Consider the following 72,089-nt stretch of genomic DNA (forward strand, 5'->3'; position numbering starts at 1 on the left):
GATAGCCAGAAATCTTTGTGGATCAGAGACTGAGCTGCATTGGGCTATGGAGCTGGGGAGTTGACGCACTGGATCAAGTGCTGTGCTTGCTGGACAAGAATGAGACGCTGTGTTAAAACACCTGGAACCCACACGAAGCAGGCCGTGGGAGCGTGCGCCTGTAAGCCCAGCACTCCTCCGGTGAGACAGGAGGCAGGAACAGCAGAATGCTTGGAAGCTGGTTGACCGGTTAGCCTGGCAGATGCAGCTTGAACAACAAAGAGGCTCAAACAAGGTGGACGGTGAGGACAGACAGGAGAGGCTGTCTTCTGACCTTCACAGACGCAGTGTGCCATAGGCACACTTCTATTCATCTGCAGTGAACATAGGGTTCCTGTTATCCTCTATTCCAGAACTCCATGGAAGAAGGAAGGGATCTCAGGATAGAGGGGTGAACGGGAGGGAGTTCTTATTCATAATTCAAGTTCCTTTCTAAAGTTTAGAAAGCAGCTGGTGAAGAGAGGTGTGGAAAAGGGGTTCAAACAATGCCCACTTTTAACCACCTTAAATTAAAACCTGTGCCATATGAGGAATCAGTTTCCAGTGAGCACCCTTTTATCATGTGACCATTTTGCACCTTGGAAATTAAGAAATGCCTCTGTGTACGATGTCTTTGTCTTGACAGCAAAGGAAATCACCACTATTCCCTTGACATAGTTGACACACGAGCCAAAAGGAAAAAAAGGCTTCCAAGAAAAACTTAGAGGAATCTGAAACTTGATCCTGAGTAGGTCAACTTTGACTTTTTGATTTCTTTGTGACCTCTGTAAATCTGATACATTTATGTGGAAAGTTTTATTTTAATTTTCAGTGCTTATAAAAACAATTCTTAAGCATTATATAATGGCACACGAAGGTGGACTGTGTCTAGGCATTATTTCCCTATAGAGAGGAAATGTGGAGAAAATATTGCCTGAAGGTTTTGGGGTAGGGCTACGTTTCAAACATTCGAGAAACAGGAATGGTCCACTATGGCCTGTGAATTTGACAAGTCCTGGGGGATGAGACCAAAAAGGTTAAGCTCCCATTTATTGCCTAGTTGGGTGCTTTAAAAATATTTCATGGCAAAGTCTGGGGCTCCGGCATCTCTAAGCAGGCCCAAGAAGGTGGATCATGGCTGGCTCGACATTGCAGGGAGCTGTCATCTTCTGGGAGCACAGTGTAGCAGGCTCGGGGAAACAGAAATGTCTAATGAGGATAATACCGTAGTCACCTGACACGGAGACCAGCACACTGCTCAGCATGTACAGGACGTCCCTGCTTCCCGGGGTCAATGACGCTGGCTCCTGTGACTATTTTAAGCATACTGCTGGGCACATTGTATACTCTATCCAAGTCCTCCCTTACACATGATCACCAATACTCAGAAAAGTGAATGAACGTGCCTCTTTGATAAGAAGCAGAATCTAAATGTAAGCATAGGTCTGTACAAATTTGAAATAGGTTCTTAACTAGAAGAAATTAGGAGGTAGGGTTAAGCATGGGAGGCTCTAGGGCACTAAGGCCTATTGCAAACTCTGAAACATTTGGCAGACACAGAGCACTTGGGGACGGAAAGTCAAGCATTTGACAAACCTTCTATTTATGTGTTCGTGCGGACAAGAGCAGGCCTCAGGAGAGTAGCTGTCATCCAGTTGAGAAATGAAAGAGTTCCCAGTGTCTTAGTTAGTTTATGACTTTTGGTTGAGATTACAAAGGTCTTGCTTTGTCCCCAAAGTTGTTCACATATTACAAAAACAACCCTCCAGGGCCCTGGCAAATGCGCTGCTATTCTCTTGGAGCAGAGTGTAGACACATTTGAAGAGTGGATGGAGGTCAAAGCACCAATCTACCAGACTGTCCTCCTGGCTTCGCACTAGCTGCCTTGTTCCCTGGTCATCTTTCTGCCATTTGAGATGACTGAGCGCACATGTTGTGACATTTTCTTCCCTATCGGGCTGCACATTCTTTAGTTAATTCAAGTAGACACAAGTTCACATTTCTTTTTTTGTCAGCTCTGCCCAGAAACCCTCTTCTGTTTTAGGCTGGGTGTGATGCACACGCCTGGAATCCTAGCACTCAGGAAGCAGAGGCAGGAGGCTGATCATAGCTTAAGGACAGTCTGGTCTACATATAGAGTTCCAAGATACCTCAGGCTACATAGTTTATGTGTCTGTGTAAGTAAGGTCAACCTCAGGTGAGTTGCGGCCATCCAGCCTACAGACGACAGACAGCTCTCAGGGTCTTAGTTCATGGTTTTCAGTGCACACAACAAAGGCCTTTCTCCGGCTCTAAAGCTATTCACATGTTATAAAACGACCCTCCAAAATCCTAAACAATATTTCCTCAAAAAAAAAAAATAAGCAAATAAGTACAAGAGCTAGTGATCGATAGACTAAATAGCTTCACAGTGTTCACATGTTCAGGAGACAGGCCCTTCAGGGCTGCGGTGGTCTTGCTGGGTCTAAAGCACGTGCAGAAGGAAAGTCGGAGCCAGGGTTTTTTTTGTTCCTGTGACTTTGGTATACCATCACCCTGCAAGAACCACCACCCCACTTTTCTTGCTGTGCAGAGAAGCCCAGCAGATGCTTTCAACCTCTGCCAGCGAGGTCCTCTGCTTGAGCCTGCTTCTTGCTCTTCCTTGCACACCACTCCTCCTCTTTGGCCGTGTCACTTCTCCAAAAATGTCAGTGTGGGAGGTTTGTGTGCCGGCAGTGACGTGACAGACGTCCGTACGGAAACGTGGTGTTGCGGTGTTTGAGAACGGTGCACTGTGTATCGGCAGTGACCTGACAGCCGTCCATACGGAAACGTCATGTTGAATGTTTGAGAACAGTGCGTTGTTCGTATTGAGACAAACCACACATATTAAGCATTTGTTTTCAGTTTTCTCATGGAAAGTCTGCTATAAACATCTCTGACAGTTGGATCTTGTCAAGTTATTCCCACCAGCCATACGGGGTTCATGTCCACACACTGCAGTGGAAACACCTTCACAGAACCCCTGACAGCCACCCCACCCCATGGCCATGGCTGTCTTGCACTTCGGACTACTTATGAGCTCAAATGTACTGTGTTTGAATGTCTTTTTCTTACAATTTGTTTTACACACTACATTTTTATTAAAATTAGCAAAGAGGAAACTTTGTGTGGTACTGTGCTATCATTGTATTTCTTTGGAAGGAAAACATGATCTTCTGTGATAATCAGTTACTTGGGGAAAGAAAAGCAAAGGAACTGGGTGAGACACCTGCAGGTGTATTTCCAGGACACTTGTCACCATGGCGTGTGTGGAGTCTTATCTTTCTGACCTTTATTTCCGTTCCTCTACCATATGGACCTCTACTGCCTTCTAGACAGTGCTGCATGTGTGAAGGGCACAGAGGAGAAGTTCCATGAAGTCAGGCGCTTCCTCTTCATTTAGGACAACTGTATCTACCGTCTACTAGAGCATTTCACCTGGATTCCCTCGTCACAGTATGTAGCATGCTCCACTGAGCCAGGATTGTGGGTCTGAGCTGCCACCACCCTCTCAGTCAGTAGCACAGCATGACACCAAAGAGTATCAGGCCTCGGACTGAAATGTTTTTTTAAACATCTCTTGCTTTTGACTTTTAATTTCTCCAATAACCCAGTTTCAGGTTTTATGATGTCAGCCATTCCATAACAACTGAATATGCACTGTGTGACAGATCTTTTTCTAGGTACAAGGTGTAGGGGAAAGAATAGAGGGAAACAGAAAATGTTTCCTGGAGCAAGTGCGGAGGAGGACAGGTGAGACATGATTACAAAGCAGACAGTAAACGTGGAATCTGGGGTGCTGTGAGGAGGATGCTTTAGGTGGATATTAGACTTGAGAAGGAGACCCCAGCAAGGGGATTAGGTCCTTTATTATTTATTTTCCAGGGATGTATCAAGGTGGGGAAGGCACTGGGGTCTGACAGGCTGGGGAGCAGGCAGGCGTCAGGAGATCAGGTGGCAACAGTTGGGTTTCTGTCTTGGTGATAAAGACTGTGACCACAAGCAACATGGAGAAAAAGGGGAAAAAAGGACAGGAAAGCAGATGTTAGGCTGGAGACTAGCTGACGAGTTGGGAAGAAGGGGCCATCAACGGGAGGATAATGGAGGGATGAATATAATAATAAAACGAACTAGTCAAAAAAAACGGCCTCAGGATGCATGGTCGGTGCTTGGGCAAAGCAAGTACTCACTTGAACGTACATGAATCCTACCTTGTGCAAAGCAAGTGCTCACTTGAACATACATGAATCCTACCTTGCCAGAGCCTCAATCTTCAACATCTTGCCTCCAGACCTATGAGAAAATAAATTTGTTGTTTAATCCACCCAGTTTGTGACTTTTACTATAGCAGCCCGAGTTTATAATATTTATAATAGAATATAAATACTCTATTTCATACATACTTTGTGCAGAAAAAGGAGTTTCCTACTTAGGGTTTCTATTGCTGTGAAAAGACATCATGAACAAGACAACTTATAAAAAAAGAGAGCATCTAATTGGGGACTTGCTCACGGTTCAGAGGGTCAGTTCATTACCATCACGGCAGAGAACACATGGCAAGTATGTTGTTGGAAATAGCTGAGAGTACATGTGATCCATAAGCAGAGAGGAGAGAAAGAGTGGGCCTGGCAGGAGCTTTTGAAACCTCAAAGCCCACCCAGTGACACTCTTCCTCCAACAAGGCCATGCCCTCTAATCCTTCTATTCATATCAAATGGTTCCACTCCTTGGCAAAGAAGCATTCAAATAGATGAGCCTATGGGGGCCGTTCTTAGCCAAAGCACATTTCAGTCCCTGGCCTTCCTAGGCTTGTAGCTCTATCACAATGCAAAAGAGCATTAGGTCCAACTTCAAACAGTCTCAACACTGTTTAAAAGTCCAAAGTTCAAACTCTCTTCTATAAGAAAGCAGATCACATACTTCCAATATACAATGGTATAGAATAGACATTACAGTTACTTCCAACATACAATGGTATAGAATAGACATTACAGTTACTTCCAACATACAATGGTATAGAATAGACATTACAGTTACTTCCAACATACAATGGTACAGAATAGACATTACAGTTACTTCCAGCATACAATGGTATAGAATAGACATTACAGTTACTTTCAACATACAATGGTATAGAATAGACATTACAGTTACTTCCAGCATACAATGGCATAGAATAGACATTACAGTTTCTTCCAGAATACAAGGGTATAGAATAGACATTACAATTACTTCCAACATACAATGGTATAGAATAGACATTACAATTACTTCCAACATACAATGGTATCGAATAGACATTACTGTTACTTCCAGAATACAATGATATAGAATAGACATTACAGTTACTTTCAACATAAACTGGCACGGGACACACTAAATACTCCATTCTAAAATGGAGGAAAAGCAGCACAGTGAGGAAATTCTGGCCCCATGTAAGAACTAAATCCAGCAGTGCAAACTCCAAACTCTGCATCTCCTGTCTGATGTCAAAGTGCTCTCCTGATCGATCCCCAACTCCTTTCGGCTTTGTTGACTGGAACAGACTTATTTCTCTTGGGCTGGTTCCAAATGCAGTCTGCAGCTTTCCTTGGCAAGTATTCTACAACTCTGGCATCTCCAGCATCTTAGCATCTGCAACACACTCTAGGCTTTACCCTCAAGATTCATGCCATGGCCTCTCTGGACGCTTCATGTAGACACGCACCTGGCACACTCCTAGCTTCAGTGGCATTAGCTGGGGAGATTCCACTCCTGCCTCTCATATTCTTTACTGTAAAGCCAGACTCACGTGGCCAAAACTAAGCTGTCAAGCTGTGTTGCTTGCTGAGACTGGAACATTTACGTCAGCTCTCTGTTGTTGATGGTTTCTGCATGGCTTAAGCTTTTCTTTAATTCCTTGTCACAAGCGGGAAGCTTAGCTGGGTGGGGGCTTGCTCTGAGGTCACCACCCCCTTTATTCCATTTATTATCAACTTTTATTTCACGTGTTTATCTCCTTGAGCACTGCACTTAGCTCAATTACACTTCTGCTGCTGCTTTTCTCCTCAGACCACACATTTTGTATTTCTCTTTGTCTATCTTGTTCCTTTTCATTATAGATTTGCATAAGAGTGATTACTAATAACTACAGAACTAAGTCAATACCAGGTTGTCTTGAAATCTCTATGACAAGATTGATCAGTCTTCTTCCCCTCTGGAACCCCTTCAGCTGGGACTTCACAGCCGAGATCCCCTTAGCACTGTTCTCTGTGCTCCTACTAGGATGGCCACTTAAGTGTCCAGCTGCTTTTCTAGTCCAAAGTCTCCAAACCATCCATATTCCTCAACAAAAAAGATGGGCAGGCCTGTCACAGTAATACCCCAGTCCCTGGTACCAACTATGTCTTAGGTACTGTTGTAAAGAGACACCATGACCAAGGCAAATGTAACTCAGGACTTCCTTACCGTTTCAGAGGTTTAGTTCATGGCAGGGAGCACAGTGGCATACAGACAGGCATGGAGGAGTTGAAAGTTTCATCTTGGTTTGGAGAGAGAGAGAGAGAGAAGAGAGAGAGAGAGAGAGAGAGAGAGAGAGAGAGAGAGAGAGAGAGAGAGAGAAGAGAAGAGAAGAGAAGAGAAGAGAGGAGGAGGAGAGAAAGACTGGGCTTGGCATGGACCTTTGAACTCAAGGCCTACCCACAGTGACACACTTCTTCCAACAAGGTCACACCTCCTAATCTGGCTCAAATAGTGCCACTACCTAGTGACTAAGCAAATGTATGAGCCTATGGGGGCCATTCTCATTTAAACTACTATAAGGAGTCTCATATTCTTTATGCCTAATAAATGTTCTCTTATTTTCAAAAAAACAAATTTTATCCATCTTATTCTGTTAACAAAATATGCAGTACCATTTGTTGCTAAAATTCCTCTGGAGGTCCTCCTAACAGAGGCAAGATTCCACCCAAGTTCATTCCAGGGAAGCCCTGAATTTACAGAACTTCCTTACAGAGCCTAGGTAGTGGGGTTACTTAGAGTAACGCGGGCACTTCTCAAACCTAACCAGCAGCAGGTGAAAAGACTTACTCGGCAGGGATGAGTGCTTCTCCAGAGGCCATAAAGATAGAGGCCAGTTCAAGACCTGGCTGGGTCTCTATACACTCTAGGCCCCTCCCACTGGCCATGTGCAGAGTTGCCTGATGGTGGTGAGTATCTGGGTATTCAAGTGAGAAACTCACGCCTCACTCTACCTCTCCATGCAGGGGTGAACTGCTGACCAGCCCCGTTGGTATCTTTTGCAAAGGAATGGGGGAAACACAACTGTGCTTCCCAAGATGACAGTTGCTTGGCTTGGAGGACAATCACTTTCAACCTTATAGACAGAAAAGTCTTTTTTGAACAGATTTTTTCCCCATTTATAATATGTATTCCAAATTTCAGGCAGATTTTCTCAGTATAATAAAACCCTCAATTTGTAGTGGTTTAACAAATAGCCCCCCCTTCTGTTCCTTCCCACCCCCCACTCCTCAGAGGGTAAGGCTTCCCATGGAGGGTCAACAGGGCCTCTGAGTGGTTGATTACCTTCTTACAGGAACACATTCCCAAAGTCAACCAGTTGCTTCTGATTCAGAGCATATGTGTATTGTGACAAAGACTTAATTTTATTATTTTGGTAAAAAGTATTTTCCTTGTAAGACCAAAGGTTAACAAGAGTCACTGCATGTATATGAGCAGAACTTTAAACAACTACACCTCAATATGCATCTTACGACACTGATACCATTTTAGATTATAAAGGAGAAATGAGAATGTTATTCTTTTCTCCAGGAGGGTCTTTCAGATTTTAGAAAGCATATGTAGTCCAATGCCAATTGGAATTTTGAGATGTTACTGTGATTACAATACACATTAAGAATAATATGCAAACAATGAAAATAGAAAACATACATTATCAAGATGAAAAAAGGCATTTCCACAACTGTACACAGAGCTGACCCAACATTTCACAAGGCTGGCTCACAGACCCTAGAAGACCTCTGTAATAGCAGTAAAGGCATACAACATTCTTCCAGCTAACTCCACTTACTAAAGAAACTCACCAGCTGAATTTGGCACAAAGGAGTTTAATTATCATAAAGTGCATCAGTTGGCTAAATACATTATAAATGAAATCAGCCATTATATAGCATAACATCTTCATACACAGAGAAATACAAATGGAACACCAGGAGTCAAGCTACTTGGGAAGTTTGCAGTATATATGGTTATTTATTTTAATTTCTTTTTCTGAAACTCACTTGCCTCAAAACTGTAATCTATTTTGAAAAGAATATGTCTTGATTAGCACAAAGAGGTAGTGTTCTGAATGAGGCAAACTCCACTGGACCAGTGGGTAGAGAATTGAGTTGGATTATGCAGAAAATATCCAAGTATAAGATATTAATAAATCAGGACACTTACAGTAAGTATCTTGACATTAATTAATCATCATTTAAATCAAGGCTATTTTATCATTTTGCCTATCTAATTACAGATCTTCAAGACACATTATCTTTGGCTTTAGAAAGTCATCTTTTTTTTTTAAATAGTATTAACATTTCAAACAAGCAATTTTTATTTAGAGATGATAGACAAAGCAACATTTCAAACTGATTCATCTTTATCTTCCCTATGGTGTCCACTGATTTAAACCTATATCATGTCCAAGATAGAAACATCACCCAGATTCTAACATGCAATTAGTTTTCACCTACTATAACTGGTGATTTAAGACAAGTACACATATCACACACACACACACACACACACACACACACACACACACAGAGTAGAGTTTGGAGCAATATACAGGCAAGACACTGTAATAATTTATGTAAAGTATTTAAGAATATGGGCCCTGATAACAATTCTAAAGAGTTTTTTTTTTCAGTGTAGTAAATACAATGTTGGAAAAGACAGTTAAAAGCAGCAATGAATATAGTTCTTACTCCAATAACTTACAAGGAGACTGTATGTAAACTTTATACAGTGCACCCCTGCTCTCTGCTGAGGAGAGCCCTCACCGCGCTAGTCGCCCTCCTCCCTGGGCGCCAGCTGTGCGGCCTCTATGGCTGCCATCGCACCTCTGCCTTCTCGAGGGTTGAAGTGTGGCTTATTGTTAGCTCTGGAAAGGAAGAGGATCATGTTAGTGAAGTGGACAAGGGAAGACACATGCGTTCACTTTATTGCTATCTTCTCACAGAAAGTCGTTACATATTTAACCAGAAATTACTTGTGTGTCTATGTGTACATGTATTTGCAAGTTTATGCTGATCACAGGTGAACTTTCGGTGTCATTCCTTAGATGCTATCCACTTAAAAGTTACATTCATTCATTTAGAGAGTGTCTGCGCGTGTGCTGATGTACGTGTGAGGGCAGAGGAAAACTTAAGGGAGTTGGTTCTCTCCTTCTACTGAGGTGAGACTAAGGAACTGGATGCCAGCTGTCCGGCTTGGCAGCAAACACTTTTACTCAATAAGCCACCTCACTGGCCTCTACCTGATTTCCCAAGAAAAGTCTCACAGTCGCCTGCAATTTGCCAATTAGGAAAGACTGGAGGGCCAGCCAACTCACTTCTTAGGAAGAAACCAGGGTACTTTAATATCTTTCTTTCTTTTCTTTTTTTCTCCATGAGCAGATTCATGATCTAGTAACACAAAGTTCATGAAGAATACTCTTTGGACTGAAATGTTCAGGCTGTAGTAAACTAAATATTATTGTGCTTGATACTTTTATGTCAACTTAACACAATCTAAAGGCTTCTGAAATCTCAATTAAGAAAATGTCTCCATCAGATTGGGCTATAGGAAAGCCTGCGGGGCATTTTCTTAGTTAATGATCATAGTGAAGTGCCCAGTCCACAGACGGTAGTGTCCACCTCTGGGCAGTCCTGGGTTCTATAAGAAAGCAGGCTGAGCAAACCAGAAGTAAGCCAAGAAGCAGTTTCTCTCCATCAGCTCCTGCCTCCAGGTTCCTGCCATGTTTGAGTCTTGACTCCCTTTAATGATGAACAGGTAAGCCAAATAAACTCTTTTCTGCCCAAGTAGCTTTTGGTCTTGGTGTTTCACCACAGCCACAGAACCCCTATGACAATTACATACCTAGAGTCTTCATCCAAGGCATCCCGATTGACTTGAAGTACAGAGGACTCCACCCTTAGGATCTGTCCACCTTCTGCTCTTGACAAATACAGTGATGCTTCAGGTTCTAAGGACAATGTTCTAGAAGTACATCACAACATAAAGTTATTTCTTCTGAAGAAGACATGTGTGCCTTCGCTGTCATGAAAACATGCAGCTTTCTTAGCCTCCAGCCACTAAGTTTGCACAGTCAAGCTAGTAAATTGCTAAATGAGGACTCAACAGTGAACTCAGCAGCTGTATTACCTGAGTCTTTCCCACATGCATTAGTATATACCAGTGGGGAGGCAAACCCCAGCTTTTGCAGTTAGAAGATAGTACGTCATGTTACATCGATAACACGAAAGCACTTCACTTTCTCAACAGTCAGAGTTCTATCTCCTGAGGTGTCTCATCCTGAAATGTTCAGTCTCCTACATCCAATCGGTTTACAAGGAAGTAGGCCAAGAGCCCAGGGCATTGAGAATCAGAAACTTCTGAAGTCGCATTCAACTCTGAAGGCCACTGAGACTAGAATGTGAGGAGTAAGCCTTGCCGGACTGGAGGGAATGTGCCATGACCCACCTCATTCTGCTCTCTAATGTGTCTATGTGAAGTTGCTTCTCCCCGAGCAGTTTCTTCAGGGATTCCACCTCCTTTTGCTTTTCCAGTAGTTCTCTCTGTAAATGGTAGTTAGTCTCTTCTAAAGTCTCACAGAATGCCTTTACAAAGAACATGCAGGCAAAGAAAAATTATGTACTGAAGCAGTACCCTTTTCTAAAACATTGCTAAAGAGTCAGGAACACAGATATCAAAGAAATACATGTAAAAACTCAAGCAATTTGTTCTTCATGCTTATCTTTTTAGATTACTGCTATTTTGTAATTCCCATGCACAGGGTACTTGTAAATTCTCTTTCTTGAGAATAACCACAGTAGCTAGCACTGAAAGTGGACGTATACTTACAGATAAAGTAATAGAATATCATGTAAGAAAATGAAGAATAGTATTGCATGGCTTTATTTTTAAAATCATAAAAGCTGTTGATTTCTATAAAAAATACAAAACTGCTTTTCCCAAGTATAGATAATCTGAATAAACTATAGTCATTCATTAAAAACAATAGAATCGGTTATTATATCTGATAAACTAAAGGAATTATCAATCAAATTAGTCTTTCAGACAAGTTCTGAGAGGACTCAAGTAACAAAAGCTATTAACAGTATTTTCACGTAGCTCTGAAGAACAGAGAAAGGAATGATTCCTGACCTTAGGAAACTGAAATAATCCTAACACCAGATTCAACAAGAGGTAGAAAGGATAACAATACACTCAGGAATTTGATACAAAATCATTATCATCTAAATTCAGCAATTAAAAATAAAATTTTCAGTCGGGTGGTGGTGCACATCTTTAATCCCAGCACTCAGGTTGCAGAGGCAAGTGGATCTTTGTGAGTTCAAGATCTGCCTGAGCTACAGAGAGAGTTCCAGAATAGGTTCCAAAGCTACACAGAGAAACCCTGCCTTGAATGCTCCCCTCCACCCCGCCATAAAATTTTCTCTTGCAAATAATTCTTTATTATTTGAAAATCTATGAATATAATTTGTGTTGATTAAAGACCACTCACAAAGTTATCCTTACATTTGTAAATAAAACCATCAATAGGACAAAGATATACACACCCTACAACCTAGCAAACTAGGACTAACTTCCTAACCTACAAAGAGTAACAAGTGAATAAACCACAGCTATCAACAGCTTACAGAAAACATTTCATGATGCCACAGTTTCTTTAAGGTTAGGAAGAAGTGTAAAGTATGCCTGCTATGACGGTTTCAATTTATCTCTAAGGATATATTAGCAAGCACAATAATATAGGAAAATGCCATGCACAACATTAAAGACCAGTAGGGAAAACTGTGGCTATCGGTATTGTAAGGATACAATTAGATATGCAGACAATTCAAAAGGCTCTACAAAAATACAGTAGGGATGTGAAATAAACACACAAAATCCAACAATTCAATAACAAAAATTTAGATTATAAAACAGCAACTATTAACAGAATTATTGAAATTTAATGATGTCTTGAAAGTTAAAGGAGAAAAGTAATGAAACCTTTATTGAAAAATATTCCCAAGTAAAATGCAATAGTATTTTCAAGGAACTCATGAGCTGATTATCAAATTCACATGGAAGAATAAATAGACAACTTTGAAAACAAACAAACAAACATGGGCGAGAACCTTTGCTCTGCGGACTCTAAGGCGACTAAAATTGCCTGTACAGAACTGGCAGGAGGAGACGGCTAACTGAAGCTGGACTGACTGGCTTCGAACAGGCCAGATGAATGACTCATGAGACAGGAAGACTTGACTAGTGACGGAGGTGAACACTTTATAAGCGGTAATGGGATGAGTGCTCACCCATACAGAAAAGCAAGTTTTACTATCAGAACATAATTTAAAGATTACATCTGCGTACTGGAGGGTAGTTAAATAAAAAGCACAGGAAATATGATGAAGTACGGTAATGGGTCAACTGACAGACAAGGTGAGGAAGCTGAGGAGTAACACACTGTCAGACACTCCACCCTACAAACAAGGAGCACTATCTTAGGGAAGATGTCCTTAGAGACTAGGCTTGCAGAATCATCACTAGAAAAGTATGCTGATGGAACTATTAACTATTAATGAGACCTCAAAATGCTTTGTGCTATTAGTAAACAGTAAACCCAAACTGCCTTGGATGACTTGTAACATTAAGCGATGATGGATGTGAGGTATGCAATCTTCTGTGACTGGCAAATACTCATTTTCAAATACAGTCTTAAGACACTACATTCATTTTACAGAAAAATTCTAGGAGCTACAGTCTACATTGCCTTGTTGAATGCACAGGCTTAATATAGCTTTGGTGATTTATTCCACTAGTTTTTCCAACCAAATTGGCAATGAGTTCATCAGCTCTCCTTGTCAAAGAATCAGCCAGTCCCTATGCAATAGTTTGGAGTTTCAAAAATCTTAACTCAAACCAACTCCATTCTTTCTCAATTCAGTCAGTGCATATTTTGAATTAAAATATTTAAAAGATATTTTTGTAAAAAGGAAAAATGTAAAACTTAAACACATTTAAGAACTGTGTTGGAGGAAGGCGGAACTCTGTCTGAAAGGACAGAGATCACGAGTTCTCTTCAGGAAAAGTAGCAACGCCAGCTGTCTGTAGTCTAACGTGTCTACCTAAAATGGAACTTTAACTTTCAACACATTCTAGGTCAAAATAACAAACCGAGCCCAAATCCATTGACTACATATGCTGCAGAGACTAATACCACAGTTGTTAAATGAGGACACCATAACAGTCTAGAGAGCAGAAACCAGATCAAGACTGCTAAGCGTCTCTCCTGAAGTATCTAGTATTTAATAAAACAATTGGAAACAGACAGACAAAAACCAAAAAACCCAAGCACTCTCGGGAAAAACAACAGTTAATAGAAACTATCTCTAAATGACCTCAAATAATGGTATAAAAATAAATGATTTCTGAAGCAGCTTATGCATTAGATGCACTAAAGCCAGAAAAAAATTAAAGGTGTATTTATTTCTCACTAAATAGTGAATCTTAATAAGAAAGAATGACAAATAGAAGCAAATTAAAATTTTGGAATTAAAAAAATACAAGGGCTAAAATTAAAAAAAAATCAGTAAGAAATACTCAATGGCAGACCTGACAAGATAGAACTGTGGATCCCTGAATTCAAAGACAAATCAATAGAAATAATCCAATCTTGAAAACAAAGAAAAAAATGACTTGAGTAAAATAATTGAGAAAAATCAACAACACTTCGGAGTTCTGCAACAAAATGAAAATTACAGGGAGACACAGGGAGAAGGGAGTATGGGACTGAAAACAACTACTTAGGAAACCTCCACAGCTGAGGTGCCGCAATAGCCTCCAGTCCTGGGAAGCTCAGTGAAGGGGAGAGATAAACACAGGCCTTCTGGGGATTCATCACAATCAAGTTATTAAAGTCAGAGACAGAGCAAAGTATCCAGCACATAACGGGAATGACAATAAAACTAAAGGCTCACTTTTCATTCAGACCAGACAGAGAAGGTGATGAAATGACAACCAAGGGGCCGGAAGAAAAGCAACCTGGGGACAAAGGAAGTATCCACTGTCAAATGTGTGTGAGGGAATGGAGAAACAGAAGCTCTCCCAACTACCAGCGGAAACTCCTCAGGTGAAACAGTCCATTTGCTTAGAAAAGTTTCTTTAAAGTTAGATGTTAGGATGCAACAAGAAAACAACATCTCTCCCAGCAAACCACTGAAGAGAAAGAAAAGCATGCTTGTACCAGTGTGTACAAGAAGCTGTCCATAGTGTGACTTACAATGGTACGAAACTGCACACACTGTAAGTACCAGTCAGCTGGTGATGGGGGAAACGTAAGTTGGTGCACACATTATAAAATGATAGAAGCATAAAAACTGATGATAGAAGCTATAAAATGGAATACCCTGCAAACATGCTAAGTGAAAGAAGGTAGAAAAGATTAAAATATGTAAACTCTATTATGCACATCATATACACAAAAGATTATGTATACTGCATGTGGATTACAGATATAGACATGCCCACATTATTGCACGAACCTATATATATATAAAACAAACAGAAGCAGCAAATTTATAGGGAATGAAGCAGATTACGGATTGCTTGGGCTGAGGTGCAGCCTAAAATGTTTGAGGTAATGTGACTCCTCTAAAACTGGATTATGGCGATGGTACTGCAGCTGGACGGATACTAAAAACTACTAGGCTGGATATTTAACAACAAAATGACAAAACAACAAATGAGCGAAGCTTTTGAAGTTTTCCTTTAATAAAGCTGTTTAAACAGCTACACGCTTACTCCAACACAAAGAAATGCTGCAGTTTAGCTGAACAAACTCCAAGCCTACCAACTCAATCTGTTTCATTTAAATGCCCTTAAACATTTGGGGGTAAACTTGCATAAAATTCCAGCTAATCTATTATAGCCAAATCTGTTTTGTGAATCTAGCCTACTGCTTCAAGAAATGGGCCACTTTAATGTGTCAATTATTGCAATTTGAGTCCCATCAAACATGAGCTGAATTGCTAACAAGACAACCCCGTCTACTGTTGAAGAGCAGCTCAAGGCGGGTCTAACAGCAGGTTCCTCACTTGGGGCCTCAGGAAAGGAATGACCATCATAAAATCACAAGCCACGTCAAGCAAATTCCTGTAGCATTTCATTAATCTTTTTGTAGTAAAAATCTAGCAGAAAGGATTTAATTTTAGATTTTTATTATTACATGCCACATACGAAGTTTTATCTTTTCACTAAACTAGGACCATGTATTTCCATGAAAGTAACCTTTGACTAAACATTAAAAGCTGTCTGTATAAAAACCACTATAGTTTGAAATGATATTTGCTGTTTGCTAATCCATCCAAGGAACACTGCAGTAACTGCACTGTATCATTTATTCCTCTTTCATGTGACATACAATACAGCACTTACCCTGCTTTCTTCTAGGCTATCAAATGGACCTGGTGGATCATCCAGACAAAGAAATTCTCTCACTGCAAGGCTTTTCAAAGGTAAAAAAATTAGCTGGCACACAATTAAGTTTACAAAAGACAGCAGAAAGCAAAGTCACATTGAAGCTATACAGCGAGGCAGGCAATTTGTAGACAATATATAAAAATGCGATTCATGTATGTGTCTTCACGTAAGCAGCTACATGCAAATACCAAACTACGAAAGATACAAAGGCATTATGTCAGTCATAGGATCTACAAATGCAAATAAGAACCACAAGTTTCCTGTTACACAATACACACAATTCAGAATAACGTAGAGGGCAGAGACCCTCACTCTGACTTTCATAAGCATCAGTAGAGCACTGAGCGGCTGTCATCTTGCTATGAAGGAAAGCAATTCTTACTCATACTCTTCTCCACTGAGTGCTTTAAAGTCTGAAATACTGTAAAGACTGCCTTCGGTATGTTTATTATTTATGAACATATTTCCCCAGATATTAAGAGAAAGAATCCTTAATTACTAAATGTTTTATATAATGAAGTATATTACTTTCTATCAGCAGAGGTTTAAGAAGGTGGATCATCACAACAAAATGCTCTCCTCTTTCTAACAGCAAAGCTGGGCCTGTGAGCTAACTTGGCACATACATGCAGCTCAGTTTTTTTTTTCTTAATGGAAAGAAACATGACTAACTGACACCCTACATAAAGGAGATGCTGCCTTGCATTGAAGAGAATGGGACTTGGGGTCACTTTAGTCCCGAGAGGTTTACAATGACAAAGTTGTGTCACTATAATCATGAAGAGGTAAGTTGGATATTAAGTGAGAGTTCTTTAAAAAGAAAAACAGGAATATAAAAAAGCAGTATTAATAACATGAAGTCCGAAAACAGAGAGAAGGAGCCAATGGCAAGCAAATTCTGGACTGTTAAAGCTTTATAATCCAGGAAAAAGAACACACGTCCAGGGAGGCTGAGAAAAGACAAATGTCCACGAGCATGGAAGACCGACAGTGATGTAGAACCACCTGCTACACTTTTGTCCCCTTTCAGGCTTCAGGCGACAACAAGTGATGGTCTACGTGTGTGTGTGTGTGTGTGTGTGTGTGTGTTTACAGAAACCACCCTGTGGGAAACCAGTTATTTCCTTTATTTGTCTACCCCAGGCTTCTACTTCTGAGTCTTCACTCATCCTTTGACCATTCAGGGTAACCCCAAGTCCTTTACTAGACACCAAGCATTAAGGATCGTCCTCCGTTTCCTGAATGCTTCCTCTCCTAGGAGCAGCACCGATGCGCTAACACTGACTGCACCACACCGCTTCAGATGCACAGCAGCCCTGCTGGGCAGGACATCGTCCCATCTCAGGAAGGCTGTCAGAGTCTAGGCAGAAAAATGACCTTCCAGTGTCACCAAGTACAAGTGGTAGAGATGGACCTTAAATCTGTGTCCCTTTCTACCTGAAAATTATTTTGTCTTATGCCTTGGTTAAGCCAAATACTTCTTTGTAGGACACTTCTCTCTGAATACAATCAATTTGATGTATGATTATCAAGTTCTGGCGCTTAGAATCCTGCTACTGGCTTAAGAGCACAGAGTAGAGCAGGACTGGTGGTCTCTGGTGTAGGAGCTACAGCTCCTCCCACCCAGACACTCTCTATGAAACACCTACAGTCAGACACAGGAACAAACAGGACAGTCTGGATGAAACAGAGAAAAAGAAAATCTGAAAATCAGGAAATGAAAAGCAAGGGAAGACTTGACCCCCGTCCCATGGCAGACTATCTGTTAGTATGTGTGGGGAAATCAGTTTAAAACTCAAGAGAAGGAAGTTTGTCGCATGCAGGTCAGCCCTGTCTTTACATCCAGGAAAATCTGTGCTCTAACTTGATTCTTTCTTTTACTCTTTTAAGCACGTGTTCTCTAAGTGTCCAATTGTACTTTAAACTATGTTCCCAATAAACTACCCCATTATTAAGCTTTCATCTGATAGTTACTATTTCTTGTCGCTTATTTCCTTGCATAGATAATTTATTTCCTTAGACTTCACCAGTTTTTGAAAGATTAGTAGTTTAGTAGCTAAATAGGCTTTTTTTACAATTCATTTTGCATTCTAAAAGAAAAAACCCCATAAAACTAAGGCCTAAACTCATTTAAAGATTCATTCTTTAAATTCTAAACTCATTAAAGAATCAATTAAAGAGTCAGTGGCACAAGCCTGTGTTTGGGACGTTGTGGTAGGAAGATTATAAGCTACAGGCCAGTCTGGCTTATATAGCAGGACCTTGCCTCCCCCCCCCGCCCCCGCCCCGTCTCTCTGTCTGTCTCTCTCTCTCTTTTTTTTAGATTTATTTATTTATTATGTACACAGTATTGAGCCTCCACACCTGCAGGCCAGAAGAGGGCACCAGATCTCATTATAGGTGGTTGTGAGCCACCATGTGGTTGCTGGGAATTGAACTCAGGACCTCTGGAAGAACAGTCAGTGCTTTTAACCTCTGAGCCATCTCTCCAGCCCCCAGGACCTTGCATCTTAAAAAAAAAATTAAAAGAAAGTATACTAAAAATAGAAATACCAAATTTGACACAAAAGCCATTACATAAAAATTTTAAGAGGTGACACGTTTAACTAATTATTCTTTATCAATAAAAATTTGGGCGTCAGATATCGGGGTAAGAACCTGAATGATCAGAGAAGCTGCGGAGAAGCCACCAACGACATCCTTCCTCTTCTGTTCCCTCCTACAAAAGGGCTGAGATTCTGTCTAAGCCCTGCTTTACTACTTCCTCAGTCCTCCAAAACCTCTGTGGTTAAATCTGGACAGCTAGTGGCTCCACTCTCTCATTCAAAATAAACTTTATTGTTAGAACTCAATCAAAGTATCATACAATAATGAGGGATTTCAGATGAAAAGATACACACCAAGCTATTGAATACACACCTTAAAGATGAAGACTGAGGAATCAAGGCTGGAGAGACAATCACAGTGGAGAACAGTGGGTGGTTGTGAGGCTTCTCAAGTAGTGGGGAAGGGTGGGAAGGGGGCTTAGATTCTGACCACTTTCCCCAGGATACTTTCCCCACTAGAGCCTCTACTAATCAGGTGGTCCTTTATGACCCGCGCTAGCGTGAATCCTCTTCCACGACTGCAGCAGCCTACATCCTGACCTGGAGCTGTGCCCTGGCTCAGCACGCCCACCCTGACCTGCCTCCTGGGCTTCACGGTTCAGCTTGTCTAGCACTATCCACATAGCTTCTCATTACCCACCTCTCCGCCCTCCGACAGGACTGCTGTTAGGGTCTAAAAGCTCCTTTCCACAGGACTTCTTATGGTTTAACTGGTAGATTTAAGAGTTTAAAAGGAGAAGACACTGGAAAGAGGATATGGCATACTTGGGAGAACAGGGAAACACTGTTATGGTGCATAATGGTAAGCTGATGCCAGTGTGGGAGCCGTGTTTAAACTCTGAGACTGTGCAAATAACTGTACTTCACTCCGACAAACCAAATACCATGCTGTTCCCAACATATGACCCTAGGCTTTACTGCTGCAGTTTGATTAGAAAATTTTCTTTCATCTGGCAAATCCTTCTTCACTCTCTCAAACATGGTACAAATATCATTAATTCTTTAGAGACTAGCCCAAATGTCATCCAGTCATAAGTTCTGACATTTCCTCAGCTAAAAGATATACTTCTTTCCACTCTTCACTTCTGAGGGCACGTTTCCTCACTTAGATTTAATACAGGACCAACATCTACTTCATCTTTGTGAAGCCATACTTTCACACAATATGCTCTAAATAAAAATTTCTTGAATGGGTAAAAATTCTAATACATCCCACTATCATGGAAATAGTGTTCTGTAACTAGACCTGGAAACTATTCTCAGCACTTTAAACTAGGATTTTTAATTTCCTTTCCTGTTTCCTCCGCTCTCGCCCGCCACAGCTGGAGCGGATCTAAAGCACTAGGCGCTGCCAGCTGTGCAGTGACAGCTGCGTGGTAAGGCGCTCCGGCTCCGGAAAGTTCAGTGCACATGATCACCCGAAGGGAGAGTGGAGACTGAAGGAACACTGGGACAACTCTTTATATATAATAATACACACTTATGCCTAACTTTTTGATATTTTGCTGTGTAGGGGAGCTTCCTGTGTGTCTGCCTGCACTACATACACACCGTGCTCTCGGAGAAGAGCAGAGCCGCGAGACCCTCTGGGAGCTGGAGTTACACACGGTTATTAGCTGTTGTGTGGGCACTGGAATGTGGAACTCTTCCAAAGAACAAGTCAGCCCCGTTAACCCCTGAGCCAACGCTCCAGCATCCCAGACAGACAGACAGACAGACAGACAGTGTAGGCCCTTGTGTAGGCCAGGATGGTCTGGAAACTGAGATCCTCCTGCCTCATTTCCTGTGTGCTTGAGTATATGGTACACCACCATACATTTCTTTGTAAATGTATAAATTTTTTCTGTTCTTTTATCCCTTGGGAGGAAATTTCTGTTCTCTTTTCAGCATAGAAAAAGGGAAAGATTCTTCTCTCCTATACTTTTAAGTACAATGAAGACTTTGAACAGTGAATTTTTCTTCCCTCTGCTACGCAACTTGACACGGAAGAGACCATGGAGTCCTTTCCTGTACATGGAGCACAACAGGAACATTGTCCCTGAAGACAGAATTGCTGCAAGGAATTCAGCCTCGGACAGGCTGAGAAGCAGGCATTATGTTTACAGAGGAACCAGTCCTGGAAGGTGGAGAGACGATGCAAACACAAAGCAGGCAGCTACCATGTCAGTTTTAAGAAGCTGACCTTGAATTTGAAAATAGATCTTTGGCAGCCTCAGGCTTACTATACATCTTTGAATTCTTTCTTTTTGATTTATACATTTTTTTCCAACCCCTAAACTCAACCTTACCTTTCAGACATACAAATCCTATTTCCAGTACTGCTCTCCCCTCCCTTCTAGTGTTGTTCCTCCCTCCCTTCCAGTGCTGCTCCTCCCTCCCTTCCAGTACTGCTCCTCCCTCCCATCCAGTGCTGCTCCTCCCTCCCATCCAGTGCTGCTCCTCCCTCCTTCAGTGTTGCTCCTCCCTCCCTTCCAGTGCTGCTCCTCCTTCCTTTCAGTGTTGCTTTTTCCAGTGCTGTTCCTCCCTCCCTTCCAGTGCTGCTCCTCCCTCCCTTCCAGTGCTGCTCCTCCCTCCCTTCCAGAACTGCTCCTCCTTCCTTTCAGTGTTGCTTTTTCCAGTGCTGTTCCTCCCTCCCTTCCAGTGCTGCTCCTCCCTCCCTTCCAGTGCTGCTCCTCCCTCCCTTCCAGAACTGCTCCTCCCTCCCTTCCAGTGCTGCTCCTCCCTCCCATCCAGTGCTGCTCCTCCCTCCCTTCCAGTGCTGCTCCTCCCTCCCTTCCAGTGCTGCTCCTCCTTCCTTTCAGTGTTGCTTTTTCCAGTGCTGTTCCTCCCTCCCTTCCAGTGCTGCTCCTCCCTCCCTTCCAGTGCTGCTCCTCCCTCCCTTCCAGAACTGCTCCTCCCTCCCTTCCAGTGCTGCTCCTCCTTCCTTTCAGTGTTGCTCCTTCCAGTGCTGCTCCTCCCTCCCTTCCAGTGTTCCTCCCTCCCTTCCAGTACTGCTCCTCCCTTCCAGTGCTTCTACTTTAACAATCTCCATCAGACAGAGCTGTAATTTAGAAACTTCCTTCTTTTATTCAAACAGAAGCCTGATTTCTCTACAGATATGGGACCAAGGAGTTATGGGGTTAACCCTTATGACAGATAAGTAATCCTTCTCTTCACCTTCTTATGCGTAACAATTAAAGAAACCTCTTTCACTGTAAGCTACATGTTACATAATACCAGAAAATTAATGTATACTTTATCATAAAACAAAAAAAGTATTCCATTTTCAATCAATATAAGTTCTTAACTGGGTTCCGTGAATCCTGATGATGTAAAACAAAAGCAGTAATAGGCCTAGACGAATAAACGTTGAAGTACACCAGATACTTCGTAAATTTTAATCCTCTAAGATGACAAGAAAATAAATACTTTCACCATCTTACTTGGCTAAGAAACTTTAATTTTCCTGAAATGCACATTTATAAATTAAGAAAAGCAACTACCAATGATCAGAGATGTGCTGTCTCAGTAATCTTTCAAAAAATGTTTTGAGATTTATTTTGTGCATTTAAGTGATTTGTCTGCATGTAAGTAAGTAAACTATGTGCCTACTGCCCATGGAGGTCAGAAGAGGGACTTGTGTCATCTTAATAGATGGCTGTAAACTGCCATGTGAGTGCTGGAAACTGACCGCAGGCCCTCTGTGCAAGAGGAACTAATGGTCCCCCCCCCCCCCCCCCCCGCCCTCAGGCTAGCTCTACATAGCCCTGGCTGCCTCAAGAGCTGGGTTTAAAGGCATGCTCTATCACATCTACTTTACGGCTATTCTTTTCATTTGAAGTTCTAAGGTTCAAAATCCCGTGTATACAAGGCATATGTTCTTTACTGATCTACATCCTTTTCTTTTTTCTGATACGTAGATTTGATCTATTTTATTTCATCTGTTTATCTTTTGATATGACCTTTGCAGGTATCCCAGGCTGGCCTCAAACTCACAGTCATCTGGCCTTTACCTCCCAAGGGCTGGTACTCCCAGGCTTCTGTACCACATTTGGCTGCAATGCTTAACTTTTAATGACTGAAATCTAGTCCTGGTAATTTTGAAATCTATGCATCTGTTACATTTTGCTACTTAAAAAGAAAATTTTAAGCAAAGTTACTTAAAGTTGTCCACAGAGTAATTTAGCACATTTTTAGTACAAAGGTTTACTGAATATGGGGCAAGAGAAAAGAACAAGCATGGAAAGACTTCTCATATTCCAGTGTCCCTTTACGGTATGTGCAAGATAAATTTCAAGGACCTTTTCTGTGATTTTAGTACTTAATAGTTATTGTTACTGCCTTTTTTGTTCTGGCATTAATGATATTTTTTCTTCTTTTGTATTTTGAGAAATGTAAATATATATATTTCTGTGCATACACACACAAATATTTTGTCTCATTTGCAGAAACTTCTCTTTCTAATAGAGTTAACAGCAGGTTTGGCATTCACTTATTCCAGAGATCCTGAGAGCTGACCGAGTCTGCACTGTGCTAAGCATGGCACATGGCACAATAAATGAAATAACCACATAACTATACTTTACAATCTGGTGAAAGAAACAAAACCAAATAATCAAAAAATATTATGCAAACCAAAATATGGTAAAAGTCAAGAAACAACCAGCCTTTCTTAATGGGCACGCCATGAAAATTACACTGGGAATGGATATCTCCTCAATTCTTAAGCTTGGTACAAAGCTAGTATCATCCTACCGAGAAATCCAGCAGTTCATTACATACCACTAGGAGAGAACTGTAAAACCAGTGATGGCCTCCTACAAGTACGAGGAAGGAGACATCTTGTTCTCTGTGGCGGAGAGGCAAGGAGCTAGTCAAGAAAGCCTGGTACCTAATAAAGTAAATCTGTGCTGAAAGTTTGGGGATGTCTAGGAGTTACTGGAGACTAGAAGTCTGAAACACTGCCTTTCTAGGAACATATTAGAAGACCAAAGAGCATGATAATGTTAGATAAAGTGATGGATACGACAGATGTACAGAGAATGGAGAAATAATGAATCCGTGATGGAAAGACAGTCAAGTAGGCTGGGACCAGAATGACTCATCAGGCTGTGTGAAAGATGACTGTAGGCCTGGCTAGACAACAATGCGTCTGAAGACCATTCCCAGGCTGGGGCCGCGCGCCCTGATGAGCAGGTGCTCAGGCAGAGTGTGCAAGGTTGAAGGTGACATGCAAAGACAGAGTAGAACAACGGGAAGAAGAGACACAGGGCTTCTTGGTTATTTTCCATCATGATCTGAACAATGAAAACAGCTACCGACGTACCATATGCTACTGTTCACTGTAAATGTTCTCTGTAGCTTTTGTAAAACAGTTCTAATTTTTCTAATAATGTAATACATCAAACAAGATAATTCATTAAGGGAGTTTCTTATATTTAGAAGTAAAAAAAAAAATCTTGATCCACTTGTTCAATGTTTCCAGAAATTTTACTTTACTACATGAATTAATCTAACTTCCTAATTTTTATATTACTTTGGATATTTTTTATATTACTGTAAATATTAATATTTTATATTACTATAAAATATTAGCCTTAAAATTATTGTTACATTAACAAAAAGCTGAATATTATATACATGTTTTTTTAAATGATTGTTAATATGCTAGATACTAAAATCAAGTTTCCCTTCCTGTTTAAAACTATAATACAAATGAAATAACAAATGAAATCCTCCACTGAAAGAAAGCAAGAAAATTCCATGTAGAGATTTGGGAGAAATAATTAAAACCCCACCCTCTATTACGTGCTTATTATATGAAGTCAGTCCTAAATTTATTCTTCAGTTTAAATTGGCTTTTGAAATGATTTTATAATCTCTTATTTCAGATTGTTACATACCAGTTAGCAATGTCCTTGTGAGCTACTAAGTTTTGAAGAAATGCTTGCAATCCTAATTGTCTATCTTCTAAAAAGTCCGCATTGTAATTATCTTTAAACCAGCGTTTTGGAGGAAGTGCTAATCGAAAGCCTGGAAACATCTCTTTCAGCTGGAGAGAGAGAGAGAGAGAGAGAGAGATATTAAACTAATTACACAAATTGAGTACTGTTCTAACCCATTAACTAAATGAAATATTCACCAAACAAGCTTAAGATAATTAAACCACCTAAGGCTTTCTCTGCATTTGCTTCTTGGTGCCTCTCAGGTGTGCTGCCGGCATGCCAGTTGCTCTAGGGCCTGCACATGGGATTTGCTACTTTCTCTCATTAGTCACCCCTGTGGATAAGGAGTCAGATTCACTGCGGCTGTAATTTGAATTTCTGATTCCATAAATACTGTTAAATACTATCTAGTTAGCTATTTGCATATCTTCTCTGGTGCATTATCTATTCAGCTTCGGACCAGTCCCTGACCAACTCATACAGTGTTGGGCTGCAGCTCTGAAGGTGGAGGACTCACAACTAAGGATGGATCCATGCCCTAAGAATGACCTCTAGCTGACAGCAGCAATCAAACAAGTGACTTGTCCCTACAACGTCAAGTAACTAAACTCTGACCAAAGCCTGAATGAGCTTGGAAGCTGATTCTTCCCCAGAGACGTCAGATAAAGAGACCAGCTTGGCCCAAGAGCTTGTCTGACCCTAAAAAGCACCCGCACCTCACTGCAAGCCACTATTAGAAAGAGTTTTAGCAGCGTCAGCAGTAACAGAACTAATACTAACATTACAAATTTTTGCTCATTTCCTTATAATTGTAAGTGATGTTATGTAGATTTTTCTCAAACTTTTGAGGTTGTACAATCATATATGAAACATTAAACATTTACTATTTATATTAGGACAACTTACTATTTATATTAGGACCATTTTTTCATAAATAAACAGCTAACTGTGCAGATGACATGGAAGATTATTACAGTGAAATGAAGTCTATGATTTTTCTATGAACCCACAAAGACACAGTGAACAGATTCATAACTCACAACTGAGAGGCAGCTTGGGATTTACAGACTACTTACTTTGTCATTAAGCCTAGAGAAGTCAGTGTATCTTCTGAAAACCACCCAGCTTTCTTCTGGGGTTTTCTTTACTAGTATTTTATATACCTAGGAAGAGAGAATGGGAGAGATACAGAGAAAACAATATTGAGAGAAGGGAGAAGGAGAGGGAAGAAAAAGAAAGAGGTCAAACATTTCTAGAAAACTTTATTTGATATATCAAGTACTTTTTATGCAAGAAATATGAAATCATTTAGATAATCAAATATATGGAGATGGAGACACCAAAATAATTTTTTAAAGTATGACTAAGATAAAATGTCACAGCACATCTGGAATTGTTCTCTCCCTCTACCATGAGGGTCCCGGGAATGAGTGAAGGCCATCAGCTTTGGTGGCGAGCACTTTTATTCACGGAGCCGCCTCCCCAGCTTGCTTCTTCTTATTAGCAGCATCATGGTGGAGGTTAGGCTTCAACATAAGAATCTAGGTGGACCAAAACACTCACCCCTAGCAGACTTTTTTTTTTTTTAAATTTCATGCACATTGGAGCCTTGCCTGCATGCATATCTGTGTGAGGGTGTCAGACCTTGGAGTTACAGACAGTTGTTAGCTGTCATGCGAGTGTTGCGAATTGAAACCGGGCCCACTGAGCCATCTCTCCAGCTCCCTCCAGACTCTTACTGAGTACCCATTCTTACATAAGATGGGCGGGTCAAACTAAAAAAACAGCCATCAGGTCATAATTGGTGAATCGTTAGGAATGAAGTTTTTACACAGACTTGCATCTTATCCCAGAGGTATGACAACTGCATCCTATACTAGATTGTTTCTTCAAAAATTTTAACAGTTTTTCTTGGAGATCTTCTACTCTAGGGATAAGTTAACAGCATGAACCATCAGCATAAACACAAAAACTTTTCTGCAAGAAAATCCAAAAACAAACTCTTTGATCATATATGACTTTGGTAGGGTTAATGAAAAACACGTACAACCTAATATGCATAAACACACAATATTAAAGTATATAAACTAGGCTGGGTGTGGTGGCCCATGTCTACAACCACAGCACTTGGAAGGCGGAGGCTGGCAGATTTGTATGAGTGCAAGACCAGCCTGGGCTATACAGCGAGTTTCAGAGACAGCCAGGGCTACAGAGAGAAACCCTGTATGAAAGTACTATAAAAGAAACAAATGAAACAATATTATTAGAGCTGGACAGATTTTTTTTTTAAAAAAAAGAGTAGTTAAAAAACAGAAAACAAATAAAAATAGATCTCCTCTAAGAGTATCAAACAGCTATACCAGACAAATCTGACCACAAGACCCGCATCGGCAACTACAAAGCACTAGTAAAGACTTAAAGTCAGGGGTTTAACAGCCAGGTGAAGATAGTGCCGTGAAGATGAAGGTTCTGTGCAGCTGCTCTGCAGACCTAAGAAAACCAGTGCACAGGGCAGACAACGGCAGAGGCCATCCTGAGAAACAGCTTGAGTGCTGCAAACACTGGGTACCACGGCCTATTAAATGCTGTGCCAGTTAGGGTCGTGGAACTGGTAAGACAGAAAAATGGAGCGTCGAAGGGGATTCACCTTTATGAACTATGTCACAGGCAACACCGGGAAAAAAAGCGCTTTTAAATAAAAGGCTGATTAAGAGATTTCACAGAAAAATACAAATGGCTTAGCCTTTCATCATAACAGGGACATAAGAATCGTGCCAAAAAAGTTGGACAAAAACATTAGAGGAGGCAAAAATTATAAAAAAGTGCTAGGCAGAGTCACGCTTAGTAGTCATGGCCTAATCCTAGCACCTGAGCAGCAATGGCAGCAGAAGGGCATGTCAGAGAGGAGCACACTGGGGCACGTTAAGGCTGTATCTATCGCACGACCTAAGGAAAAGTAAGAACAGTCACAGCTCACATATCTGAAAAAGGACTTGCGTACAGAATGCAGAGAACGGCAAAATGGAGATGCATAAGAGAGTATGCAAACAGCTAAAGAGGATGTTTGTTGGGTGTTTTTTTTGGGGGGGGGGGTGTGGGTGGAGGTTCAAGACTGGTATAGCCCTGGTCGTCTTGGAACTCCCTCTGTAAACCAGGCTGGCCTTGAACTTATAGATCCATCTGCAATCTCCAAAGGCATGTGCCTCCACTTTAGCTAGGTAAGAAAACTCACATCCTATATAAACTGGAATATACAAATTAAGAAGGAAGAAAAAGGTGACACACTAGTTAGGTGTGGAAGGAGTGCAATGACCCCTACAGAGCCCAGCTCACCACTATCTTTCATGGCTGGGCCTCTGAACTAGCACTTTACTCCTAAGCGTACTGCAAATGGCAATGTGTACTTGTGCTTCCCAACTGATCAACACTAATATCACAGCAGTAGTGCCTGGAAGAACCTAAAAAACAATATACCAACAATAAAAACGAGCTACCTAAACTTATGCAAGATTCAGGGTGACTCTTACAAGCATAATGCTGAAACAACACTGGATCCTAAAGAGTATATGCTCAACAGCCACATTATGTCAAGGACAAAAAGGGGCAAAATTAACTGAGACTACGAGAAAAGCAGCAGGTGAGTGGGTACTGACTGTCAGGGAGCATGAGGTGCTCTAAGTATGCAAGCCATGTTCTTTTTCTTTATCTATGTGCTAGTTACCGAGATATGTCTGCTGGTAAAATAAGAATTTACAATAGCAGTGGGTAAAAGTCACACAATTTTACGGTCAAGAATTTGAAGAATGGGACTGCCTAATGAGCATGCACTTAAGGACTTGTCACTGTGTGCAGCAGAAGCGACACTTACAGTAAACTTGGCTCGCTCTTCCATAACTTCATAACCCAGAATGGTCGGTGTAGAAGGCCTCTCTTCCCAGTTCACTGAGTCAGCGTGCTGCTCCTCAGTGTCTCTGGGTCTAGCAGAGTATTCAATGGATGAATCTACGCCTGTAAATTTGGTCCTGATGAGAGGACTGCCACAGACTGATGATGTACTATCCATCCGATCCTGAACATTCGTCTGCTTGAAATTCCCCACATTCGGGTCGTCTAGGTGCCCTCTGGAAGAGTTCGAGCTTGTGGAGCCACTACCGAAAGAAGAACTCCTTTGATTTCTGCTGGCTGTAAAACCAGAAGCTGAGTTTCCTATTGGCATGGGAACTGGGACATAAGGGGTTGCCATCTTCTTTGGCCGTGGCAACAAAGCTGTCCACCTTTGACTCCAAGCCTTAAAGGACAAGCACTGTGCGGTTCATTCCTCTCTTCTTAGAAATTCACGATCTAAAATGAGACGGAAATAGTGAAGGGTTAGTGTCCTACTTAAAACATACTCCAAAAGAAAACAATTTTTTTTAATCTGTGACACTCAATTATTTTATGAAAACATACTTCTGATATCTCCCTTTAATTTGAATTACTTCTGTGGGCTCGTATTTGCAAGGTAAAGAGAACAAACTTACTCAATTTCTCTTTTTCTTAACCCTCATAATTCATGGAATTCTTTTTTTCTGCCTACTTTCATTCCTCCATTTTTGCAGTATTCATTTCAAATGGACTTAATCCTAGCACATATAGAAACACACCCTCCCAACGGAGGAAAAACAAGAGATTTTTGTCATCTGACAGTACTACAAGAACAGCATAGGGACAGAAAGGGAAACTCATTCACATTGCCTTTTTATATACCAAGGACGCAAGCATGCTAATCACAGTCAATCACAAACTTACTAGTATGGATTAAGAAGTACTCTTATTTTGGTGGAGACTTGTAAATGACTGGAAGATACTCTATCCCTCGCAAAAAATGTTTTTAATTTTTAGATGGGGTCTTGTTGGGGACTGTGGACCACCAGACCCTGAATTTCCTGTAAACAATTGTTTTCCTCTGCTCTGAAGCCTGCGGCTCTGAGCATGAGACCCTGATGGCAGGGAAGTGGGTTCTGATGGGTCTGTAGCTGAAAGAGTTGGGGTGTGGCCAGAGCCCTATATAAGCTACCCCTGAACACAATAAAGGGGCATTCTTGTTTCAAGGATGACCCATGTCCCCGTGTCTCTGTATGTTTTTAAATCTTTTAAATCTCCAGCCTAGTTCCTGGCTCGCAGACCGTACTGTAGCACGAAGAGCACACACCGGGCTTTACAGGGTCTTTCTGACTTACCAAGGAGCTGCCTGTGAACTCGCTAAGAAGCCCAGATAAACTTGAACTCCTGATCTTCTTGCTTCAGCCTCGAGTGCAGGAATACGCACCTGAACCACCAAGTCAGCAACAACTGTTCTGAAGACAACATTTTATAAAACTTAGCATCAAATAGATTTAAAAATAAATTTGACCAAGTTAATGAATTTTGATCAAAATTTAATCAGGATGTACAATCAACAAGATTAAAGGATTAAGACTTTGTTTTAGTTTCTAGATGACTAATTCTCAATCTAGGGCCCAAAAGATGTTTGTATTTTGTCAGAGTCATTTTGTACTATAAAAAGGTAATGATTTATCATGTCATCACTAAGTAACAAACTCTAAAATCTGAAGTGCTGACTGCTAGAAATGACAGCTCTGTACACAACAACAGGGGACCTACCAGCACAGCTTCATTTGCTCAACTCTACTGCCCTTGGGAAGATGCTGAAACAGGGTTTTTAACCTCGTGTGGCCAGTGAACCTTCCTTACAGTCGAATATTCAAGAACCCCCAGCTGCTGATTTCACCTCTTGAGTTCTTCCTGACGCACCCCACCACCATCAAAAAAAAAAAAAAAAGGAAAAAAAAAGAAAGGATAACTTCTCAGAGTTCTCAGCGCTTTGACATCTGCCACCTGAGGCCCCGGGCTGCCAAACACGGCCTACGCGTGCACCCGGGAATTCCACCCGCCAGAGCAGCCGAGCGGAGGGCGTGTCGCGCGCGTTCTTGGGGGCGCCTGACGTTTGTCCCCCATGAGGATGCGCCAATGCTACCTGTCTCAGGTAGACGGGAGGTGGGTGACAGCAGGCCCGGGGGACATGGCAGGGCGGTGTGGTCGGCGCGGGCCGCGACCCCTCAGTCTCCGCTCGGCGCTTCCAGCCCCCCAGGGTGACTGAAGGTCAGGGCTGACGTGGGGTCCTGCAGCGGCCCCGCACCCTCCGCCAGCCGTCGAGGCGGCAGGTGTCCTCGCGTCCTACCTCGGCGCGCTCTGCGGCCCCTGCTTTCAGGTTAAGGAAGGCGGCTCCTCTTCGACAGCGGCTGGTCGCCTCCTCCCCGGGATGACGCACGTGACCTTCACCCGAAGGCAGCTGCTCGGTGCCTATGCTTAGCCGCCCAGCCCGGTTCCCGCGAACCGGAGGGAGGGAGGATGGCCGGGGCTGCGGCTCCAGGAAGTGACGTCACAGCATGGTGCCGCCCCCGGAGGCTCGCACTAGAGTTGTTGGTCCCAGTCTCTGCAGTAGCCAGAACAAATCCAATCTCCTCCCAGGGAATCGATGGTTTGTCACAGGCTTTATTATTAAAAGCGACTTTCTGAGAAGTGGGGTTACAGTATCTGGTTTGCCAAGTAGGTGACAAAAAGACTTCATTTCCCAGGAGGCACTGCGGGTAATCTAGGTTCAGGCTCGAGCTTTGCATCATGGGACTTGTAGTTATCACTGGTTTGGGGCTAAAAGGTTATTAGTCATTTTCCATAATTAGCAGCTCTTTGATGTATGAAAACTGATTCGAAAAATAGGCAGGTAGAACATTATTTTATTGTGTATTCGTCCCGTGTAATTTAGAACTTTTCTCTGTCAAAGATTCCCGAATTTCTTAGTAATTTATCCCAAGTGATAGCAATATTGGGCTGCATAGGCCCTATAATATTTCAGTAACTATGGCTTGATGGCTATAGATCAAAGTTTACAGGACAGTTTATCAGTAGAATCGTGCAGTCTTATTTAAAGATCTTTTCATAGCCGGGCAGTGGTGGTGCACTCCTTTAATCCCAGCACTTGGGAGGCAGAGGCAGGCAGATCTTTGTGAGTTCGAGGCCAGTCTGGTCTGAAAGAGCTAGTTCCAGGACAAGTTCCAAAGCTACAGAGAAACCCTGTCTCGAAAAACCACACACACACACAAAAAGATCTTTTCATGATTCTAGGTCTTTGGAGCAATATCAAGTGAATAGAGAAAAAAAAATAAAAAGGAAAAGAAAAGGAAACATGAATGCTCTTAGGTATGATGGAGGAGAAGGTTTATTGTTGAATGTGGTTGAGCATAGGTAGAGGCAGACCCTGGACGTCTGGGAGAGGCCCGTTTGGTCATGACCAGACTTAGCTGTGCCCTGTGGGAAGAAGGCGAGGAAAAGGGAGATGGGAGAGAGGGGAACCTGGTGCAGTAACCAGGAAGCCAAAAGTACAAAAAGGAGCAAGTAATCAAAATGTCTAGATTATATAGGGAAGAACAGCCCAGTACCCTTGATTGGTGAGTTCAGGCTAGGGGGCCAAGTATGCCAGCCAGGAGTATCCTGTAAGAGACAGGAACTGCGGAATGCTGGGAGAAGCTGGTGACCAGGTCTGTTTTGATGCCGAACAGGGTGCTATTAGTCAGGTTTCCCTAGAGTCACAGAACTTACAGAGAGTCTTTATAGACACACACACACACACACACACACTCACACACACACACAAACACACACTCACACACACACACAAACACACACACACACACATAAATATACAGGTGTATGTCCAACAATATTCTCAAGATACTCATCTTTCTTCACATTGTGTGTGTGTGTGTGTGTGTGTGTGTGTGTGTGTGTGAAGTTACTGGAATGACTTACAGGCTTCAGTCCAACAATGGCTAGTTATTAATGGAAAGTCCCAGAATTTAGTAGTGGCTCAGTTCCATGAGGCTGTACTTCTGGGATCTCAAGGAAGGAATGGATGTGGTGATGTTGGTGAGGGCAGGTAGGTGAAGAACACAGTCTCCCTTCTTCCATTGTCCTTACATAGGCTTCCAACAGAAGGTGTGGCCCAGATTAAAGGTGTGCCTTCCAGTCTCAAGGGCTGGATTAAGGGCATGTGTCATCCAGATGTAGTCAAGCTGACAGCCAAGAGTAGCTATTGCAGCAGGCACTTCCACTGTTTGTGCCAGGGCTTAAATCTAACACCAAGAAGGGGCAAACTGATAGTAATAATTCCAAAATGATTATAAGATTTTTGACATAATTGTAGTTTTTACTGGAGAAATACTACTCTTTAAGTATGAATGAAATAGATTATTTAAAAATAGGAAGGTAGTTTTCAGGATGAAATTGGAAGTTTTGTCTGAGAGTAATGTCATTGAATAAGGGAAAGGATAAAAGCAAAGCAAAGAAAAATGAACCTTGGAATATTTTCCTCAGTAAGGACAGGTCTACAGGGGCCGAAGAAATCAAAACTTTCAAGAAATAAGAGTGTACAGGTGCCATCATGTGAACAAGGATGATCATCTTGATAAGGTCGTTGGACTTGTCCAACAGTAATTTTTTTTCCAGATTATTGAATGGGGCATATTGGATCATGCACATGTGTACACATGCAAACACACACACACACACACACACACACAAACACATACCCCACATGTTTTCTGGCATAGATAAATGCCTAGATTTAATATCAAGAAATAGCTAAATGGCATTAGTAACTAAGGAAGGGAATCTTGTGTGTAGTCAAGATAACAGTTACTACGTGATCATCGGCTACATGTACTGGCCAGCTCCTACTTACAGAACTTTCAGTTTCCATCCTGGATGCTTTTATACAGTCGACAATTGAACTGAATTGTTTTAATAACTTGCAGAATAAGATACTTTTTTCTGAATTTTCCTTCATATATGCAAGTCCAGTTCAAGGGCATTTGAGCTCAGCCAGCATCTTGTTTAACAAGACGCAAAACTCTTCTCAGCCTGCAGTGGGGTCGGAGGGAAGGAGAGGAAAAACCACAGCAGAAAAGAGACACTTGAAATGGAAATGTATCTTTTGAAGTGATGTATTAGTTAACCAGGTTTCCCCCTTCCCAGAAATTTCTCTGTTTTCTGTACCGTTGGCTTCTCCAGTGGCTTGGTTTAAATTCCCATTAATACACATTGTTATTAAACATTTTTTTCCAGTAGAATATTTGATCTAACTTGTGTCCAATAGGGGCTCTTTCCAAAGAACTGAAATGGAGGTGGGGTTGAGGAAAGCCATAAGGTTGACATCACAAGAACTGATTTGAAAGGAGTATCTGTGGTGGGAAGTCTCTCCAAGTCTCACTGCCAATTTCTCTAAAATCTGTCACTTCCTTTCCCCTTCTTGACTTTTCCTTGAACTCTCTGAAATAACCCAATGGGTTTTTTCAGTATGTTAGCTTTTTGCCGAAATCTTGTCAAAGTTAGTTCTTTCGTGTAAAACCCAAAATGCAAGTAAGACAGGCAAACAGAAAATGAATAGTAGATGCTGATAAAAGTGTTACAAATATTTAAATTGACTCAAGAGATGGCTCAGTGATAAAGCCCTTGCTGGACAAGTGTGAGAACCAGAGTTCAGATCCCCAGTACCACATAAACAACCAGGAGTGTGCGTGCATATTTCAGTCCACTTCTGGGTGGTGAAACCGGGGTAGGGGGAATCTCTGGAGCAAACAGGTCTCCTGGACTAGCTGAATTAGTTTCAGTTTCAGTGACAGATCATGCCTCAGTAAGCAGAAAGAACAAACAAGGATGAAGTATAATACATTCCTGATCTGCATACACATGTACAAGCATATTCATGTGCCCATACATGTGCGAACACACATGCAAACATACAAATCACACACAAACATATACAGATAATAATTTGAATGCAAGGTTAGAAAATAAGTTGAGACACTTCATAACGGAACATTATTAGTGCATACGTTCGATTCCTCTATACAGCAAGCTGATGTTTATAATGTAGGTAAACAAGTCCTCAGTAATTTACACCTAAAAAGTTCCATGAAACAAACCCTATTAAGTTTTTTTAAAAATAAATTTCCTGGTTCTTGCTTGTTCTCCATGGGTGGCATCCCTGTAACCTTGCTATTTAGAATTTGTATTCTGCTGCTCTCACTTTTCACTGTTGGGACACTGTGAGTCTAGACAAAGAACCACGGAGCGCCGGGAGGTCAGTAAAGCAGCAGCATGGTCCATGACACCCGAATCTAGCCCCGCGAACCTGTAACCTCTCCAACTTCTTGCATTCACAGCGAGAGTCATTTGATACCCATAATGGCACAGAGATGATCTTGGCCATGGGTTATTTTTCATGCTGTGTGTAAACCCTACAGGGAACATATTAAAGTGATACAAAGTTTTTTTCAAACTCAGATTAATAATCTTAGCACGAGCATTATCTGTGAAGAAAGGCCTCTGACTGAGAAGGATCCTGGCCACCTGAGCTCAGACGCCACCGGAGTCACATTTCCTCCTTCTCTCCAGTGCAGCTACGCTCAATCCTAGGTGTCTCTGACTTTCCAGTGGTTAGTGGCTGCTACATTTTCAACTACGATCTGGCACTTGGGAGTGTCCATGGATTTTATGTGTGAGGAATGTCTGCATTGGACCTTTTGGGGTTAGCAGAAGTTGTTGAAGGAGGGAGGGTGGTGTCTCTACTCACAGTGAAAGGGAGAGGATCAGCACCCAGTGTTGAGGGAGGGTTAGGAACAGCCTGAGAGAACTGAAAGATGTTTCACCGTGTCACTGGACATAGAGATGTGCTTCTGATTGTCCTCAGACTACCTCAAATGTGATCATATCACCAATGCCTTCCTGCTCACCCTAGATGGAATTCAGGAAGCCACCTTCTATTACCCTATTGTCCTTGGTCCATGAGTGCAGACTGACACTATATTATATTATAAGTTCTTTGTTCAGCCTTGGGGACTGGATTGAGTGTGAGATATCTATCTGCCCACAGAACCTGAACACCAGATAAGCCATTTTCCCCATGATTACATTCTTTAATACCTGGCCTGTTTTAAACATTCACAGTTTCACAACATCATTACAGATATTTGTACTTTTTGGCTCTAATTTGCAAAATAAAATTCACATACTTTTCAAAGACCTATGAGCTCTGTCATGAAGTTTATACTATCCGAGAAAAATCAGCCAGTTATTCAATCCACCAATCAGCTACTTATTGGAAACCTGTCATAGGAAATGCATCTCACAGGCCAGCTGTACCAACTGTTTGTCACTCTGAGTTCTCATCTTTTTGTTCTTATATGAGTTCCTGATGCTTTGGCTCCTGGTTTTCAGAATTATGATCAAGTCCTGACTGGAGTACCTGTGAGGCTTGATTATAATTCTAAATTCTCTTTAGGTCTCCATAAGACTATTAGCGCTCCCAACCAACAGGAAGTAGCCTGGAAAACTGTGCCTACATTCCCCAAAAATGGACTATGGACATTTCCCTTTGTTTAAAAAAAAGAGGGGGAAGTGGTGTGGGACAGTGGTCTGTATTCTGTCAATTATATTTTAAATAAACACTGATTGGCCAGCTGTCAGGCAGGAAGTATAGATGGGACAACCAGACAGGAAGTAGAGGTGGGTCAATGAGAACAGAAGAATTCTGGGAAGAAGGAAGTTCCTTCTGCAGTTGTGAGCCTGCCACAAAAGAAGCAAGATGTGACTGCCTTGCTGAAAAAGGTGCCGAGCCATGTGGCTAACATAGATAAGAATAATGGGCTAATATAAGTTATTAGAGTTAATAAGAAGCCTGAGCTAATGTGCCAATCAGTTTATAGTTAGTGTAGCCCTCTGTGTGATTTCTTTGGGACTTAATGATTGCAGGAACAAGTCAGCACAAGGACCGGGTGGGGCAGAAAACCTCAGTCAACACTTTTCAGAGACCTATGAGCTCCATCATGAAGTTTATATTACCCAAGAAAAATCAGTCAGTTATTCAATCAATCAATCAGCTACTTATTGGAAACCTGTCATAGGAAATGCACCTCACAGGCCAGCTGTACCAACCATTTGTCACTCTGAGCTCTCATCTTTTTCTTCTTATATGAGTTCCTGATGCTTTGGCCCCTGTTTTTCCTGTGTCCTGCACCCTATTTAAGGGTCAGAGCCTTAGTTCAGTCACTTTACACCAGTGCCCACATTTCTTTTGACAAAGCCCTGTGTGGCTTTACTCCATCTCATTCAGAAGGCATTATCTCTGTGTCAGCCTCTTGGACCAGACTCTGAACACCTCAAGGACAAGATAGTGGATTTTCTCCTCCATTGATTGACAGAACCTCCAGTTAAGTTCTGTAGGACTAAGCTGAACAAATAAATAAATGTAAAGAGGCAAAATGAAATTGATATATTTTCTTTTCTTCTGGTTAGGGATTGTAACACACACACCTTTTCAGTGGAATTTTGTTTTGAAGAAACATATGGAAGCTATAAGAATAACATCAGAGCAGTTTTGGTTAAGAAGAATAGGTACTTTAGTTACTGTGTCAAGGGGAATGAGTACTGTCAGTTACTGTGTCAAGGGGAATGAGTATTGTCAGTTACTGTGTCAAGGGGAATGAGTACTGTCAGTTACTGTGTCAAGGGGAATGAGTACTGTCAGTTACTGTGTCAAGGGGAATGAGTACTGTCAGTTACTGTGTCAAGGGGAATGAGTACTGTCAGTTACTGTGTCAAGGGGAATGAGTACTGTCAGTTACTGTGTCAAGGGGAATGAGTACTGTCAGTTACTGTGTCAAGGGGAATGAGTACTGTTAGTTACTGTGTCAAGGGGAATGAGTACTGTCAGCTACTGTGTCAAGGGGAATGAGTACTGTCAGTTACTGTGTCAAGGGGAATGAGTACTGTTAGTTACTGTGTCAAGGGGAATGAGTACTGTTAGTTACTGTGTCAAGGGGAATGAGTACTGTCAGTTACTGTGTCAAGGGGAACGAGTACTGTTAGTTACTGTGTCAAGGGGAATGAGTACTGTCAGTTACTGTGTCAAGGGGAATGAGTACTGTCAGTTACTGTGTCAAGGGGAATGAGTACTGTTAGTTACTGTGTCAAGGGGAATGAGTACTGTTAGTTACCGTGTCAAGGGGAATGAGTACTGTTAGTTACCGTGTCAAGGGGAATGAGTACTGTTAGTGACCGTGTCAAGGGGAATGAGTACTGTTAGTTACTGTGTCAAGGGGAATGAGTACTGTTAGTGACCGTGTCAAGGGGAATGAGTACTGTTAGTTACTGTGTCAAGGGGAATGAGTACTGTCAGTTACTGTGTCAAGGGGAATGAGTACTGTCAGCTACTGTGTCAAGGGGAATGAGTACTGTCAGTTACTGTGTCAAGGGGAATGAGTACTGTTAGTGACCGTGTCAAGGGGAATGAGTACTGTTAGTTACCGTGTCAAGGGGAATGAGTACTGTTAGTTACCGTGTCAAGGGGAATGAGTACTGTTAGTGACCGTGTCAAGGGGAATGAGTACTGTTAGTTACTGTGTCAAGGGGAATGAGTACTGTTAGTTACTGTGTCAAGGAGAATGAGTACTGTTAGTTACTGTGGGTAATTAATTGTAAACTACTGATTTGGGTAGGAGATCTCTACAGTTTTCTTCAGATCTGACACTCTGAGTTTATGTTACTTGTAGTTAGAACTCTACCTGAAAACAAATACCATAGTCTAGGTAGCAGCTTTAATATTCATTAAAACCCCAGGAGAGCAAAAAAAAATAAATAAATAAAAACTGGGAAGCGAACTTTTGGACTTAACCTCTTAAGCAGACCAATGAATCAGACTGTTGTACTTCTACAGCTTTGTCTTAGGTTGGCTTGAGAAATGCTCCTGCCATACGACTAAATAATGAAATCTCTAACTTCCACAGTGTCAGTATTTTCATCATCTTAGTATGTTAAACAGGCTTCCAAAAAGGGGCTTAAAAAATTCTTCCTGTTAAAAACCTAAGACTTAGAAGGGCACCCCGACTCCTGTCTGTCAACACTGTCCTTGTTGTTTATCTCCTAGGGGAGTCCGGTACCTTCCAGGGCATCTTGTGTTAGGGTCTTCTTCACCTTTTGCCATCCACTGTGGTGCACGCAGTGATCCTCCACAGAGTTATTTACTGATCATGCTTTTTGAGGGACGGAAGGATCAGTAGCTTCTACCGCAATTTCTGGAGCATTGAGGCAGTTACTTTTCAAATGTGTGAACAGGAGCAGTAATAACGTACATATGGCGAATGAATGGCTATTGGGCACCTCTACAGAGAACTGCTGCATTGGCTTCATGTAAGTAATTATTTGTGTTTTCTCTGTGTTTTTTTCTCTATTGACTTCTAGTTACTTCCACAGTCCCCATCTTTTTGCGTTATTGAGATAAAGATGACAGACTGTATCAATTTAAAGTATACAGTGTGATGATTTGTATGTATTAGGAACTACTTGCCTCAACAAAGGTAGTGAACATAACACATTAATCTCCCTAATCTCACAATAATTTCTTTGACACCATTGTTACCGTAGACGTTACCTTACAGACCTCTATGTGCATGTGTTGATGGGAACATTATTCTGAAAGGTGAGCCTGTTGGTATGTTGGCTTTCACACTTAGTTTTGTCTCCATCCTGCATTCTCAGATTCCCACGTTACTATGCTTTTCAAATCACGGCAGGAGTTGGTACAAGAACCTGACTTTCATATACTACACTGATCAGGCATTGATTGAAAATTAACTCAACTTAGTTACAGGAGTTGTGTAATTGTATAATTTACATAATATGTAGGAAAAGCTGATTTTGCCTCTCTTTCTTTCTCATGAACCATTACCTAGTTCTAACCTAATTTACCATCTCAGCCAGGCCTCTAAAATATTTGTCTCTATACTCCACTACAATTCCATTACAGTGTTTTGTCTGCATTTATGCTTGCACGCCAGAACAGGGCCCCAGATATCTTTACAGGTGATTGTGAGCCACCATGTGATTGCTGGGAACTGAACGCAGGACCTCTAAAAGAGCAATCAGTGCTCTTAACCTCTGAGCCATCTCTCCAGACCTAGACTTTTGCTTTTATCTTGACTTAAATTCTCTGGCATTTGTCTTATGGTGTTTTTTCATTTTCTTTGTTGAAAGACTGAATGAACCAAGAGAACTGGAAGGTTGGGGAAGCAGCTGACTAGGTGAAAAGTATTTCTGAAGTAAAGTGTAGGGATTGAGTTAGATTGAGAACTATCCCAGGCAGGACTGGACAAAGGTCATTTTGCAGAAATTCCTTAAATTGTGATATAATATGGCTACAATTCAAATAAAGTCTCGGAGACCTGATATTTGATGTGTGTGTATGTGATGAAGTCTTGCTAGGTAGCGCAGGCTAACCTTATACTCCATTTCCTTCTTCCTTAATTTTCTGTGTGCTGGGATTATAGGCATTGTCACTAGGCCTGAGTCTTCATCTGAGCACATCAAATAGTTCTATCAATATTTGTTGAATGCATGCCATATGCAGCATTATTGCTCTAGGCCTTGAGGAATCCACTAACAAAATATACAAGGGCCTCGTGCTCATGGAAATCATATTCTTGTGAATATGTGGGCAGGGGTAGTCAATAGATTTATAAAATAAGTTTTAAGAATTTTGCTAGACTTATACTTTTTGAAGATGGTAAAACAGAAATATAGTATAAGTGGCAGAGGCAGAGGAAGTGAAACAGTTCTCTGTTGTACTGCCAACTTTTCTGGAAAAAAAATGTCCTAAATTGTTGAGATTCCAAGCCTATAAGAGAACAGTCTTACAAAAATCTGGAGGTCAGGTCTTCAGGAAAGCAGTCCACGCATTCTGGCAGAAGAAAGGAAGCAAGCTAATTAGCAAAGCCTCTCTTTTCCTTCTGAGTGTCTTTTCCTTTCCAGGAAAGGTGACAGGTGTTTCTCTAATCACATATGTGGGCTGCACCCCCCCCCCCCAGACATGTTTGTATTCTCTCTTTGTCTCTTTCTCTCTCTCCTTCCCTCCCTCCTTCCCTCCCTCCCTCCCTCCCTCCCTCCCTCCCTCCCTCCCTCCCTTCCTTCCTTCCTTTATTTCTCTCTCTCTTTTTTTAAATTAATACCTGCTGCTTCTAAATCTTCACTTGGTTGTTAAGGAATCCTCAAAGCTTGTACATTTTCCCTTTCTAGAGTATTTTCAGCATCCCTGGGGTGTAATTCAGTGCTCCAGGGAACCTGTTCTGGTTATTGCTTCCACTGTTGTTAGATGAGCTACTGTCATCGTTTGCTGCTGGCTGAGTCATGCTTGCCTTGAGAGCTCTACAGCGGTCTTTGTCCTATCAGAATTAGATGTGCAGTGTCTCTTGACTTCAAGCCCATATGGCTGCAAGCTGAAACTCTGCCAGCAGTGGTACCTGACTCCTCTGATGAGGGATATCCATGGAGCAGTGGGCAGCTGATAATTGTCCTGAAGCGGCTTCTTTTTCTTCAGCTGGGGTAGGAAAGCATTCCACAGTGCTGAGTCAACCCTTTCAGCTTTGTTTCCCAGGGAGCTGCATGCCACGTGGGCGGCTCATGTGAAAAAGGGCTCCTAATAGCCTTGTAGTGGGCTGAACTGGATTCCCACTCTCTGAATCTCTTTGTGTCTAAGGCATTGGAGCCCTATGACTCACAAGAAGTCTGAGCACATTGCTGAACATCCCACATGCTCTTGGCTTCTCAGGCCTTATGAGTACTTTGATTATTTGAGCCGTTGAGGATGCCTGCTTCATAGGTATCTGAGAAATAGGGACTAATGCTCAGGAGTTTTGAGGTTTGCCTTAAGGATTGCTTCTGGCTATACTGTCCCAAGCATTCTAGATTTTATATGAGCTAGTTGGTATCTTTATAATGACATCATTTTTCTTAAATTGAACAGTGCTTGCCTCATAGTGATGTGAAGAAGAAAGCCAAGAGAAAGACCAAGAGAAGAGATTTATGTCCCCCCCCCCAGGGCATGTAAACAAGGGAACACAGAGGCTGATTACCTTTGAGAGTCACTTTGACGTGAAGCAGGTACCAGGGTGATAGAGGGAAGCATGCCAAAGCCTTTGGATGACAACACTGAGCCTCTTGTCAACTCTGCTGCTGAACTTGAAGTTGCCTGAGATAAGGCATTTCATAGTGATAAGCAAGTTTAATGCTGGATTTTCTGTTCATATTAGCTTTATAACAATAAATACAGAACATAACACTTAGTCCTTGCCGGAACATAAAACATTATAAGGATTTCTTTACAGTCATTCAACAAATATTTATTGAACACTAATGTATTAATGACTCTATCATTACAATAAACCTAATAAAAGTATTAGCTATGTATCTGAATGTACACACTCTTTGTCGACATATGCAGAGAAAGGTAACTATAGTTTGGTATAGAGGCCTATATATGGAGATACATATAGACATTAGTATTATTCTGGCTATAGAAACGGTTATAGGCATAGACCTAGACATAAAAATGTGCAGCTAGGACCAGGAAGATGGCTCAGTGACTTAAGCATTTGCTGGCTTCCATCCCCAGGATGGACATGGTAGAAAGAAAGATCTTCCAAACACATGCTGTGATACTCATGTAACACATGCACGTGCATGCACGCACCCTGTAATTGCAAATAAATATTTTGAAAAGCAACTTAAAAAAGAAAATGTTTATTCTAGCTCACAGTTTCAGAGTACAGTTATGTACTGAGGCAGGGGAATAGCGCAAGCACAAGCAACACTTGCAAACTCACAATGAATAAGCAAAATTGGCCAAAACAACCTGTCAGCGGCCCAAAAGCATTGCAATTAATGCAATCACAAGGCACCAGCAACGACTGCCAGTTTCAAATTCTGTGAAAGTTTAATTTCCCCAATTCCTGGAGAACTCTGACCCTTTTACAGTAAAGAGCCTTTACGTTGGAATCTCTCAGCGTTGATGCCGTTGCCTCCGTGTCTTCTCGCCCCCAGTAACGAGTTTGCAGCAACTACAAACTGGCCCCAGTGTGGATGGATCTTTTCCTTTTGTTCGCCTTTTGGGTCCTCCTCACCCTCTTTTGGGCGTTTTTCTTTCTTGCTTGCTGCCTCCACTGCTGTTCCCGTCCCAACTCTCTGTCTGGGTCTTGAGTTTGCCCCCTCTGGCTGTTTTTGGTGAGTTGATTCTATTTTCATTTTCTAGGTCTTGGTGAGGTGGAACTTTCTTTCCTATTCCTACATTTTCTTTTTATCCTGTTTGTCTTCCTAGTTAGGAACTCTCCATTGTGATTCGGTTCATTCGGTACCTTCTTCACACCCAGGAGGTAGAACTGATAAAGGACCCTTTGGTCCTTTTCGCCCGGAGACACTGTGTGAGCATATGACTGCAGCCTAACAAACCGTGGAAGTCCCTCACTATAAGCAGCACTTTCCGTCTGCGAACACTAATTTCTCTTTCACTTCCATCCTTGTCCTAGTGTGGACTCCCTTGAGGTCTGTGAGCAACTGGACAACTTTTGCCCTGGGTCACTCTCTGGGGTTGTCTGAAGGCTCTCTTGCTTTATGAGGAGTCCCGACTGCTCTTTGGAGTGTGATCTGTTGGACTTCCTCTCCTAGTCTCCTCAACTAACCTGGTTATGTGACCCCCTGTTAAAGGCCATTAGGGCAGTGGCCAGTGTCTTAATTCACGGGAAGACACTTTGGCTGTTTGACTGTGGTTGAATCCACTTTTCCTTCTGGGACTGGAACGTTCTCCTCAGAAGGAGGCCACTTCCACTAGCTTGATCCTGAAGTAGAGTGTAGAGACCGAGATGCAATGGTTGCCGCTCACTCCATGTCTTCTGGCTGCTTTCTTCTTTGCTGGCCCTCCTCACAGGCTTCTCCTGGTGCCAATCATGACTGGCGCCCCTTATATGGAGGATGAGGCCTTCCCTTTTCTGCCAGTGCTACCATCACCCTCTCCCCAAAGTTGGCAAGAGTTCTGTGAGTTCTATACGAGGGCTGGTGTCCTGGATCTTGCCAGCCATTTTCGCCTCTACCTATCCTCCCACCCAAAATATGTAGAGTCTGGAGCAGATGCTGCCTTTTCTTGCCATTTTGCTGAGATATTCCTGCAGCACTTCGAAGCTGAGGTGACCCAGGCCTTGGGCTCAGTCTCCTCAACTGTCTTGGCCCCATTGATCCCTGGTATGGATATTGCGCCACCGCATGACTTGTCCCTTGACAGCTGCAAGGTAGGCGGGCCCCTGGCTGTGTCCGGCCCATCTCTCTCTTCTGAGGACCTAGCTGGCCGCCTTCTGTCCTCAGTCTCTTTTTCTTCTACAATGTCCTCAAAGTTGAAGATCAAGACATGCTTTATCCTCCATTCAGTGGGTTGCTCAGAGATTCTGTACGAGGTGTCCTGCAGTGGCGAGAGGCCATTGGCACCTCCTCCCCAGCTGGGCCTCTGGAGACCACATCAGTCCCTCCAGTCCCAGCTGGAAACAACAACTCCAATTCCTCTGGTGGTGCTGGGGCAGTTGATTGGTAGGGAGTTGACTAGTGATGGCACACCCCCTGGGCACAGATGAGCTCACCTCTTTGAAAGACTGAGACTGAGTTGTACAGGGGGAAACTTGAAAGATGGAGCAGAAATGGTACAGAGGGAAGAGTTGCTTAGTTTAAAGGGGGCTGAAGAAGTTACCCCTGACTCAGCAGGAAGGGATCCTGGAGGAGGGGTGTCTAGGCTGACCTTAGTGGGAGGAGGCAGAAATGTTGGAGAAAGAGGAGGAGGAGGAAGTCACTTAGAGTTCTTTGTACCAACCAAGGCATCTCTGCCTCGAGGCATCGACTCAGTATTCCCTGTTCTGCTATCACTGATGTCCACACAGCCATGGTCTAGAGATGCCTGACAGGGAGAACACGTTTGTGGTTAAGGTAGAGGGCCGAAGGGAGGCAACCGATGCACTTTATGTGAAGGTCTGGGTATCTGACATCCAGGAGTGCCTAAGTCAGAGTCCTGACTCTGCCCTGCTGTCAGCCCCTATCCCGTGATCCTTCCCTGGCCTCTGGGATGACCTTCCTCACAAAGGATATCACAGACAGCCTGGAGTTGCCCTGCCTGAATCATTCAGAGAGTCTGCCTAGCCAGGATCTGCTGCTGGGACCCAGCGAGAATAATGACCACCTGTCACAGGGGGCTAATGGGGACCTTTCTGACCGGCGGTCAGCATTTTTCTCCCCTAGTTCTGCCTCCATTGTGGCTTCCTGTTTTGACTCAAAGGACCTGCTTCCCCCGAATTGCCCCCTCACATTCCCATTGAGGAACGGCTCCAGCAAGGACAGTTTAATCCCTCTCAGCCCCTTACCTTCCCCTGGATACTCCAGAACAGTCACAGGATCTTTCCTGTTCTGGGGGAGTCAGAGGACACTGAGCAGAATCAGCCCCCTCCAGATATCCTTGGTTCCATCGCATGCTCTTTCGACTCAAGGCTGCCTAGTTAGTGCTGGAAGGAGGCACTGGCTCCCACGGTATCTTCCTGGTATGTCATAGTGAGACAAGACATGATGAATATGTCCTCACTTTCAACTTCCAGGGCAAGGCCTAGCACCTGCATTTGTCACTGAATGAGGAGGGTCAGTACTGGGTCCAACATCTGTGATTCCAGTCCATTTTCGATACGCTTGCACACTTCCAAGTGCATCCCATCCCTGTAGAATCTGGAGGCTCCAGAAATATTGTCCTTGTCAGTTATGTGCTCTCCCAGTTGCAGCAGGGGCGGGAGCAGGCTAGTAGCCATGTGGGGTGTGTGAGGGCGATCAGTGCTATCCCGATTCTCCTTACTTTGAGCAGGTACTCAGACAATGAGCCATGCAGCTTCAAACCCACTACGATTGGTACTCCATGTTGAAGACCGTTCTTGACCCCTCATTTTTCCTCCAATGGCGCTCTGCTTATGATGATGCAGCAGAGACACAAGCCCACCCACACAAATTTGCAATTTGGACTTAATATTACCCTCAACGTGCTTACTGACAATAAACTGATCCTGTCTCACAATTCATGATTGGCCTACACGACTATTTCCAACAAGTGTCCGACCTAGCTTTCAAGGTCCCCCAAACTTTGTACACCCCAGCACAGTGTGGGGTATTTTCACAGTCTTGTCTAGCAGGCTGTGGAACCATTCCCTGAACTTGTGATATGTGTCACCAAGGCTGCTGAAAAGCACATCCCATATGTCTGCCAAGGATATCCTTATAAAACAGCTAACCTGGGAGGAGCTCAACACCATCACCTGTAATGTCATTGCACCTGTTAGAAATGAAAATATTCATAAGTGGGTTTTGGCTGCCTGTGATATTGACATACAGAATGGACCTATTTCTGCCATTACGGATTCCATCAATGCCTTGGTCAATGCCAAATTGACAAGGATGATAATTCTACCCCGCCAGACTTGCTGGGGATGTGGGCATTCTGGCCACTTATGTAGGGGTTGTCCCAGGGCTCTTCCAAAGACCTAATGCCCTAAATGCCAAAAGGGCTATCATTGGGCACAAGATAGCAGAAGCTCCCAATGGGGCCTATATATAAATGATAGACTGGACAATGACTTTATATTCCTGCTGCATGAAGGTAAGTGGTGTGCCTTGGTTTGCAGTGGTTAAGGTGAACTGGTTCTCATCCACTAGGCAGATCTTTTCCATTTCAGCATAGTAGATGTCATTTAAAAAGATGGGTTGCCCTAATACTTTTGCTGTCTCTGCTAAGGTTACTTGAACAGCAGTAGAACCAACCTTAGTAGAGATTTTGGTGTCTTTGTGAGCTAGTTTGAGAGCGCCGTGGAACACTTTTACGTCCTCTTCCAGAGCCCAGGTGGCAGCAGGCGGTTTCTGTTGCTCATGCTCTGTGTGCTCAGCCAGCTTCCCAGGGCAGTCTATGAAAATAAGCCGTTTGCTGCCCTTCAGGCCTGTCAGCGCTGATCGTGGTACTTGGTGTACTCCCTGACCCAGGAGTTACAGTTATAGATAGAGACTGCAGAGACATTGTCGTAAGCAGAGCCAGGAAAACAACAAACCACCGAGAAAGGAAGTCTGTTTTAATGCGGTTGCTAGGTCCAGTGTGGGCACACTAGATAATCATTTCTGTCAGGACAGACAACTTTCTGCCTTGCACCCCCTTTTCCCTTTTTTAAAAATTAATTTTTATTGAGCTCTCCGTTTTCTCTGCTCCCCTTCCTGCCTCTCCCTTCTCTCTTCAGTCCTCCCCTAAGGTCCCAATGTTTCCAGTTTACTCAGGAGATCTTGTCTTTTTCTACTTCGCATGTAGATTAGATCTACCTAAGTCTCTGTTAGTGTCCTCATTGTTGTCTAAGTTCTCTGGGATTGTGGTTTACAGGCTGATTTTCTTTCCTTTATGTTTATAAAGGAAAACCTATGAGTGAGTACATGTGATAATTGTCTTTCTGTGTCTGGGTTACCTCACTCAAAATAATTTTTTCTAGCTCCATCCATTTTTCTGCAAAATTCAAGATGTCATTATTTTTTTTCTACTGTGTAGTAGTCGATTGCATAAGTGTACCACATTTTCCTTATCCATTCTTCAGTCGAGGGACATTTAGGTTGTTTCCAGGTTCTGGCTATGACTAACAATGCTGCTATGACCATAGTTGAGCACATATCTTTGAGCATGATTGAGCATCTTTTGGATATATACCCAAAAGTGGTATTACTGGGTCTTGAGGAAAGGTTGTTTCCTAATTTTCTGAGAAATTGCCACACTGACATTCAAAGGGGCTGTAACAGCTTGCATTCCCACCAGCAAAGCAGAAGTGTTCCCTTTTCCCCACAACCTCTCCAGCATAAGTTGTCCTCAGTGTTTTTGATCTTGGCCATTCTTACAGGTGTCAGATGGAATCTCAGAGTTTTTTTGATTTGCATTTCTCTGATAACTAAGGATGTTGAACATTTCCTTAAGTGTCTTTCAGCCATTTTAGATTCCTCTGTTGAGAGTTATCTGTTTAGGTCTGTACCCCCTTTTTTTTTTTGAAAGTAATTTTATTAAATTATAAAAGTTTCCATTTCCGCCCCTCCTCCCAACACCCTCCCATTCCCCCCACTCCCTCTCCTCCTCCCTCTCCATCCCTAAGAGCAGTCAGGGTTTCCTGCCCTGTGAGAAGTTCAAGTTCCTCCCCACTCCCTCCAGGTCCAGGGAGGTGAGTGTCCAGACAGACTGAATCCCCAAAATCCAGTATATGCAGAGGAAACAAGTCCCAGTGTCATTGTCAATGTCTTTTCAGAAAGACTCCGGGCCAGCCACATTCAGAGAATCTGGTTAGATCGCGTCCTCGTTCAGTCCCAGTCCAACTGGCCTTGGTAAACTCTCATTAGATCAGTTCCCTTGTATCAGTGGGTGATCGCATCCCTCGCAGCCCTGATTTTCTTTTTCATTTTCTCCGTCCTTCTGCTCCTCATTTGGACCTTGGGGGGCTCAGTCCGGTGCTCCAATGTGGGTCTCCGTCTGTATCGCCATCCGTCGTCGGAAGAAGGTTCCCTCTGGTCTTGCCTTCTTTGCTCACGTTCTCTTTCCTTCTGCTTCTCGTTTGGACCTAGGGAGTTAAGTCCAGTGTTCCGATGTGGGTCTCTGTCTCTATCTCCATCCATTGCCAGATGAAGTTCTATGGTGATAAGCAAAATATTCATCAGTATGGTTATGGGCCGAGGCCGTTTCAGGCACCCTCTCCTCTGTCCAGAGAACAATCTGGGGATCTCTCTTTGGACCTGGGATCCCATTTATAATCAAGACTCCTGTAAACCCTAAAATGACTCCCTTAGTTGAAATATATTCTTCCCTGATCCCATATCCATCTTTTCTCCCTTCCCCCCCCATCCCAGTTCACCGAGCTTTCCCCATTCCTCCCCTACTCCCTTCTTTCTAACCCTCTCCCCTTCCAACAACCCTCCCACCCCCCACCCCCCCATGCACCTGAAGTTACCTGGGACTCTTGTCTATTTCCAATCTCCAGGAGGATAGCTACAAGATTTTCATCAGGTTCACCTTCTTATTTAGCTTCTCTAGGATCACGAATAATAGGCTCAAAGACCTTTAATTATGGTTAGAATCCACTTGTGAGTGAATACATACCATATTCCTCTTTTTGAGTCTGGCTTACCTCACTCAGTAAAGCATTTTCTATTTCCATCCATTTGCATGCAAAATTCAAGATGTCATTGTTTTTTTACCACTGAGTAAAACTCTAATGTGTATATGTTCCACACCTTTTTTAACCATTCTTCTATTGAGGGGCATCTAGGTTGTTTCCAGGTTCTGGCTATTACAAATAGTGCTTCTATGAACATAGTTGAACAAATGCTTTTGTAGTATGTTAGGGAATCTCTAGGGTATATTCCCAAGAGTGGAATTGCTGGGTCCTGAGGGAGGTTGACTCCCAGTTTCCTGAGAAACTGCCACGCTGATTTCCACAGTGGCTGCACAAGTTTGCATTCCCACCAACAATGGATGAGTGTTCCCCTCATTCCACATCCTCTCCAGCATAGGCTATCATTGGTGTTTTTGAGTTTGGCTATTCTGACAGGTGTAAGATGATATCTCAAAGTTGTTTTGATTTGCATTTCCCTGATCGCTAAGGAGGTTGAGCATGACCTTAAGTGCCTTTTGGCCATTCAAAGTTCATCTGTTGTGAATTCTCTGTTCAGTTCAGTACCCCATTTTTTAATTGGGTTAATTAGAGTTTTAGTGCCTAGTTTCCTGAGTTCTTTGTATACTTTGTAGATCAGACCTTTGTCTGATGAGGGGTTTGTGAAGATCTTCTCCCAGTCGGAAGGTAGCCTTTTTGTCTTACTGACAGTGGCCTTTGCTTTACAGAAGCTTCTCAGTTTCAGTAGGTCCCATTTATTCATTGTTTCTCTTATTGTCTATGCTCCTGGGGTTCTGCTTAGGAAGTGGTCTCCTGTGCCTATATCTTGTAGACTACTTCCCACTTTCTCTTCTATCAGGTTCAAAGTGGTCGGATTAATGTTGATGTCTTTAATCCATTTGAACCTGAGTTTTGTGCATGGTGATAGATATGGATCTATTTTCATTCTTCTACAGGTTGACATTCAGTTATGCCAGCACCATTTGTTAAAGATGCTTTCCTTCTTCCATTGCATACCTTTAGCTCCCTTGTCAAATATCAGGTGTTCAATAGTTTGTGGGTTAATACCCGGGTCTTCTATTCAATTCCATAGGTCGATTTCTCTGTTGTTATGCCAATACCAAGCTGTTTTCAATATTGTTGCTCTGTAATAGAGTTTGAAGTCAGGGATGATAATGCCTCCAGAAGTTCCTTTATTGTATAAGATTATTTTGGCTATCCTGGGTTTTTTGTTTTGCCATATAAACTTGATTATTGTTCTCTCAAGGTCTGTGAAGAAGTTTGATGGGATTTTGATGGGAATTGCATTGAATCTATAGATTGCTTTTGGTAGAATTGCCATTTTTACTATGTTGATTCTCCCAATCCAAGAGCAGGGGAGGTCTTTCCATTTTCTGGTATCCTCCGCAATTTCTTTCTTCAAGGACTTAAAGTTCTTGTCAAATAGGTCTTTCACTTCCTTGGTTAGAGTTACCCCAAGATATTTTATGCTATTTGTGACTGTCATGAAAGGTGATGTTTCTCTGATTTCCCTCTCTGCTTCTTTGTCCTTTGTGGATAGGAGGGCAACTGATTTTTTGGAGTTGATCTTGTATCCTGCCACATTACTAAAGGTGTTTATCAACTGTAGGAGTTCTTTGGTAGAGTTTTTGGGGTCGCTTATGTACACTATCATATCATCTGCAAATAATGAAAGTTTAACTTCATCCTTTCCAATTCGAATCCCCTTGATCCCCTTATGTTGTCTTATTGCTATTGCTAGAACTTCAAGCACTATATTGAAGAGGTATGGAGAGAGTGGACAGCCTTGTCGTGTTCCTGATTTTAGTGGAATGGCTTTGAGTTTCTCTCCGTTCAATTTGATGTTAGCTGTCGGCTTGCTATACATTGCTTTTATTATATTTAGGTATGATCCTCGTATACCCAATTTCTCCAACACCTTTATCATAAATGGGTGTTGAATTTTGTCAAATGCTTTTTCAGCATCCAATGAAATGATCATATGGTTTTTTTCTTTCAGTTTATTTATATGATGGATCATTGATAGATTTGCGTATGTTGAACCAGCCCTGCACCTCTGAGATGAAGCCCACTTGATCATAATGGATGATTTTTCTAATGTATTCTTGGATTCGGTTTGCCAGTTTTTTATTGAGTATTTTGCGTCAATGTTCATGAGTGAGATTGGTCTGTAATTATCTTTATTGGTTGTGTCTTTGTGTGGTTTTGGTATCAGGGTAACTGTAGCTTCATAAAAAGAGTTTGGCAATGATTCTTCTGTTTCTATATTGTGAAATACATTAAGGAGTATAGGAATTAGCTCTTCCTGGAAGTTCTGGTAGAATTCTGCATTGAAACCATCTGGTCCTGGGCTTTTTTTGGTAGGGAGATTTTTGATAACAGCTTCTAATTCTTCACGACTGACAGGTCTATTTAGATTGTTCAGCTGGTCTTGGTTCAACTTTGGTATATGGTACTTATCTAAAAAAATGTCCATTTCTTTTACATTTTCCAACTTTGTGGCATATAAATTTTCGTAGTAAGATCTAATGATTCTCTGAATTTCCTCTGTGTCTGTAGTTTTATCCCCCTTTTCATTTCTGATCTTATTAATTTGCATATTCTCTCTCTGCCATTTGATTAATTTGGATATGGGTTTGTCAATTTTGTTGATTTTCTCCAAGAACCAGCTTTTTGATTCATTGATTCTTTGGATTGTTTTCTGTGTTTCTATTTTGTTGATTTCAGCTCTCAGTTTGATTATTTCCAGTCTTCTAGACCTCCTGGGTGAATCAGCTTCTTTTTTTTCTAGAGCTTTCAAGTGTGCTGTTAAGTCTTCAATGTGTGCTTTCTCCGTTTTCTTTAATTGGGCACTTAGTGCTATAAACTTTCCTCTTAGCACTGCTTTCATAGTGTCCCATAGGTTTGAGTATGTTGTGTCTTTATTTTCATTAAATTCAAGGAAGACTTTAATTTCTTTTTTTATTTCTTCTTTGACCCAGGGGTGATTCAGTAGTTGCCTGTTCAACTTCCATGAGTTTTTTGGCTTTCTGGGGGTAGCACTGTTGTTGAATTCTAACTTTAATCCATGGTGGTCTGACAAGACACAGGTGGTTACTAATATTTTTTTGTATCTGTGGAAGTTTGCTTTGTTACCGAGTATGTGGTCAATTTTCGAGAAGGTTCCATGAGCTGCAGAGAAGAAGGTATATTCTTTCCTATTTGGGTGGAATGTTCTATAGATGTCTGTTAAGTCCATTTGATTCAATACCTCCAATAATTCTCTTATTTCTCTGTTAGGTTTCTATCTGATTGATCTGTCCGTTGGTGAGAGAGGAGTGTTGACGTCTCCTACTATTAGTGTCTGTGGTTTGATGACTGCCTTGAGTTCTAGAAGTGTTTCTTTTACATAAGTAGGAGGCTTTATATTAGGGGCACAGATATTCAGGATTGAGACTTCCTCCTGATGAATTGTTCCTGTTATGAGTATAAAATGTCCGTCTCCATCTCTTCTGATTGATTTTAGTTTGAAGTCAATTTTGTTGGAAATTAGAATGGCCACACCTGCTTGTTTCTTAGATCCGTTTGCTTGAAAAACCTTTTCCCAACCCTTTACTCTGAGTAGATGTCTGTGTTTGTGGTTGAGGTGTGTTTCTTGTAAACAGCAGAATGTTGGATCCTGTTTTGGTATCCAATCTCTTAGTCTGTGCTTTTTTATAGGTGAATTGAGTCCATTAATATTAAGTGATATTAATGACCAGTGGTTGTTGACTCCGGTTATGATTATTTTTTGTTTGTTTGTTTAATAGAGTTTGTATGTGTCCCTTCTTTGAGTTGTGCTTGTGAAAGGTCGCTAGATGTCTGAGTTATTGTAGGCAGTGTTGGCAATGTTGGATTCCTTGGGTTGCGATTTTCCTTCTATTACTTTCTGTAAGGCTGGGTTTGTGTCTATGAATTGTTTTAATTTGTTCTTATCCTGGAATATTTTGTTTTCTCCATTGATAGTGAATGATAGCTTGACTGGGTATAGTAGTCTGGGTTTGCATCCATGGTCTCTTAGTTTCTACAGTACCTCTATCCAGGACCTTCTGGCTTTCATGGTTTCCATAGAGAAGTCCGGTGTAAGCCTGATAGGTTTACCTTTATAAGTTACTTGACCTTTTTCCTTTGCAGCTCTTAATATTCTTTCTTTAATCTGTATGTTTTGTGTTTTGATTATTGTATGGCGAGGGGATTTTTTTTTGATCAAGTCTATTCGGTGTTCTGTATGCTTCTTGAACCTTCATAGGAATATCATTCTTTAGGTTGGGAAAGTTTTCTTCTATAATTTTGTTGAATATATTTTCTGGGCCTTTGATCTGCAGTTCTTCTCCTTCTTCAATCCCTATTATTCTTAGATTTGGTTTTTTTTATTGTGTCCCAGATTTCTTGAATGTTTTGTGATGAGAATTTGTTGGATTTGCTGTTTTCTTTGATCAGAGCATGTATTTTCTCTATGGTATCTTCAGAATCTGAGATTCATTCTTCCATCTCTTGTATCCTATTGGTTATGCTTGATTCTGTAGTTTCTGTTCATTTACCTAGATTTTTCATATCCAGCCGACCCTCGTTTTGTGTTTTCTTCATTGCCTCCATTTCAGTTTTCAATTCTTGAACTGTTTCCATTACCTGTTTGATTGTTTTTTCTTGGTTTCCCAGTGTATCATTCACAGATTTACTCATTTCTTCGAACTTTTTGTTATATTTCTCATCCATTTCTTTACTCATTTCTTCAATCTTTTTGTTGTATTTCTCATCCAGTTCTTTAAGGGAGTTATTCATATCCTGTTTAAGGGACTCTATTGCTTTCATAATGGCACTTTTTCCCACTTCTTCTGAATTAAGAGGTTCAAGTCCTTCTATTGTAGGGTCGTTCGGATCTGGTGTTTTCATGTTGTTTTTTAGATTGTTGGAGGAGTTCTTGCCTTGGCTTCTGCCCATCTCTTCCTTCAACTGCTCTATGTTGGATCTTCTGGTACCAGGCCAGGTTCCCTTGTTGGGCAGGGACTTCACTGACAGAAGGCCTACCTTTCCTCAGGCAGTCTATTGAAACACTGCCTCCTGCTGGGTTGCACTCACAGCCCAGGCCCAGAGCGCAAGGGAGCAGCTCTGGGGAGATCTTGTGGCCCCAGGGGGAAGGGGGGAAGAGCCTTTTTTTAAAATTCGATTATTGTTTTTTTGAGGACCAGTTTCTTGAGTTCTTTGCATATTTCGGAGATCAGACTGATGTGGGGTTAGTGAAGATCTTTTCCCGTTCTTTAGGCTGTTGTTTTGTCTTGTTGACTATGTTCTTTGCTTCTAGAAGCTTTTCAGTTTCAGGAGGTCCCATTTGTTAATTATTTCTCAGTATCTGTGCTGCTGGGGTTATATTTGGGAAGTGGTCTTCTGTGCCAATGTGTTCAAGTGTACTTCCCACTTTCTGTTCTGTAAGGTTCAGTGTGGCTGGCTTTATGTTGAGGTCTTTGATCCATTTGGACTTGAGTTTTGTGCATGGTGATAGATATGGGTCTATTTTCATTCCTCTACATGTTGATATTCAATTGTGCCAGGAACATTTATTAAATATGCTTTCTTTTTTCCATTTGATATTTTTTGTTTCTTTGTAAAAAATCAGATATTTGAAGGAGTGTGAATTAATATTTGGGTCTTATATTCAGTTCCATTGGTCCTCTTGTTTACTCTTATGCCGATACCAGGCTGTTTTCAGTACTATAGCTCTGTAGTAGAGTTTGAAGTCAGGAATTGTGATACCTCCAGAAGTTCTTTCATTTTACAGGATTGTTTTGGCTACCCTGGGTTTTTTGCTTTTCCATATGAAGTTGACTCTATTCTTTCAAGGTCTGTGAAAATTTTTGCTGGGATTTTGATGGACATTGCATTGAATCTGTAGATTGTTTTTGGTAAGATTCCCGTTTTTACTATGTTAATTCTACCTACCCTAGAGTATGGGATATCTTTCCACTTTCTGGTGTCTTCTTCAATTTCTTTCTATAAAGATTTAAAGTTCTTGTCAAACAAATCTTCCTCCTTTTAAAATTGATGATAAAAATTATACCACACCATCAAAAAATACCATCCCTCAGGCCTCTATGTCCTTACATATGGCAATAAAACTAACTTTGGGTTAATAACAATGGGAGTTAATCATAAGGAAAGGGCCTATAACCAACCAAATCCTGGATCAGTACAGCTAGGGGAGTTATTGGTGGTCCTTAAGGTATTGAAAGTGACCCAAACAGAACCCTTAAATATTTTCTCAGATAGTCACTATACTACACAAGCATGCAAAATACTATCTTTTGCAAAGTTAAAGTTCCAAAAGGATTCCATCTCCAAAACCATGCAAACTATTCAAGACTTATTGCAGTCCAGAATACATCCCTGGCACTTACCCCATGTCAAATCTTATACAGACAACCACAGAGTAGACTGCCTATCATGGCTATGACAGCATTCTTGTCTTTGCTGGAACAGGCTAGGCTCCTCCATCAGCAATTTAATTTGTCCTCTCAAAATTTGCATAAACTTTTACCTGGCTTACCTTTGCTCAACTGTAAACATTTAATCAGAACTTATGTAACTTAATTTGACACAAGTCAAGTCATTGAATTTGTCCTCCACGTTCTTTGGCCAAGTATGTGATCACATAAAATCCTTGCTACCCCCCCCCAAACTTGTGGCATGGTGCCTTATGGAAGGGGTTGTGGTGGCTCTAATATTTCTGCTTAAGTGTCTCCTACAGCTAAGATCGCGACAACACCAGGTGAACAAGGCAACATTCCAGGTGTTAATGGCTATGGAGAGTGCTGGACCAAAACCTCCAAGTTAGTTTGCTAATGCAAATATAGGAGGCCAGTTAAAGCCCTAGTTCTCCTAAAAGTCTCTTCTTGCTTCTGACTTCTTGGGACCTTCTGAGGACCCAACCCTTTAAGTAATAATAGTCAAAGAAAGGTAAGAGTCTGTCTGGATGGCCAACCTAAGACAGGCACAGCCCAAAATGCTCGGGGGGAGGGGTCCTTGAGGTGGGGGTTATAAAATTCTGTAACTCCTAGTAGGTCGCCTAATAAAAATAAAGTGAAAAGGGTGAGATGAAGCAGGGCAATAGCACAAGCACATGGAGACTCACAATGAATAAGCAAAGTTGACCAAAACAACCTTTCAGTGGGCTAAAAGCATGGTAACTAATGTCACACACTCCTAGCCAATCACAACACACCAGCAGTGACTGCCAGTTTCAAAGGGACCAAATGAAAACCTTCCTACTACAACTTAATTTCCCTAACCCCATAAAAACCCCTGACCCTTTTACAATAAAGAGCCTTTACATTGGAATCTCTCAGAGTCTGTGTAATTGCCTCCCCATCTCCTTATCCCCAGCTTCCCTGGGAAATGGGGATTGCACAACAGGCAGCAGCAACAAGCCTGCAACAACTGCACATTTCCTATGGTTGGGATGGCAAAACAGCAGGAGCCTGAAGCAGCTGGTCACATTCATTCAACTGAGAGTGAAGAATGCCTCTTCTCAGTTTCCTTTTTCCATGCACAGTCCAGGGTCCCAGCCAGACAAAAGGTTCCATCCACAATCAAGATAACCCCAGAGGCATGTCCAAAGGTGATTCTATATTTTAGATTTGGTCATGTTGACAGTTAACACCAATTATCATATGTATGTCTTTTGGATATGGTATATAAGCAGTTCAAGCTAGTAATACTCCTTGAAATAATTTTTAATATTTATTTTTTAAAACATTTATTTATTCATTTATCCATTCATTTATTCATACATTTACTTATTGTGTGTGTGCACACATGTGTGCTGGTGTTCCCTGATAAGTATGTGGCAGTCACACTACAACTTGTGGGAACTGACTGTTTTTCTTTCTACCGTTTGACTCCAGAAAATGAAACTTAGATTGCTAGCTTGGCAATCTTTATCTGCTGAACCACCTTCCTGGCCTCCAGGGTCCCCTAAAATCTTTATTTGGGGGTGATAATTCAGAGGACTGCCCTAATCACCAAGCCCACAAGGTTCTATTAGAAAAGGCCTGAAGAGAGAGGAGGGCTCGTTCCTTAGGCTACTTCTTTCCCACTGCAGCCCATAGTTTAACCAACATCATTCCACTTGTATGCTGCAGATTGCCACCTACTTAGCATGAGACAGTGCCTTATCTGGTCTGCTCCGAGGTCATTTCATAAACTAATCCCAGGTTCTGAAACAGAGAGTATTGGGCAAATATTAAATTATTGCTTAAACTTTGATAAAAAAATCAATTATCTGAAAATACAGACATAGGAGAGGTTTTAGGAATGGGTGAGTTTGATGAGCCACTTGTGGCATTTGTCTGACTGGCTGTGTGAATGTGCAGATGGCTACTGGGATTCTGCCAGTGTTGCATTTCCCTGTGTGGTCTAGTATCAGAATGAAATTCTATCAGAATGTTCCAACTTAGAATCCCCATGTTTATCTTGGTTGAACGGTTTGTTATATATTCAATAATACACTCGTGACTGTGTCAGAACAGAATATGTTTGCTTTCTTATGTCCTTTAGGGTCTATCCCCAAGTTTAGAGACTTTGAGTCAACTTTATCCCATATTGCAAGGTGTCTTAGATAGGGTTTCTATTGCTGTGAAGAAACAACATGACCACAATAACTCTTGTAAAGGAAAACATTTGATTGGGGCAATTTGCTTACTGTTCAGAGGTTTAGTCCATGATCATCAAGGCAAGGCAGCAGACAGGCAGACATAGTGCTGGAACTTAGAGTCTTTATATCTTGATTCAAAGGCAACAGGAAGTGAACTGAAACACTGGGCATGGTTTGAGCATATATGAGACCTCAAAGTGACACACTTCTAACAAGATCATATTAACTCCAATAAGGCCATACCTCACAATAGTGCCAGTTCCTTAGGTGTCCAATTTCTTTCAAACCTCCACTTTGAAAATATGAAAATATGAAAGCTGTTAAGAGGGGACACAGACCACAGATGATGAAACACAATAAGTAATGTCCTCTGTAAGGAGGTGTAGCATGACTAATAAAAACCCAGAGACAGATATTGGTATTCAACCTGAAAGATCAGAGAAGCAAAGCATCCAAACACTAGAGAGCTCTTACCTCTATGGAGTCTTAAGATTGGAAAGATAGCGAGTTTCAGTCTCATCCAGCCTTATCTTCCCCTCTGGTGAGAGGATTAAAGGTGTGTACTACCACTGCCCAGTCTCTATGGCTGACTAGTGTGGCTAGCTTTGCACTCTGGTCTTCAGGTAAGCCCAATTTGTTACATGAATAATAAAATATCATTACAAGGAAGGAAAGTGACATCATGAGGGTGATCAATCATGGGGGAACCATTTGGATCCGAGATAAAGGGTAAAAGACAGGAAAGTCCTCCAGGCAATAGTAGAGATATGCAGTGTCTAGAGCTTGGGATAACTTTGAAGATTTGTTCACTATAAAAACTCTTGTTTTAGTTTTCATTGAGGCTGTGCTTTCTTTCTTTCTTTTTCGGTCAGTCATAATGTTGCTATCTACTGGTCACTCACAATTGAAAAATGGGATTCCTTCTTCCATTTCTTGATTCTTGCCAGAAACAATCTCTGTCAATTATTTACAAAATATGTTCCATGATGCCTTCTCTCCTATTTCAATATAAATATTGTCCCTAGTCACTCACACTCTGCTCTTCTTCCTCTTCCTCCCCCTTCTCCTCTTCTTCTTCTGTTTTTTTTTTTTTTTTGGCAGAGTTTCTCCGGGTGATGGTGATACACATCTTTAATCCTAGCACTTGAAGGCAGAGGTAGGTGGATTCCTGTGTGTTTGAGGCCAGCCTGGTCTATAAGAGCTATTTTGAGGACAACCAGGGCTACATAGAGAAACTCTGTCTTGAAAAACAAAACAAAGCGACAGGGTTTCTGTGTGTAACAGTGCTGACTGGCCTGGAACTGCTCTCAAACTCATGGAGAACCACCTGGCTCTGCTGCCTGAGTGCTGGGATTAAAGGCGTGAAGCACTCAGTTCTTGACACTGCACATCCCACCTCCCTTTGCTGATAGAGCGACATCTACCCATGTTATAATTCACATTACCAAAATTCATTATTATTTGTGTTACAAGGTAAGATGGAAGACCTTAACACCCTGAACTTGATGATATGATCTTGCTTCCCTTTCCATCCTCATTATTTCTAATTTCTTTTAATCTCTCGTTACTCCAGGATCCAGATGAATCATTTATTATACATGTAGTATTTTGCTACTCTTTGCTGCATCCATGCTGTTATTTCCTTTTGCTTTGAAAAAATCCATTCATGGTACTCATATTTTATTTTATTTGTATTTTTAAGGTTTGAAATTTTTTAATTGTGTGTGTGTGTGTGTGTGTGTGTGTGCGCACATCATCATGCTCATGTAGAGGTCATTGAATAGTTTTGTGAAATTAATTATCTCCTTCCACCTTTATGTGATTTTTGAAGAATCCAAGTTCTAGACTTGTATTGCAAGGGTTTTTGCTCATTGAATCATTTTTGCTGACCTAATGCTCACATTTTTTTTCTGTATTTTTAAAATTGTTTTTATTGAGCTTTACAGTTTCATTGCTCCCTTTCTTCCCTCCCTTCTCCCTTTCTACCCTCTCTCATGGCCCCCACACTCCCAATGTACAAGCACTTCCTATGTAGTTCCATGTACAAATCTATTAAGGTCCTCTTTGTTGTCTAGGTTCTCTAAGGTTGTGTCTTGTAGGCTGGTTTTTCTTTGCTTTATGACTAAAATCCACTTATGAGTGAATACATATTATATTTGTAATGTTCACATTAAAATCCCCCTTGTTTTCTCTTTAATAACATTTTTTTGTAGCTTCTCTGACATTTCTTCTTCAATGCTTCTGTTTGTCCTTTGTGTGTTTTTGGCCTCTGTCACACTTATTGAAATTGTTTCCCTGTTTGCCTCCCCATTCATTCATCAGCCTACACTTTTTGAATACTTTGTATGTGTGCGCAGGGCTCTAGCTGCATTAAAATGAATACTTTACACTTGTTGTCTTCAGTCAGCAGTTAGGTAGAGATAGACATTTAAATTAATAAATAAGAAAGTATTCAGGATACTGGGATGGATACTTCCATAAAATGCTTGATCAGGAGAAAAAAGAGAGAAACAATTTTGCATGGTGTTGGGGACTGTGTCAGGTTCAGTGTTTGTCACTTTGTATATGTTATCCTGCTCACTTTTTCACCATCAGCAGTACTTACTGAACACAAATGGTTCTGTACTGTAAGTGAAATAGTGGAGACCTAAATATGATTAATTGCTATCTTCATGCTACTCATAATAGAGTTGGGAGGAGATAGACTAAGCAGGCACCAACTATAACTGGTACATTCCAGTCACCTCACACAGAGGAGAAGTACTAACACAGTCTGTGGATTGCAGAGGCAGCAGAAGATTCTAGAAGAAAATGGCATCTACAGTCAACCTGAAGGATGAGGCTAAGGAATCCTGTGTGTGCGTGTGTGTGTGTGTGTGTGTGTGTGCGCGCGCGCGCGCGCGTGTGTGTAGTATTTTTCAGTCATGAAATGAAAACTAGTATGGTAGAGGCATGTACTTTAGAGGCAACATGTTACACACACACACACACACACACACACACACACAACACACACACACTTATCAGAGTGGCTGTGAGCCACTCTATGGTTGCTGGGAATTGAACTCAGATCCCTTGGAAGAGTACCCAGTGCTCTTAACCTCTGAGCCACCTCTCCAGTCCAACTTTCAAGAACAAAGGTTCCTTTAGTTGAGTAGGACTTTTGCATAAACTAGTATCCAGTGGATTTTCTCTATATCTCTCTGTCTCTGTCTGTCTCTCTCCATTCCCCCCTCCTTGTTCCCCTCTCTGCAACAGTTATAGAGTGGATACTATATTTCTGGGGAAATTCTCTGTGTGCTTTCCTTTTGATAACATGTTGAAGTCCTGGGTCTGAATCTGCTGATTGTTTGTCTCCTCTAGACCATTCTAAAGTAAATGAACTTGACCTTCAGGTCTGATTGGGATCCTGGTATCCAAGGATCCATGGACAGAGAGCAAAACTCAGACCTTTTGTGAGCTGCTTAGGGTGGGAGACCTTTGGGAAGAGGAGCATTAGATGGAGATGCTTAGGAAGCTTCCACAAAAATTTTATACCACTCCACTACTATCTATCAAAATCCTGCTTTTCAGACCTACTCTATTGGTGCGGGAGAATTGTTTGTATTCTGTCAATAATGTTTTAAATAAACACTGATTGGCCAGGCAGGAAGTATAGGTGGAACAAACAGACAGGAAGTAAAGGTGGGGCAATGAGAACAGGAGAATGCTGGGAAGGAGAAAGCCCATTCCTCCCCAGTCCTGCCCAGATCACCAAAGAAGCAGTATGTAACCTACACTGCTGAAAAAGATACTGAGCCATGTGGCTAACATAGATAAGAATAATGGGTTAATATAGGCTACAAGAGCTAACAAGAAGCCTGAGCTAATAGGCAAATCAGTTTATAACCTAATATAGACCTCTCCATGTGATTTCTTTGGGTTTAAACAGAAATCCCAACAAGTAGCCTGCTCCTCATGCTACAGTCTCTCCAGTCAAGCATCAGAGACAGGCTCCTGAACCGTGGTTGGGATACTAGCAGATACTGGATTCTGAGGGATCCTGCCAATTGCTTGAATTTTAGAAAAAAAATGTAAGATGAAGCAGAAAAAGTTGACAGAGCCAACCCCACAGCTTATCTACTGGAGATGGAGGCTTTGGATGCAGTAAAAGGCAAAGGAGGACTAGGTCATCAAGTCTCTGAAAGCAAGGGTAAAGGACTTAGCATGACCATAGATGAGCTTAGAAATGAACTACTTATGGGTGATAAGAAGACAGGGAGAGGAGACTGGAGTTGTAGCTCAGTGTGTCAAGTGTTTGTTTATTATTATTAAATCCTCTGTGGCTAGTTCAGTCACATTGTCACGAGACCCAGAAGAAACCGAAAAGAAAGCCCAAAACACCACCAAGAAAAGGAAAACAAGGGAAAAAAGCAGTGTGAGACTATCATTGCAACAGGCTGTGTCCAGAGTAAACCGAAGAAGGTGAGACTGAAGGCAGAGGTGGCTTGTGAGGGGAGTTACAGCAAGTCCTCAGGGTCTACATGCTTTTTCTATCCACGGATTCAACCAGCCTTAGATAAAATATACTAAAAACAAAATCATTGAAGCTATTCTGAGCTGGTTTTCTCCCTTGTTATTTATTTCCTAAGCATTTTAGTGTAACCACTCTTTATTAGACATAAGTAATCTAGAGACACTTTAAAGTCCGCATAAGAATTCCATACATTATGTGCAGTTGACATGTTTGCTATTATCATCTTCTGTGTTGTGTGATACTGGGGATTAAATCTGGGATATAGCATTCCACCATTGAGCCAGGCCCATTTTACTAGGTAGTTTTATATTAGGGACTCTAACATCTTCAAATTTGGGTATCCTTAAAACCAGTACACCAGAAATCCTGAATGTAGAAAGAAAATAGTAGGTGTGTTTAAAAGCAACATAGAGGACTAGTACCTTAATCTCCAGATTCAAAAGGCTGTCCTTTCTCAGTAGATAACACTCCACTTTGTAGAAGGCTACACTGTTCTTTAAGAGGTTCTTTTATTTGGAGCTTGTGATATTTATTCAGGTTATTTATTTGTGTGTGACTAATCATACACAAAGTTGGCAATAAGAAGCATTTTGGTCTTATATCTTGCCTGGCAGACTCAACTCTGCTCTGTTTTCCATAGGCATGGCTCGGATGCTTTGGAGATTATGGCCTTGAATCTCCATGTATCTTCTTAAGCATGTCTATACATTGATGCTCATGTGACATTCTTGGAACCTTAGCTGAGTCTTGTTGGCAGAGCAACTACAAGACTTTTCCTTGTGTCACCGTAAAAGCAATAAATGGACTCCATGTATAAGGGACAAGGCGGATGTCTTGACGTTCTCTCCTACCATTGATGGCACTCTGCTGCTATTCATCAGGCAGACTTTACTAAGTCCGCCCAATATCCAAAGAAAAGAGAATTAGACTTTATTTATTTTTATTTTTATTTATTTATATATTTTTGGAGACAGCATTGTTCTCTGTAGCCCTGGTTGGCCTAGAGCTTACTACATAGAACAGGCTGGTCTTGAACTCTGGGATTAAATGCATGCACCATCATTGATGGATTGAGAATTAGCCTCTTGATGGGAGGAATGATAAAGAATACATTTGTAGTAAGAGGCCGCTTGTTTGTTCCCGTCTGCTCAGCCCCAAAATAACCACACAGAAACTATATTATTTAAATCACTACTTGGCCAATCACATAAGGATATTGCTAGCTAGCTAGCTCTTTTATCTTTGGTTAACCCATTTCTATTATTTTATATTTTACCATGGCCTACTGGCATGGTTCTGTCTGGTGGCTTGTGTCTTTCTTCTCTGGTGGCTCTATGGCTTCTTCTGACTCCGCCTTCTTCCTCCCAGCACTCAGTTCAGTCTTCTCTGCCTAGCTCTAGTCTACCCTATCATATTCCCTAAAGAAGCTTCTTTATTCATTAACCAATAAAAGCAACACATATACAGAAGTACTTCCCACACCACTTCCCCTTTTCTATTTAAATAAAAAGGAAGGCTTTAACTTTAACATCCTGCTTTTTGTTGGGTGAGGTAATTTTGGGGGGTGTTTTCATGGCGACCTTTCAGGGAGTCTTGGTCCATCAAAACATGTTAGTCCGGAAGGAATCCACAGGTTCTCATCCTCTGTAGAAACAAAAGAAGAACCTCTTTCCCAAAGCAACATATCCTTAGGCCCATATTTTGGAGACAAGATAACTTTAAAATATATATGTTGGTTTGGCATAGCAGCCGATACAATGAAACGCCTCTCTGTACTTAGCTCCTTCACAGTCAAAAAATTCAAAGAAAACACAATAATACACATAATTCAGACTCTGTGTATTTTCTGTCTTTACGTGGCTTATTTTCTCTTACTCCTTTAATCAATGGCTTTCTGTATTTTGCTTTTTAAAGACTTTACTTTTTTTTTCTTTAAAAAAACTTTTACTTCTTTTTATAACTGTCTATATTCTTTTCCTTCTCTTTCCCAAGCCTACATACATTTATCCAATACTGCGACCCATTTAGAGGTCTTTTCCATCTGAATTTGTCTTTAGTATATATCTGTAATTCTTTTTTGACCAGGATGGCTTCTTAAAATGCTAAGTGTGTCTTAAAAACGTAAGTCACAGCATTGTTAGAGCAAATATGGCTCTGCCTGCTTTCTCTGCCCAGTACAACACGTGGCTGCCAGGTGGGAGCCTTCCTCACCACCTCAACTCTGATAACCAGTTGACAAATGCTGCCACCAAGTAACTTGCAGCATACTGCCCAAACCCCATTTAAATGCTTGGCCTCCTAAAAGAGCCAGAGTTTGCAGCCCACAAAGTCACCATTTCAAGACTGTGTAGCTTTTTTTCTGTTACCACTGAATCAGGATAACCTCTCTTAAAGGAACTGTGGTGTTAAGGTGTGATTAACTCTGTTTTTTTTTTCTTTTTTGGCCTATAATTTCTTCCCAAACCCTCTCAGATTTTCAGTGGATTTTAGTTGACCATATTGGCATATCAATTTGTTGTAGGAGACTATTTGTTCCCAGATTCTCAGCCCTGAAATAACCACACACAAACTATATTATTTAAATCACTGCTTGGCCAATCACATAAGTGTAATGCTAGATAGCTCTTTTATCTTTGGTTAACCCATTCATCAATGAGATTACATTCCCCACCATGGGTTTAATAATAATAACAATAGCAACTAACACTTAAAATGTATTTAGATAGCAAACTTCTCTATGATCTTTACTTATGTTGACTATATTTTCTTCACAGTTATATTATTATTTTCACTTCACATTAGAGGAAACCTAGGCAAATAAAGTATTCTTCCAAACTTCATGCAGCTTACAGCAATAAGCACAGTTTTTTTCTGAGACGCAGTCAGGGTGGGTACTGGTTTTATTTATTTTATTATTACTTTTGCGACAGGATCTCTCTACACAGCCACGGCTGTCCTGAAACTCACCATGCAGAGCAGGCTGTCCTTGAACTCAGAGATGTGCCTACCTCTACCTCCTGAGTGCTGGGATTAATGGTGTCTGCCACCACACTCAGTGTGTGCTGGGTTAAAATGATTATCCTCCACGCTCTACTGTCTACTGTGGTATAAAATAGAGTCTGGGAAAGTACACCCTGCTGGAATGAATGGCTGTTTTGTTCTCTCAGTTTCCCTCAAATGTTAGCAAGGTTGTTTCTTTCTTTTTTTTTTTTTAATTAACTAATTAATTTTACATCCTAGCCATATTTTCCCCTTCCTCCTCTTCTACCATTCTTTCCCCACCTCTCCTGGCCCACCATTCACTTCTCCTTCATTTCTTTTTAGAAAAAAAATCAGGCCTCCCATGGATATCAACAAAACATGGCATACCAAGTTGCAGTTAGACTAAGTGTCTCCCCTTACATTAAGGTTAGGAAAGGCAACCCATTATGAGAAATAGAGTTCCAAAAGCCAGTAAAAGAGTCATAGTCAACCCCTGTTCCTACTGCTAGGAGTCCCACAAGAGGACCAAACTACACACCTGTAACATATGTGCCGAGTGCCTAGGTCAGTCCCATGCAGGCTCTCTAGCTGTTAATTCAGTCTCTGTGAGTCCATGAGCCCAGGTTAGCTGATTCTGTGAGTTTTCTTGTGGTGCCCTTGAACCCTCTGGCTCCTAGAATCCTTTCTTCCCTTCTTCTGCTGGATTCTCTGAACTTCACCTAAAGTTTTACTGTGGGTCTGCAACTGTTTCCATCAGTTGCTTGATGAAGCCTCTCTAATAACAATTGATCTAGGAACCAGTTTGGTCACAGCAGAGGGTTAGTTTAGGTTATGTATCTGCTATTGCTAGGAGTCTTAGCTGGAGTCATCCTTGGGGATTCCTAGGAATTCCTTGGCACTGACCCCGAAAGCCTCCCCCTTTCCAGTAGTCTTTTTCAGTGCTCTCCCCCTCCATTCCCACACTCCCAACCTGATCCCTCATGTTCCTGTCCCCACCCTCCTACAGTCACTCAAGAAATCCCTTGTATTTCCCCTTCCCAGGGATTCATGAACCCTTTTTGTTACACAGTCTCTCTGGGTCTGTGGATTGTAGCATAGTTATCCCTTATTTTACAGCTAATAACCAATTATGAGTGAGTATATACTATGTTTGTCTTTCTGTATCTTAGTTACCTCACTTAGGAAGATTTTTTTCTAGTTCCATCCATTTGCCTTTAAATTTATTGATGTCCTTGTTTTTAATAGCTGAATAATAATTCATTTTGCAAATGTACCATATTTTTTTGAGGGTCACCTAGTCTTTTTTCAGGTTCCAGCTATTACAAATAAAACTGCTATGATGAACATAGTTGTCCTTGGATAGAATTGATCATTTTTTGGGTGTATGCCTAGCTGAGTCTTGTGGTAGATTGATTCCCAGTTTTCTGAGAAACTGCTACATTGACTTCCAAAGTGTTTGTCCAAGTTTGCACTCTCACCAGCAATGGAGGAGTGTTTCCTTCACTCAGCAACCTCTCCAGCATGAATTGTTGCTTGTGTTTTTGTTTCTAGCCATTTTTACAGGTGTAAGATGAAATCTTGGAGTTGTTTTGTATTTCATTTCCCTGATGACTAGGGATATTGAACATTTTCTTAAGTGTTTCTTGGCCATTTGAGATTCTTCTGTTGAGAATTCTGTTTAGATCTGCACCTCATTTCTCAACTGGATTATTTGGTTTATTGATGTCATGTTTCTTGAGCTCTTTATATATTTTGGAAATCAGTCCTCTGTTAGATGTGGGGTTGGTGAAGGCTATAGGTTGCCATGTTCTCTTATTGACAGTGTCCTTCGCCTTTAAGAAACTTTTCAGTTTCTTGAGGTCCCATATAGAAATTGTTGATCTTTGTAATTGTGCTATTGGTATTCTATTCAGAAAGTTGTCTCCTTTACCAATGTGTATGAGATTATTTCCTACTTTCTCTTCTAATAGGTTCAGTGTATCTGAATTTATGTTGAGTTCTTTCATCTGCTTGGATTTGAGTATTATGTAGGGTGATAGATATGGTTAGACTAGCAACATTTGTTGAAGATGCTTTCTTTTTTCCATTGTATAATTTTGCCTTATTTGTCAAAAATCAAGTGTTCATAGGTGTGTGGATTTATTTCTGGGTCTTCAACTCAACTCCATTGGTCAATGTGTCTGTTTTTATGCCAAGGTCATGCTTTTTTATTACTATAGCTCTGTAGTTGAGCTTGAAATCAGGGATGGCGATATCTCTAGCAGCTCTTTTATTGTACAGGATTGTTCTAGATATCCTGGTGTTTTGCTTCTCCATATGAAGTTGAGTATTGTTCTTTCAAGGTCTATAAAGAACTGTGTTGGAATTTTAATGGGGATTGCATGAATTTGTAGATTGCTTTTGGTAAAATGGCCATTTTTACTCTTAATTCTACCTATCTATGAGCATGGGAGATCTTTCTGTCTTCTGATGTCTTCTCCAATTTCTGTCTTCAGATTTGAAGTTCTTGTCATATAAGTCTTTCACTTACTTGGTTAGAGTTATCTCAATATGTTTTATATTACTTGAGGCTATTGTGAAGGGTGTTGATTCTCTGATTTCTTTCTCAGCCTGTTTATCATTTGTATATAGGAGGGCTATTGGTTTTTTTTATCTTTTATTCAGTCACTTGACTAAAGCTGTTTATCAGCTGTAGGAGCTCTCTGGTAGAATTTTTTGTTCATTTTGTCATATCATCTGTGACTAATGATACTTTGATATTTTCCTTTCCAATTTGTATTCCTTTGATTTCCTTTAGTTGTCTTATTGCTTCTCCTAGAACTTCAAGTTCTATATTGACTAGATATGGAGAGAGTGACCAAACTTGTCTTGTTCCTGATTTTAGAGGACTTGCCTCTGGTAAAGTGGAAGTCTTCTGAAGTTGTAGACCAAGTTATGAAGGTGGAGTGTAGTCTGGAATTGTTGGGCAGACTTAATGATGTTATCTGGGCAGTAGGCAGCATCTTACCTGGGGTTTCTAGGCCCAACCTTGCCTTCCATAAGGCTGCCATATCTCTTGACCCTAGTCTGGAGCCCAGGGGGGAGGGAATGAACAGTCTTGCAAAGCGGTTTCTTCTTTTTTTTGCAGTTTATTTTTTTAAGTTTATTAAATTATGAAAGTTTTCATTTCCGCTCCTCCTCCCAACACCCTCCCACTCCTCCCCCACACCCCTCTTCATCCCTAAGAGCAGTCAGGGCTTCCAGCCCTGTGGGAAGTTCAAATTCCTCCCCACTCCTTCCAGGTCCCTGAAGGTGAGTATCCAAACAGACTGGATCCCAAAAATCCAGCATATGCAGAGGAAACAAGTCCCAGTGTCATTGTCAGTGGCTTTTCAGAAAGGCTCCGGACCAGCCACATTCAGAGATCTGGCCACATTCAGAAAATCTGGTTGGATCACATGCTCGTTCAGTCCCAGTCCAACTGGCCTTGGTGAACTCTCATTAGATCAGTCCCCTTGTATCAGTGGGTGATCGCACCCCTCGCGGTCCTGAGTTTTTTTCATGTTCTTCCTTTTTCTGCCCCTCATTTGGACCATGGGGGGCTCAGTCCGGTGCTCCAATGTGGGTCTCCATCCGTATCGCCATCCATCGTCAGATGAAGGATCTATGGTGATAAGCAAAATCTTCATCAGTATGGTTATAGGCCAAGGCCGGTTCAGGCACCTTCTCCTCTGTCTAGAGAACAGTCTGGGGATCTCTCCTTGGACCTGGGATCCCATTTATAATCAAGTCTTCTGTAAACCCTAAAATGACTCCCTTAGTTGAGATATATTCTTCCCTAATCTCATATCCATCCTTCCTCCCTCCCCCCATCCCAGTCCACCTAGCTTTCCCCATTTCTCCACTACTCCCTTCTATCTAACCCTCTCCCCTTCCAAAAACCCTCCCACCCCCCCCCCATGCACCCGAGGTTACCTGGGACTCTTGTCTATTTCCAATCTCCAGGCAGATAGCTACATGATTTTCAACAGGTTCACCTTCTTATTTAGCTTCTCTAGGATCACGAATAATAGGCTCAAAGACCTTTAATTATGGTTAGAAACCACATATGAGTGAATACATACCATATTCCTCTTTTTGGGTCTGGCTTACCTCACACAGTAAGGCGTTTTCTATTTCCATCCATTTGCATGCAAAATTCAAGATGTCATTGTTTTTTACCGCTGAGTAGAACTCTAATGTGTATATGTTCCACACCTTTATTAACCATTCTTCTATTGAGGGGCACCTAGGCTGTTTCCAGGTTCTGGCTATTACAAATAGTGCTGCTATGAACATAGTTGAACAAATGCGCAAAGCGGTTTCTTGAATGAATAATTTCAAATGACATCCTGTTCCAGACACTGAATGGAGGGTGTGCTCTTGTGAAACTGGAGGAGAAATCCTGGTTTTCCAGGAAGCGGTGAGAGACCTTGTTCTAGGTGGCTTCACGGCAGAGTTGCTTTAGTCCTGTGTTCTGCGTTAGTTACTCAGGAGTGTGGCGGTCCCTTTCCTGTTGATTAGTCTTCTTAAATTACCATGTAAAGTAATTGAGTTTATGATGGAATTTCCATCCTCTTTTCTTTTTTATCTTCCTTTCCTAGTCCTCTCTCCTCTTTGCCCTGTTGACTGCTTCCCTTTCTGTAACAATCCTACTTTCATCAGAGCACAGCCATATTCTACAGGGTAAGTTGTAAGATCCTCCCTCTCTTACAAACACACACCTTAGAGTTCCCCCGTTTTCCTTAGCTGACTTCATTCATAGTGGAAGTATCTACTTATTTATCCCAGTTTATTTATTTCAAATAAATAGTAGTGTATTTATTTTAAAGGAACTTTAAATGAATAATATATTGTCTATGGCAGAAATTTCCTTGAGCTGTTTCATATAATAGAACATAAGAAGAGCCACCTAGTGGCAAAATTTAGTAAATTTTTCTTTTCCTAACTAAAAAATGTAAGCTGCTCTAAAAGAAGTCAACTGGGTAGAGATCCAGAGCCAAACACCAGGCCAGGCTCTGGTAGCCCCATCAAAGAGAGGGAAGAGATATTATACAAGTGGAGGGGGAGGGAGTCAAGATCATGATGGAGAAACCCACAGAGACAGCTGACCTGTGAGCCTGGGAGCTCATGGACTCTAGATCTACAACTAAGGAACCTGCATGGGACTGACTTAGGCCTTCTGCATGTGGGTGACAATTATGCAGGTTGGTCTGTTTGTGGGGCCCCTAGCAGTGGGACCAGGTTCATGAGCTGACTTTTTGGAACCTGTTCCTTATGGTGGAATGCCTTGCTCAGCCTTGATGCAACGGGGAGGAACTTGATCCTGCCTCAACTTCACATGCCATGCTTTCTCTCCCATGGGAGGCCTTACCTTCCTTGTGGAGTGGATGAGGGGAGGATAGAGAGGAGATGGGGGAGGTAACTGGAGGAGATTATGGAGGGGAAACCGTGGTTGGTATGCAAAATAAAGAGAAACATAATAGTTTTAATATCAGAAAATAAAGATTTTCTGTATTTTCCTACATTTTTCAGCATAAAGTACCAAAATAATATATACTGCTCTCTTTTGAGAATGGTACCTTAAATGTTTGAATTTTAAAATTGCTGTGTAAGTTGTTGGTTTGAATTTCTTCTAAAAATTTTGCTTAATTAATTTTGGTTTAAGAGTAAAAAATCAATTAAACAATGACGTAAAATGTATTAATGTTGTAAAACAATCACACAGTATGATCACTGAACTATATGATTATATATATATATATATATATACATACATATATAAAAACATTACATTGTTGCTGTTGTTTCAACCTACACTTCTCAACACTCTTCCAGTCTACCATTGCCCTGTCTTCCAAAAATCTCATCATGGGAACATAGAGGAAAGTTTGCACCTTAATGAGCCCACCCTGGGCCTGAGGGAGAAGTGGCCACATGCGTGGGTAACGCCTGCTTCCGTCTCCACCAGCATCTGAAATCAGCCAGAAGCACTCACCGAGCACTCTGTGTCTGCCCTTCCCCTTATACTTCTCATTGCTTCATCTTGACTCTCAAGTTTCACTTGTGGCTGTTGCTCTTCCTGGGCTACCAGCTCCACTGATTCCAGATCTTGACCTGCTAAACAAGGGCTTTAAGAAAAGCTAAGCACAGCTAGAAAGATTCAAACACTCGTGAGAGACTGGATCCTATCAGCGGAGGAGGTTGATTTCGTCCTGGGATCAGCTGTGGAGTAGAGCGGCGGGTACAGCTGGGTGCCCAGAGTAGCGCTGCTGTGGTCCCAGTGAGGTGAATTTAGGTGTCTCCAGTGAACGAACTTGACAATGGCACCACGTGTGCTCTGTGACTGCTATGGCAGTGGGAGCTTCCATACTGGAGCTCTTACTTGCCCGTGAGAAAGTCACAGAAATAGTAAATCTTGCCCATTCGTCTGTAACATAGTCTAGTACTCTATGAGTTAATACAAAAGCCGTGCTTACAAAAATCAAAATAAAACTAGCACTGGAAGATAGGAGAATCCCTTCCCTCCTTCGCTCCCTCCCTCTCTTCTTCTCTCCCTTCTTGCCTTCCTTCCTCTTCTCCTCTTTCTTACTTCCTTGTCTCCCACCTTGTCTTTTTGTAGGGCCTATTTTTACAATACCAGGGGAAGCACAAGAGGGTGTCCCTGGGCTCGCTCCATTCTATCATTCTTTTCTTGGTTATCATCTATTTGTATTTTAATAAAGCCACATAAAAGAGATGGTGTCATGTTCAACATTCTGGTTTGCTGTTGCTCTAACAGATACATCTTAGGGACCTTTCTGTGAAACTGCACCATGCTTTTTATTATGATGTGGCACACTTTATTGTATTGGAACAGCCGCAGGTAGTAATCACATGTTTTGTTGCAATCTTGAATAATATCCTGTTGGGTCTTTCAGGGCCAATTTATGTTCAGATGACAGTGCTGATATGATGTGGATATCTATCATGGATCCTATGAATAACGACAGTGATAATATGGATATCCATCATGGGCCCGATGAGTAATGCTGGACATCTGATGAACATAGTGGCTCTCAAGAAGCACAAAATGGCTGACACTGGATTTCCAGGTAATCCAAATGTAAGCAATGATGAAATCTGTTACATAACTATTTCTGGTGGAATGTCACTTTTGTGTAGGTTCTGTATTAACATGACCTTGAGGTCAGAAGCCAGAATCTTTGCCTGTATTATTGCCACTTTGTCTGTATGTATCTTTCTGTAGGTCTGTGTGACTAATTCCATGTGGTCTGTGTGCTAGTCTACATATGTGCTTTAGGTTTTTTATATGTGACCTGTGTGTGCCTGGGTGCCTGACAGCAACTGCTTGCCTAGCTGTCTGATTGGCATCCTTCATCTAGAATGAACTAAGTAAGTCTTTTCTGCCTGTGACTCCTTGCGTCTTCTTTAGAATCGTATGATCCACTTCCTTTCCTAGCTTTGGAG

General features: G+C 41.6%; 1 protein-coding gene and 1 pseudogene across 6 annotated transcripts; one reads left to right on the forward strand and one right to left on the reverse strand.

Moving 5' to 3' along the window:
* Positions 1–1,689: 1,689 nt before the first annotated feature.
* Snx16 (sorting nexin 16) lies at positions 1,690–30,706 on the reverse strand. 6 transcript variants are annotated; one of them, XM_048420000.3, is made up of 10 exons: positions 30,525–30,706; positions 29,524–29,635; positions 28,173–28,645; positions 25,381–25,467; positions 24,263–24,411; positions 15,730–15,799; positions 10,765–10,901; positions 10,162–10,281; positions 4,294–4,332; positions 1,690–2,807 (listed from the first exon to the last, which is right to left on the reverse strand). In XM_048420000.3, exons 3-10 carry the CDS (start codon positions 28,545–28,547, stop codon positions 2,549–2,551), a joined length of 1,236 nt encoding a protein of 411 aa, XP_048275957.3. In that variant the 5' UTR covers positions 28,548–28,645; positions 29,524–29,635; positions 30,525–30,706; the 3' UTR covers positions 1,690–2,548. The 6 variants fall into 6 exon arrangements, with proteins under 6 accessions (XP_048275957.3, XP_048275954.3, XP_087753393.1 ...); XM_048419997.3 differs by having other exon boundaries at positions 29,524–29,640; XM_087897267.1 differs by lacking the exon at positions 30,525–30,706 and adding an exon at positions 30,321–30,470 and having other exon boundaries at positions 29,524–29,640.
* A 12,467-nt stretch (positions 30,707–43,173) lies between these two features.
* On the forward strand, positions 43,174–45,125 carry LOC125391365 (SH2B adapter protein 1 pseudogene; annotated as a pseudogene).
* The last annotated feature ends 26,964 nt before the right edge of the window (positions 45,126–72,089 follow it).

The sequence above is a fragment of the Myodes glareolus genome, chromosome 16 (assembly GCF_982192425.1).
Source record: "Myodes glareolus chromosome 16, mMyoGla1.1, whole genome shotgun sequence".
NCBI lineage: Eukaryota > Metazoa > Chordata > Mammalia > Rodentia > Cricetidae > Myodes > Myodes glareolus.

Bases quoted from the DNA above. Each gene is read 5' to 3' on its own strand.
- Snx16 (XM_048420000.3), bottom strand. From the start codon at position 28,547: ATGGCAACCCCTTATGTCCCAGTTCCCATGCCAATAGGAAACTCAGCT. The intron at 24,412-25,380 runs GTAAGTAGTCTG...CTCTCTCTCCAG, and splicing joins TCTCTAGGCTTAATGACAAA to CTGAAAGAGATGTTTCCAGG. The intron at 4,333-10,161 runs GTATGTAATTGT...ATTTTCTCATAG, and splicing joins GCCTTGGATGAAGACTCTAG to GTCTGGAGGCAAGATGTTGA.